A 68737-nucleotide genomic window follows, 5' to 3' on the forward strand; every position below is an offset into this window, starting at 1 on the left:
CAGAGCTGGGGGAATCTAGGGTGGACGGGACGCCAGGAGCCCCCAGCGGATGCCCCCAACCCCACCCTCGCCCACCGTTGGTCACCCCCTCCGACGTCGGGCTGGAGGCGTGTCCTGCCTGCTTCCGCTGCACCCACCATCCGCGTCCCAGCTTCCAGCTGCCGGCCCCACTGCCCCAAGTGTCCCTCAGTGCTCACACCCATCCCTGAGTGGCCACGTGCAAGGGATACGGGCCGGGGAGATACTGACCAGAGCCCTGGGGGCTGCCCAGAAACCACCCCTGGGAAGCAGGGGTTTCCCTGCACTTTTAAAAACACCCAGGTCTGGACGGGCTGCTGGGGAAGCCGCGGGTGCCCTGTGCCCAGGAGTCCGGGCCTAGCCCCACAGGCCAGATGCGCGTTTTCACCCGATCCACGCCCCCGCAATTCTGTGCCCACAGCTTCAGCCTTAGGGAACTCACACCCTCACACACCCTTCACACACCCCTCACAGCCCTCACACCCTTCACACACTCTAGACACACCCAAACACCCTCACACACCCCTCACACATCCTCACACACTCCACACACACCCAAACACCCTCATACACCCCTCACACCCCTCACACACCTCTCACACCCCTCACACATACTCACACCCTCACACAAACCCTCACACACCTCTCACACCCCTCACACACCCCTCACACCCCTCACCCCCCTCACACCCCCCTCACACCCCTCACACCCCTCACACACCCCTCACACCCCTTACACACCCCTCACACCCCTCACACACCCCTCACACCCCTCACACACCCCCGACACACACTTCTCACACCCCCATACACCCCTCACACCCTCACACACCACACACACACCCCTCACACACCCCTCACATCGCTCCCCTTAAGCTGGGCTGCCGCCTTCCCTGTGGCACTGGTTTGGCTTTCCCCATGGCCTCTGCATCGGTTTGGGGGAGACTCAAGCATCAACTCTGGGGTCTGAGCCCAGGGACAAGGGAGTGAGGGCTCCCAGGAGCCAGGCAGGACTGCACGGAAAGGGAGGGGGCGCGGGTGGGCCTGGGTGGGCATCGGGCTGCCTGCTCACGGCTCCTCCCCAGGGGACCCTGCCCATTCTGAAGGGGGACCCTCCAGCTCAGGGGGCCTGGGGGACCGTGCTTCTCGAATTGTGACCCCCTCCCAGACCACCTTGGGCTGTGCCCACCGCCCACCCCTGCAGGGTCCCCGCCCAAACGGGCCCCAACTGCTCCTGGCACTCAGAGAAGGGGCTGGGTGCTCCCACCTGCGGGTCTGTTCCCACCGGCCCCCGCCAGCCCCACCGAGGATGTCCTCCCACCACATCGGTCTGACACTCCCATCCCACGTTGGCTCCCCTGCAGAGACGAGTGGCAGCAAGGTGAGGTCTGGGAGCCAGGGAGCCCAAGCTCAGGCCAGGACCCCTCAGTGCCGCCCGGGCCCCAGTGCCACCTCCCCGCCAGACTCTGTGTGGCCGGACTCTCCCCAGGCACAGCCTCTGCCCCTCCCTCCGAGGCTGGGAGCCGTGGCCCCCTGCCCTGCGCCCACTGGAGACCTCAGGCCTCTGAGCCTGGATGAGTGGGCGTTGTGAAACGGGGCACAGACAGGCACACAGCAGGTGAATGCAACGAGGAAACGCGGTGACGGGATGGGAGGTCCAGGGGCGACCCTGCCAGCCAGCCGGCCCGGCCAGGCAGATGGCCTTTGCTCTGTGCAGGGAAGGGACCGTGCCCGGGCTGGCCAGGGCTTCTGTTCGTTTGTAAGTGGGGTGGGCCGTTTGTAAGGCGGCTCCACGGCCCTCTGCTGCCCTCTGCTGGCCAGGCCTGGCTCTCAGCTCCCCAGCAGGCTCAAAGGGCCTTGACCCCAAGAAAACAAACGAGGAGGTGCAAGCCCCAGGCTTCAGGCTTCCTTGGTGGCTCAGACGGTAAAGAATTTGCCTGCAGTGCAGGAGGAGACTGGGGTTCGATCCCTGGGTCGGGCAGGTCCCCTGGAGAAGGGAACGGCTACCATTCCAGGGTTCTTGCCCGCCGCAACTACTGAAGGCCACATGCCCTGCAGCCTGTGCTCCACAACAAGAGAGGCTTCTGCGATGAGAAGCCCGGACTCTGCCAAGAAAGGCAGCCCTGCTCACCCCAACTGGAGAAAAGCTGCGCAGCAACGGAGACCCGGCACGGCCAAAAGGAAATAAATAAAATGTGTGAAAAAGAAAGGAAACCAGCTTTTTCAAAACCTCAGGCAGTGTTCAAAACCCGTGAAGTACTCTGAGGGGCTGAGTGTAAAGTCTGGGTGGTCCAGAGAGAGGCTCCTGGACCGTGGGAGGGGGACTAAAGCAGAAGTGGGGGCGCGTTGGGACTCTGTTTTAGTATTGTGTGTGTGTGTGCGTGTGTGTGCATGTGTATGTGTGTGTAAATGTGTGTGTATGAGTGTGTGTGTCTGAGTATCTGTGTGTGTGTATGCATGCACATGTATGTGTGTGTAAATGTGTGTGTAAATGTGTGTGTAAATGTGTGTGTATGAGTGTGTGTGTGTCTGAGTATCTGTGTGTGTGTATGCATGCACATGTATGTGTGTGTAAATGTGTGTGTGTATGTGTGTGTAAATGTGTGTGTATGAGTGTGTGTGTGTGTCTGAGTATCTGTGTGTGTGTATGCATGCACATGTATGTGTGTGTAAATGTGTGTGTAAATGTGTGTGTGCATGTGTGTGTAAATGTGTGTGTATGAGTGTGTGTGTGTGTCTGAGTATCTGTGTGTGTGTGTATGCATGCACGTGTATGTGTGTGTGTGCATGTGTGTGTAAATGAGTGTGTATGAGTGTGTGTGTGTCTGAGTATCTGTGTGTGTATGCATGCACATGTATGTGTGTGTGCATGTGTGTGTAAATGTGTGTGTATGAGTGTGTGTCTGAGTATCTGTGTGTGTATGCATGCACGTGTATGTGTGTGTGTGCATGTGTGTGTGCATGTGTGTGTAAATGTGTGTGTATGAGTGTGTGTGTGTCTGAGTATCTGTGTGTGTATGCATGCACGTGTATGTGTGTGTGTGCATGTGTGTGTAAATGTGTGTGTATGAGTGTGTGTGTGTCTGAGTATCTGTGTGTGTGTGTATGCATGCACGTGTATGTGTGTGCGTGCATGTGTGTGTAAATGAGTGTGTATGAGTGTGTGTGTGTCTGAGTATCTGTGTGTGTATGCATGCACATGTATGTGTGTGTGCATGTGTGTGTAAATGTGTGTGTATGAGTGTGTGTGTGTGTCTGAGTATCTGTGTGTGTGTGTATGCATGCACGTGTATGTGTGTGTGTGCATGTGTGTGTAAATGTGTGTGTCTGAGTGTGTGTGTGTCTGAGTATCTGTGTGTGTGTGTATGCATGCACGTGTATGTGTGTGTGTGCATGTGTGTGTGCATGTGTGTGTATGAGTGTGTGTCTGAGTATCTGTGTGTGTATGCATGCACGTGTATGTGTGTGTGTGTGTAAATGTGTGTGTATGAGTGTGTGTGTGTCTGAGTATCTGTGTGTGTATGCATGCACGTGTATGTGTGTGTGTGCATGTATGTGTAAATGTGTGTGTATGAGTGTGTGTCTGAGTATCTGTGTGTGTGTGTATGCATGCACGTGTATGTGTGTGTGCATGTGTGTGGAAATGTGTGTGTATGAGTGTGTGTGTGTCTGAGTATCTGTGTGTGTATGCATGCACGTGTATGTGTGTGTGCATGTGTGTGTAAATGTGTGTGTATGAGTGTGTGTCTGAGTATCTGTGTGTGTATGCATGCACGTGTATGTGTGTGTGTGCATGTGTGTGTAAATTTGTGTGTATGAGTGTGTGTCTGAGTATCTGTGTGTGTATGCATGCACGTGTATGTGTGTGTGTGCATGTGTGTGTAAATGTGTGTGTATGAGTGTGTGTGTGTGTCTGAGTATCTGTGTGTGTGTGTATGCATGCACGTGTATGTGTGTGTGTGCATGTGTGTGTAAATGTGTGTGTATGAGTGTGTGTCTGAGTATCTGTGTGTGTATGCATGCACGTGTATGTGTGTGTGCATGTGTGTGTAAATGTGTGTGTATGAGTGTGTGTGTGTCTGAGTATCTGTGTGTGTATGCATGCACATGTATGTGTGTGTGCATGTGTGTGTAAATGTGTGTGTATGAGTGTGTGTCTGAGTATCTGTGTGTGTATGCATGCACGTGTATGTGTGTGTGCATGTGTGTGTAAATGTGTGTGTATGAGTGTGTGTGTGTCTGAGTATCTGTGTGTGTATGCATGCACGTGTATGTGTGTGTGTGCATGTGTGCGTAAATGTGTGTGTATGAGTGTGTGTGTGTCTGAGTATCTGTGTGTGTGTGTATGCATGCACGTGTATGTGTGTGTGTGCATGTGTGTGTGCATGTGTGTGTATGAGTGTGTGTCTGAGTATCTGTGTGTGTATGCATGCACGTGTATGTGTGTGTGTGTGTAAATGTGTGTGTATGAGTGTGTGTGTGTGTCTGAGTATCTGTGTGTGTATGCATGCACGTGTATGTGTGTGTGTGCATGTGTGTGTAAATGTGTGTGTATGAGTGTGTGTCTGAGTATCTGTGTGTGTGTATGCATGCACGTGTATGTGTGTGTGCATGTGTGTGTAAATGTGTGTGTATGAGTGTGTGTGTGTCTGAGTATCTGTGTGTGTATGCATGCACGTGTATGTGTGTGTGCATGTGTGTGTAAATGTGTGTGTATGAGTGTGTGTCTGAGTATCTGTGTGTGTATGCATGCACGTGTATGTGTGTGTGTGCATGTGTGTGTAAATGTGTGTGTATGAGTGTGTGTCTGAGTATCTGTGTGTGTATGCATGCACGTGTATGTGTGTGTGTGCATGTGTGTGTAAATGTGTGTGTATGAGTGTGTGTGTGTGTCTGAGTATCTGTGTGTGTGTATGCATGCACGTGTATGTGTGTGTGTGCATGTGTGTGTAAATGTGTGTGTATGAGTGTGTGTCTGAGTATCTGTGTGTGTATGCATGCACGTGTATGTGTGTGTGTGCATGTGTGTGTAAATGTGTGTGTATGAGTGTGTGTCTGAGTATCTGTGTGTGTATGCATGCACGTGTATGTGTGTGTGCATGTGTGTGTAAATGTGTGTGTATGAGTGTGTGTGTGTCTGAGTATCTGTGTGTGTATGCATGCACGTGTATGTGTGTGTGTGCATGTGTGTGTAAATGTGTGTGTATGAGTGTGTGTGTGTGTCTGAGTATCTGTGTGTGTATGCATGCACGTGTATGTGTGTGTGTGTGTAAATGTGTGTGTATGAGTGTGTGTGTGTGTCTGAGTATCTGTGTGTGTATGCATGCACGTGTATGTGTGTGTGTGCATGTGTGCGTAAATGTGTGTGTATGAGTGTGTGTGTGTCTGAGTATCTGTGTGTGTGTTTATGCATGCACGTGTATGTGTGTGTGTGCATGTGTGTGTGCATGTGTGTGTATGAGTGTGTGTCTGAGTATCTGTGTGTGTATGCATGCACGTGTATGTGTGTGTGTGTGTAAATGTGTGTGTATGAGTGTGTGTGTGTGTCTGAGTATCTGTGTGTGTATGCATGCACGTGTATGTGTGTGTGTGCATGTATGTGTAAATGTGTGTGTATGAGTGTGTGTCTGAGTATCTGTGTGTGTGTGTATGCATGCACGTGTATGTGTGTGTGCATGTGTGTGGAAATGTGTGTGTATGAGTGTGTGTGTGTCTGAGTATCTGTGTGTGTATGCATGCACGTGTATGTGTGTGTGCATGTGTGTGTAAATGTGTGTGTATGAGTGTGTGTCTGAGTATCTGTGTGTGTATGCATGCACGTGTATGTGTGTGTGTGCATGTGTGTGTAAATTTGTGTGTATGAGTGTGTGTCTGAGTATCTGTGTGTGTATGCATGCACGTGTATGTGTGTGTGTGCATGTGTGTGTAAATGTGTGTGTATGAGTGTGTGTGTGTGTCTGAGTATCTGTGTGTGTGTGTATGCATGCACGTGTATGTGTGTGTGTGCATGTGTGTGTAAATGTGTGTGTATGAGTGTGTGTCTGAGTATCTGTGTGTGTATGCATGCACGTGTATGTGTGTGTGCATGTGTGTGTAAATGTGTGTGTATGAGTGTGTGTGTGTCTGAGTATCTGTGTGTGTATGCATGCACATGTATGTGTGTGTAAATGTGTGTGTAAATGTGTGTGTGCATGTGTGTGTAAATGTGTGTGTATGAGTGTGTGTGTGTCTGAGTATCTGTGTGTGTATGCATGCACGTGTATGTGTGTGTGTGCATGTGTGTGTAAATGTGTGTGTATGAGTGTGTGTGTGTCTGAGTATCTGTGTGTGTATGCATGCACATGTATGTGTGTGTGTGCATGTGTGTGTAAATGTGTGTGTATGAGTCTGTGTGTGTCTGAGTATCTGTGTGTGTATGCATGCACATGTATGTGTGTGTGTGCATGTGTGTGTAAATGTGTGTGTATGAGTCTGTGTCTGAGTATCTGTGTGTATGTGTATGCATGCACGTGTATGTGTGTGTGTGTGTAAATGTGTGTGTATGAGTGTGTGTGTGTCTGAGTATCTGTGTGTGTGTGTATGCATGCACGTGTATGTGTGTGTGTGTGTAAATGTGTGTGTATGAGTCTGTGTCTGAGTATCTGTGTGTGTGTATGCATGCACGTGTATGTGTGTGTGTGCATGTGTGTGTAAATGTGTGTGTATGAGTGTGTGTGTGTCTGAGTATCTGTGTGTGTGTGTATGCATGCACGTGTATGTGTGTGTGTGCATGTGTGTGTAAATGTGTGTGTATGAGTGTGTGTGTGTGTCTGAGTATCTGTGTGTATGTGTATGCATGCACGTGTATGTGTGTGTGTGTGTAAATGTGTGTCTGTGTTGCATTTCTCATCAGCTGTCCTGCACCTCTGGGCCCCCGTTCTCCTGGACCCCCCAGCTGACGTCCTTATGGCCTGGAGGTGGAGCCTGCAACCCGAGCCCCGCAGCCTGCTCTGGCCTAGGCCCGGGGGAGCTTGCTGGGCTCACCTGGGGTGGGCGTCTCGTCCCGCACTCTGTGCCCCGGAGCCTCCCTAGAGCAGATGGAGCGGCCAGTTCTCTGCTCCCGCGTCCCCCATCTCCCGCACGCATGTTCACACGGAGACTGAGGAGGGAGGTCTGGTGCACCGCCCTGCAACGCGGTGTCTGCATGGGTGGTCAGGGGCTGGGTTGGCCGTGCCCTGGGCTGCGCGCTGGCCTCTCCAGGAGGTGGCACACTGCACAAAACGGTGCGCTCTGCCAGGCGCGGGGAGGCCAAGGTCAGCATGAGGAGCGCCTGGAGGGACGCACAGCTGGGACCGGCTTCAGAGTGTGGCCAGAGCAGGAAGGGAGAGTCAGCGCTGGGCTGAGGCACCACCGGCAGCCGCAGCCAGGGCGTGCAGGGACCTGCTGGGGCCCCAAGTCCCCGCGCCTCCTGTGGGAACCTGGGGCAGCGGTGCCAGCGGGCTGGAACCCGGGATGCTGTTCACCCAGGGCCTGCGTGCCCTGTGGTGGTTGGGCTCCTGGCCCAGCTGGAGTAGAACTGCTGACTGTGCACGGGGTTGGATCCAGACAAGAGCTGGGGCCCTTGAACAGTGACCTGGAGACAGCCCAGGCCCACACCTGCACCCTGGCCAAACCAACCTCCACAGAGCCCCGGTGAGCCTGGGGTGCAGGGAGCTGGTGAGGGGCCGGCCAGTGGCCCACGTGTCCGTCTCTGACCCGCCCTGATTATTACACACCACAGTGTAAGCTGCACAGTTATTTCATAACATGTTTACTTTTGCAAAAAACGATGGCAACTCTTTATAAAAAAGGGCAATTCATATGAAGACATTACCACAAAGGACAAGAGTCACGCAGCCCTGGCCTCCTCAATTCACCTGTTCTTGCCCCACTTTCACCCCTTTCCGTGGCCTCTGTGGGCACCAGGGAAGTCCCTCAAAATAGTTTTTTAATCACAGAAGTCACCCTGCTTGTTGGGATAAAAAGCTCCAAGTGGGAAAGCATGTAAAGGAGCAAGGCTGTGTCTATCCTGCTGCACCCCTCCCGGGAGACCCCACTGGGCCCAGGCACTTGCAGATACCACCACAGCGGCTGTCACCGGTGGCACCCCCGTCCCTGGAGAGGCCAAGCGGGCCCCCTGGAGGAGCCGGATGGGGCTGGGGATCACCATTATGGGCTGGACACAAAGGGCGTTGCTGGCCCAGTGTCACCAAGAGTCCCGGCTTCTGGTCAACTGCAGGGGACCAGGTGCCGTGTCTCTCACATCCTGCTCAGATTCACGGGGTGTGGGAGGCACCCAGGGAGGGCTGCAGTGGGGAGGACCGAAGTCAAGGCTTCGCCAGATGGCCTTGCCTCTGAGACTTGGCCCAGGATCTGCTGGCTGCCCACAAGTTCCAGGCCCTGGTGCCCAGCCATCATCCCTGTGGGACAACCATCATGCAGGAAGCTCTGGGTGAGGGGCACTTCTAGGTCCATGGCCCCAGGATGGCTGGGGGTAGGTTATCCCCTTGCACACAGGAGCCCCACCTGCCACCTGCTCATCACCAAGCCCTGGGATCCCCTGGGTCCCCCTGGCCTACGGGAAACCTGGTCTCTGAGGCTTCTCCAGCCCTCCCAGGGGCCACCCACAGCTAGGAGAGCAGAGCTCCAGGTTGTCCAGTGGGCCCAGGGCTTGTGCTAAACACCCCCAGAACCCACTGAATCTTAACAGTGATCCCAACAGCGGGGGTGGGGTGGGGGCACTATTACTCTCATTTCCTGGCAGAAGAGGTCCCAGACTCTCTCTGGCCCAGAGCATGGCCTGCGGCTTCGTCATGCAGTCTCTGAGATCCTGCGCAGGTGTGCCTGGGATGAAGCCTGAACTGGATCACCACTGGCTGCTGTCCCCCTGCCATGTCATTCTGGTCTTTCTAAACACGGCACGCCCGCCCTGTCCTGTTAGAGGTGTCTGAGGCTGAGCCTGCGGCCTTCTCCCCGGGCAGGCCCTTCGCCGACCTCAGATGCACAGACTTCGTAGCCTGGCTCCATTCTCACGCCCTCCCTGCTGATACCAGGGGCTGCAGGTCCCCTTTAAGGCCCGAGCCAGGGCAGGCACCCTACATGCCTACCTCCCTGGCCTGCAGACCCCCAGTCTGGTGCGGTGACCCTTCCTTCCAATCCTGCGGTGGTCCCTAGGCAGGTTGTTCCTCCCCGCTGGGTCTCAGTTTCTCTGGCATAAACCCAGTCCGCAATCACAGCTCCCCAGGTGGAAGGTTGTGATTGCCATGCTTGCCAGCACGTAGAAGACAGTTTTTACACAGAAAGAATCGGGGTTAGGGAATCTGAATGCCTTTCCTCACACATACTGAAGGGCTTCTCTGGTGGCTCAGTGGTAAAGAAATGTATCTGCCAGGAGCTGTACCACGTTCAGGAGGCGGTGGCTGCTTGGGCACCGGAGGGCCAAGAGGAGCTGATCCACATTCAAAGCAGGAGGGGAGGCCTTGAGGAGATACCCCTCGTCCAAGGTAAGGTACAGCGGCTGTGCCTTGCTGGAGCAGCTGGGAAGAGATACTCCACGACCAAGTGGAATATAAGAATCCAGTGTTCTGGGGAGGAAGGAACAAGATGGCGGAGGGATAAGATGGCAAGACCACTTTCTCCCCCACAAATTCATCAAAAGAACATTTGAACGCGGAGTAAAGTCCACAAAACAACTTCTGAATACTGGCAGAGGACATCAGGCTCCCAGAAAAGCAGCCCATTGTCTTCTAAAGGAGAGAGAAGAAATCCAGCTCCACCCACCAGAACACCGACACATGCTTCCCTAACCAGGGAACCGGGACAATCACCCGTCCAACCCCACACACAGCGAAGAAACTACATAATAAAGAGAACTCCACAAACTGCAAGAAGAGGGAAAGGCCACCCCAAGCAAAGCAATATAAGCAAGATGAAGAGGCAGAGAAATACCCAGCAAGTAAAAAATTGCCCACCAACACAAACAAAAGAAGAAGATATAGGGAATTTACCTGATAAAGAATTTCAAATTTTAATGGTGAAAATGATTCAAAATCTTGAAAGCAAAATGGAGTTACAGATAAATAACCTGGAGAAAAGGATTGAGAAGATGGAAGAAAGATTTAATAAGGACTTAGAAGAAATAAAAAAGAGTCAATATACAATGAATAATGCAATAGATGAGATCAGAAACACTCTGGAGGGAACAAACAGTAGAATAACAGAGGCAGAAGACAGGATAAGCGAACTAGAAGATAGAATTGTAGAAATAAATGAAACAGAGAGGAAAAAAGAAAAACGAATTAAAAGAAATGAGGACAATATTAGAGACCTCTGGGACAATGTTAAACGCTCCAACATTCGAATCATATGCGTCCCAGAAGAAGAAGACAAAAAGAAAGACCATGAGAGAATAGTTGAGGAGATAATAGTTGAAAACTTCCCTAAAATGGGGAAAGAAATAATCACCCAAGTCCAAGAAACCCAGAGAGTCCCCAACAGGATAAACCCAAGGCGAAATACTCCAAGACACATATTAATCAAATTAATAAAGATCAAACACAAAGAACAAATATTAAAAGCAGCAAGGGAAAAGCAGCAAATAACACATAAGGGGATTCCCATAAGGATAACAGCTGATCTTTCAACAGAAACTCTTCAGGCCAGAAGGGAGTGGCAAGACATACTTAAAGTGATGAAAGAAAATACCCTACAGCCCAGATTACTATACCCAGCAAGGATCTCATTCAAATATGAAGGAGAAATCAAAAGCTTTACAGACAAGCAAAAGCTGAGGGAATTCAGCATCACCAAACCAGCTCTCCAACAAATGCTAAAGGATCTTCTCTAGACAGGAAACACAGAAAGAGTGTATAAACTTGAACCCAAAGCAATAAAGAAAATGGCTACGGGATCGTACTTATCAATAATTACCTTAAACGTAAATGGGTTGAAATTTTCAAAAAGGCTAGGAAACAATTCTCATAGCCATCAATAGTTCAGTGTTGAGTTCATGAATAGTTTTTAAAGTTTGGGACAAACTGTAGTATTTGCTATTTGAAGTACTATTTGTAATTGGCATATTACGATGTAACATTGGTCTTCATTTCCAACTTAAAACGCCTAAAAATGCCTAACAGGTTTTTAGATTTGTGAATTTTAGTTGAAATGTATTTTACGATGTTACTAAACCTGCAGAAATATTGAAAAAAAAAAAAAAAGAAATGTATCTGCCAATGCAGGAGACATGGGTTCGATCCCCGCGTCGGGAAGATCCCCTGGAGGCGGAAATGGCAACCCACTCCAGCATTGCTGCCTGGAGAACCCCATGGACCGAGGCAGGCTGCAGTTCATGGGGTCACAAAGAGTTGGACAGGACTGAGCGAGAGACGGAGCACGCGGGCAGAGCAATTGAAAGTCACCAGACAGAACGGCCACGGGGCGAGAGTGACGCCCAAGTAACACAGCAGTGTGTTCTGGGATGCAGCAGACAGTCTTAACATCAGGGGACGCAGTCGCATTTTAGTACCTGAGAAAAATGACAAATCCCAGAGTGAAAGAGAGCTCGGGCAGAATCTGGGCGTGCCAGCAAGGAATGGATAAGGGGATGACGTACCCAGGACAGAATTTACACTCCGGGGGAGCAAATGCTGGCACTGTTTGGTACCGGCTGAGAAGAGGAAGACAAACCCCAAATTAAACAAATGTGAACGAATTCCTCTGTGTGCAGACAGAGCAAACATATCAGCAGAAATGGGTGCAGGGCAAAGCCGCAAACTGTCATAAGTCAGAGTGAGTTCCGACACGGAGCTGCGATTTGGGCAGACCAGTATTTCAGGAAACGTGGTAAGAAGCAGCTGGCAAAATGGTAACTTTGACAGAGCGTCAAAGTCCTGCTCTCTGAAGAAGTGGAAACAGAGCAGGAGACAACAGGGAGCGGGAGACCCCCAGAGGACGTGCGCCCTGGGGAGGGCTGGCACGCGACGTGGCAGCGACGGCTGGGCGAGGGTCCTGAGCCCATGGGCTGGCCGCCCACTGGAGTCATCACCCAGCTGCTCCCTCCCAGAGCCCTCGGCCTTTCCAACGGGCCCTTCCCTGGGGCTGACCGTACGGCCACACTGCTGAGATCCCAGGCGTCTGACCTTTTCATATCTGCCTCAGCTAAGCTGGGCGATGGGAGCCAGAGCTGGAAGGTGGGAACCCAGAGGTGACATCAGACGGCGAACCCAGCATGACCCCTGTGTGGGAGGCAGGCCCCGGGGAGCTGGCCTGGGTGGCCGGGGCGTGGTGCTGGGCCCAGCACTGATGGCCACACGTCTGTGCCGCTTGGTCTGTGATTTGCCTGGACTTCCCCTTTGTCAGCTGTGTTTTGCCCTGGATTCTACCCTCTATTTCCTGAGTCAGAGCAAGGGTGGAGCTGTTGGAGGATGGGGGCACAGGAAGGTCAGCCCGTGAGCAGACCTGGCATTTCACACGTGCCGTAATTTTGCCCAAATGTGTGTGTGATGAGTCTTCTCCACTCTCAGTGCAGTGAGCTGTGGGACCCCAGGATGCCAACGAAGCCCCCACCCTGGCCCCTGATACAAGAGGGCTGCACTTTGTCCTGGCCACACGCAGAGGGCTGGGAGTCTGGTCCTTTGCTGTAACTGGGTGCAGTTGTTCCTGGGGGAACCCCGCCTGGACCAGCTGGGTGCGTCCCGCCAAGGAGAGACTGGCACCAGGGGGGTGTCTTCATGGAAAGCCAGAGCCAGGGTGCCAGGCGAGGGCTGCATGCACTCCAGGGCAACGCAGGGTTCAGGGTGGGGCCCAGAGGACGAGCCCCCAACCCTGTCACCAGTCTGGAGCCCGGCATCAGACTTCCCATGTCAGACACGCTCCTTCCTTCAATAAAGACACATCAGGCGGCAGCTGTGGGAGGCACACAGGTGCCTGGGTGTCAAGGGCAAGAGGAGGGAGCTGGGGTCCAACCAGTGCCCAGCTGGGGATGTGTGTGCCTGCTAATGGGCCCTGAGGAGGAGGGGGACAGAGGGAGGGGCTGCGTGCAGGGGCGGGCGGGCGGGCCTTGGGCACAGCTGGCCGAGAGCAGTGGGCAGCCCTCACATGACCCGGAGCTCAGAGGAGGGCCTGGCAGACCGACCAGCATGGTGAGAGCTAAGGTGGGAGTAGGGGGACCTGGCCTCTGGGGGCCGGTGACCCCAGTTGAGCCAGCAGCCTTGTCCGGATAGCAGCAGGGAGTCCCTGAACGGTTTTGGGGAGGAGGGAAGCTTATCTGTGAAAGGAAAATGGGGCAGTCTGTTGGCCACAGCCAGCTTATAAGGCTGGCCTATTCTTGGGGAGCTTAGTTTCTTTTTTTTTTAATATTGCTTTCTTTGGTTGCACTGGGTCTCAGATGCAGCATGAGGGACCTAGCTCCCTGACCAGGGATCAGACTTGGGCCCCCTGCTCTGGGAGTGTGGAGTCTCCACTCCTGGACCCCCGGGGGAACCCCAGGGGAGCTACATTTCTGAGCTGATGGAAGGACCCTCCAGTCCCTGACCCTTGACTCGCCCGTCCCTCGTGTCTCTCCCTTTTTGTCTTCAGCTCCAACGGGGGAAGGGGGGAAGAGGCCCGTGACAAAGCCGAGAAGCCTCCATCAGTGTGGGTGTGATGATGGGGTCCCCGGGGCATTAGCAAGGTCTGGGGGAGGGGTGCCGCTGGCGTCTGGCGCAGAGAAGCCTGGAATGGCGCTGCTGAAGAGTCTATGATGCACAGGACCGCCGCACAGTCACGCAGTCCCCAAGTGCTGGACAGGTTAGGGCGTCCAAGGTGAGCCTGGTGGTCCACGCCTGCCCCTTGGGTGGGCGGTGGAACCGGGAAAGGCGGGGGAGAACGGAGTTGGCAAGACTCCTTCAGCGCTCGAGCCTTAGGGGCGGGAGAGGACCGGTTGGTGGGAGGGTTTCCCAAAGCGTCTTTACACTGGAGAAGCAGTATCACCTTCGCCTTCCCGGATTCTCCGCAGACCCTGCGTCTCAAAGCCCAGGTGTGCACGTGTGCAGGGTGGGCTCCAGCAGAGCAGGAGGAGCCAGGGAGGTCAGCCAAGCAGGCGGGGTCTTCTCTCGGCGCAGCCTCCCCTGCTGGGAAGGCGGGGCTCGGGTGCACGTGGAGCGGCTCGGTGGGCGGGGCCGGGCGCGGGGGCGGGGCCTCTGGAGGGGCGTGGCGCGGGGCTAGGGGCGGGGCCTGGCGGGGGCGGGGCCAGGGCGCCTATTTAAGCAACCCCGGCGGGGGCGCGCAGCAGCCATGGGTCTCGGGCGGGCGTCGTGGGTCCGGCTCTCCGCCCTCCGTCGCCGCGCCCCGCTGTCGACCGCGCCGGCGGCCCGAGAGCAGCCCGCCGCGAGCCCGGGAGCCGAGCCCGGGAGCGGGCCGGCCGAAACCGCGCGGCCGCCGGCGCCCGCCGTGGACTTCGGCAACACGCAGGAGGCGTACCGGAGCCGGCGCAGCTGGGAGCTGGCGCGCAGTCTGCTGGTGCTGCGCCTCTGCGCGTCGCCCGCGCTGCTGGCGCGTCACGAGCAGGTGTGCGGGGCCGCGGGCGGGCGTGCGGCTGGGCCCCGCGGACCTCCAGCCGTCTGGGAGCCGTTCCGAGGTTTCAGGGTGGAGAGCGGGCACTCTGGAGCACCGCGCGTGGCCGGGAAGTTAGGAAGGGAGGTGTTTCCTGCACGCGGTTTTCGGGCAGTGAATTTTAGTACATGTCAGTTGTGGGTGGTCGTTCAGTCGCTCAGTCGTGTCCGATTCTTCGCGACCCCATGGACTGTAGCCCGCCCAGATCCCCTGTCCATGGAATTTCCCAGGCAAGAATACTGGAGTGGGGTGCCATTTTCTAGTCTAGGGGATCTTCCCGACCCAGGGATCCAACCCAGGTGTCAGGTATTGCAGGCGAATTCTTCACCATAGCAACTAATAATAAAAACCAGTCTAAAGTTTAAGCTGTATAGTGCTTGCAGTAATACACAGTGTTCACTTGAGATCAAAATCGAATGCCATTTGCTTTACTGAAAAGGGAGCCTGGCTGTGTGCGGCTCATAGCTTGGAACCCCAGAATTCTTGGAAGCTGGGGTCCCCACACATGGCCATCGTGAACAGACAGTGTTGAGAGAGAATGGGAAAAGCTGCTCAAATATCTGACTTTCGAAACTTGAGCACTTTGACTTTGAAAAGTGTGAGGGATTTGGGAAATTAAAAAGCAGAAGTGTCTTAGCCGCTGTTGGTCAGGGTGACCCTGGGAACAATTTAAAAGCAAGGGTCCAGTTGGTGCTGAGGGTCCTGAGGGCTCTGCATGCAGGTGGTGTTGACGTCTCAGTGAGGCCGTGTGGAGGGCCCCTTGGCTCCAGGGAGAGGCTAGGGAGGTTGGACCCAGGAGGAGCAGCTAGCCACACCTTGGGCAGAGGTGAAGGTGAGGCCACGACGGGTGGGTGCTGAGGGCACAGTTAGAGCTGGGTGGCTGTGGAAAGGCCAGGTTCAAAATCAGCAGAGAAGCCCGCACAGCTGGAGTCCTCGGGCACTGCGGGCGAAGACAGGAGGGACCGGCCAGCTCCACCGTCGCTCGGGTGTCTGCCTGGGGCCAGTGCCCCCAGACTGTGCTGTGGATGCCTGAGCAAGGTGGCTTCTCCCTGGTGCTGTGCCTGTGCCCTGGGGACGCGCTTAAGGAGCCCAGCCACTGTGCGTGGTGGTCTGCCCGCCTCCGAGGGTCTGTCCCGCCGTCGTCCTTGCTGTTGGTCCTGCTGGTGACAGTGACCTTGGCGCCTGGTGCTGGAGGAAACGGGGCAGAGACTAGACTGTGGAGCTTGTGGGCTCCTCCCCAGACCTGGTCCTTCTCGTTGTCTGGCCTGCAGCAGAAATTCCTCCTGCCCAGCCAGTGCAGGTCTGTGCAGCTCCTGCCCCAGGGAGTATCAGCTTTCAGGAACCCAGTTTGAGCTGTGGCATTGGCTCTGGACCCAGTGGGGGCCTGCACTTGCCCACAGGGAGGCCTTTTTCGAATGGTTTAGAACATCCAGGTGTTCTGTGATGAAAGCCTCTGTGCTTGGGTGTGAGCCAGCGCCGGAGAGCCCGGGGGGAGAGGTGTGGGCAGGGAGGTGAGAGAACTGGTTTTATCCGTCCTCACTTGTAGGCATCTCTGACACTTTTACAGTGTCTGCGTTCCTGGTGCAAGTTTCTAAATCCACGAAGGATGAGGTGGGGAAGAGGTGGGGCTACCTGGTCTCCGGCGGAGCCACCCCAGGGCACACTGGGCACAGGACGAGCCTACAGGGCTCACTGGGCACCAGGATGAGCCTACAGGGCTCACTGGGCACAGGACGAGCTTACAGGGCTCACTGGGCACAGGACGAGCTTACAGGGCTCACTGGGCACAGGACGAGCTTACAGGCTGCTTTGCTCTGGGCTTCAAACCGCCAGCCTTGCATCGCCCTCTGTGACAGGCTGACCTCTTCTGTGCCAGGGTGGGACCTGGTGGGACCTTCAGTGTTGTTGTCCCAGACAACACAAGGGTACAAGGGGACCAGGAGGTCCCTGGACCACCCCTCAGCATCAGCCCTGCTCCTGCTCCTTCAGTGAGTGTTGGCTGGGGCTCTTCCACAATAGCTGGGTGGCTAGGATCGACTGTGTGGCCTGTACAGCCTAGATTATTCACCACGTGTCCCTGGGCGGGCAAGCTTGCCAGCCCAACAGCAGACAGTCGGCCTATGTCCATGCCGTGTTTCTGATAGTCCTCGGAATCGGCATGTTTGATGTCAGGGGTTTCCCACAGGTCCTGGCTCTCAGGTCCCTGATTCTGCCCCATCTGCCTCTGGGTTGAACTGGGATTTGTTGGAGGCTGCCTAGGTCTACAGACCCCCTGACTTCTGGCCGGGGCTCTTGGGAGGTGGGGGAAGGCTGCCCTCTCCCAGCTTGGTGCTTTCACTTTGCATTTCCAATCTTTCTTATACAAACAATGAGACGCAATAAAGTCGGACACTGGGCAGAGGCTGCCACTGGGAAGAGGTGATGGCCTAGAAACCTTTGCCCTCGGGGTGCCATGTGGCCCCCTGAGTGTCAGAGTGCCAGGCTCAGGGCAGCTGTGTGAGCCTTGGGGTGGCATGGGCTATTTGACGCTAGTTGGGGATGAAGGTCTGTGACTCACCCATGCTTTTGCTTGGACTGGAGATGGTTCCCCGAGGCCTGATCCCCATAAGAAAGTGGGGTTCTGTTATTCACTGGGGTTGAGAAACCATAGACTGTCCCGGTCTTGGAGCTGGAGGTGGCACAGGGATTCCTGGACAGGTGGTGGGTGTGTCCTCCAGTGGTCATCCCTGCCCCCCGTCCTGATTCCTTCCTGCCTCGTCACCTCCTTGCCTGGCAGAGCCCCCCTCTTGCCCTGTCCGGCACCCCCTCACCCCCAATCTGAATCCTGTGAAGGACCTTGCCCCTCCTGCCTTCTGGGTCTCCCCGCAACTAGGAGGGGAGTCCCCCCTCTGTTTTGCTCAGCCTAGAGCTGCGCTGGGCAGGAGGCACCTGCTTGGCCCATGTGAATGACGATGGCAGGAATCTGGGGCGTGGTGTGTGCAGGTAGAGAAGGCTGAGTGGTCTGCGTGGCCGTCTTCCCCGGGGGCCCATGTGCCTGGGCTGCTGGTCTGCAGTGGATGCATGACTGTGCCGAGCCCCCACTGGCCCCCCATGGGCAGTCGTCTCCCAGACCCTTGGGGGCGGTCACCCGGCTCACTTCTGGCCCATGCTGCCTCCAGCGGAACTCGTGGTTCCTTGGAGTTCTGTGTGTTCATCTGTTCAGCACCCACTGCAGGGCCAGCCGCTTGCCAGGCAGTGTTTTAGGGACTTGGAATAAGCAGTGAGCGAAACATTGAAAACTCTGAGTGCTTGTCTCCGAGAAAGTCACAGCAGTCCCCATCATCCGCAGCCGAGGCGTGGATAAAGACAACGCTGTGAGCTCGCTGCTGTTCCTGGAAAGGTCCGCCAATCACTGTATCCACCCAGTGTGGTCACGTGGCCGCCATGTGCCTCCGGGGGTCACCTGTGAGCCCACAGGGCAGGAGAGGGGTCAGAGCAGCGCCGGGAACCAGCCAACTCCAGTGAGGAGTGGGGGCCGGCCAGCTCCTGCAAGCGGGAAGCAAGCCATTCTGGGTGGTGTGGCCATAAAACCAGGGCCCTGCGCTGAGTTTGGCCCCAGGGAGCATGTCAGGGCTTTGTGTCACCGGGGAGGAAGCAGGGAGTCCTGCCGGGGGTGGGGAGCCCAGGTGGCCCCGGACAGCCGCTCCCCCTGCCTTCCAGCTGCTGCATCTTGCCAGGAGACTTCTGGGGCAAAGGTTGTTCAACACGCTGATGAAGATGACCTTCTACGGGCAGTTTGTGGCTGGCGAGGACCAGGAGTCCATCCGGCCCCTGATCCAGCACAACAGGGCCTTCGGTGTGGGCTCCATCCTGGACTATGGCGTGGAGGAGGACCTGACGCCGGAGGAAGCCAAGCGCACGGAGATGGAGTAAGGGCCACTCGATGCCCGTGGGCGGGACCGGCCCAGACCGCTGGGGGAGCTCCGCCCACCCGACCCCCCCGCAGCCCTCCTGGGCCTGCCTGGGGTTGGGCCTTCGTCCTGTGAGGACGATGTCCTGAGCCTTCACCAAGGCCTTGTGTGCCGTCTGATCCTCCTAATTTTGGATAGTCTGCAGGCTAAGGATCATGGCTGCAGTTTTAAATGGTTGAAGCAAAGCAAGAGTAATACCTTGTGATACGTGAAAATTATAGGCTGCTGTCACCCTATGGGGGGTGCTGGCAAAGTTGAGTGGCCGTGGCACAGACGACCACACTGGCATTGGTGGTCTTCTGGCTTCCTGGTGAAGCATCTTTTCTGATGATTCTGACCCCCAGGGTGGTCCCTCTGCCTGGCCCCTGAGACCGTTTCCTGATTAGCAGCTGGGGCCCTCCTGGTAGGTGTGGAGCCTGCCCAGGAGCATCCGAGGAAAATGGAATGTGCTGGCTCCATGTGGCAGGCCAGTCCACCAGCTCCTGCCAAGGTCACTGACTGGCTGCAGGGGTCTGTTCTCTGGGCAGGGGTGTGGGGACAGATGGGCACCGCCCCCGCCTCTGGGCCACAGGACGGGTCCCCCATTGGAGACTCAGGCGGATCCAGCCCTTGCTTTGCAGAATGCCTGCCTGGTTGCTGGGCTGGTTTCTACTCCCCTCCAGGCCAGGCTGCGCTGAGTCCTGACAGCATCTGTGCCTGAGCCAGTGAGGCTGGGGAACAGGCTCACTGAGTTGCTTGCCCCATCTCAGGTTTGGTGTTTGCTCTGGCCAGGGGTGGTGAGGGGACGGGTCATAGGAGACTCCAGCCCTGGGAACGGAATGTCCCAGTGGAGCCGCTGCTGGATTGGCTTGGGGAGCCAAGCCCCTGTCTCTCAATTTGCTGTCATGAAGGCGGGGTTCTCCAGCTCTGTACCCCCTGTTCCTGGGGGCTGGTGGCTGCCTGGGGCTGCCTTTTGAATAACTAATGGGCAGTGTCCCACTGGGTCTCGGTGGGGGTTGGTGGTTTCACAATGGAAGTTCTTTCTCTGGTATGAAAAGCCTCCTTTCCCCTGGGCAATTCGCCCTGCAGGGGAACATTGGGAGGCGGGCCAGCTTGCTGTGATGCAGGCGTGGAGCCTGTGACCCTGGGCCGCTGGTCCTGCCGGACCCCTGCTGGCTGGCCTCTGGGCTGGGAGCTGCGGTCCCTCCCTGTCCTCACGAGGCGGCCTGTCTGCAGGTGCCAGGCTGCTCTGTGTACTCGGCGGGGCCGGGCTGAGGATGCAGAACCCGGCTCACGGGCGCTGATCCAACATCCAGCCATCGAGCTCCTGTGGGGGGAACGGAGTGGTCACAGGCCCCTTGACCCTGCCCCGGGAATAATGCAGACGACCCTGCCACTGGGAGGAGGGGCCTGGGGGACTTCCAGGGTGGGAAGGAGGAGGCAGAGTGGCCATCCAGGCAGCGTGGGATGGAGGTTACCAGAACATTTGTTAGAAGGCTGAGGCCAGGGTCCTCACTCCAGGAGAGGAGCCCCCAGGGCACCCCCAGCAGGCTGAGCACCACGGGGCCAGGGAACAGGGCGAGGTTTCCTCCCAATGATGGGCTGTGATGGCGGCTGGGGCAGTGTGGACTGCAGTCTTGTCTGTCCTGGCTGTGCCAGGCCTGGCCTGGGTCCCCAGGGTGAAGGTCTGTCCGGATTGTGTGCGGGGTCTTGGGTGCGGAACCAGGGCCTGGGGCCGCCAGACTCTTTCGTGCTTCTCTCCTGCCTCCCACGTTTAATCAGGGCAGAGCTGGTGTTGTAGCCATGCGTTCTGGGAAACAAACTCACTCAGGGCAAGGCAGATAGTGGAGTGCAGTTTATTACACTGGCGGGCCCAAGGCAGAGTCTCCTCTTAGCCAAGGACCCCGACCAGTTTTTGTGAAAACCTTAAATACCTTAAGCGTATAAGGTTCCCTGAAGCTAGTGTGAACAAAGGGAAAAGAAAGACACAATCAGATTAACCCGCGATTCAGATGCCTTAAGCCTAGGCAGTTAACAGCGGACAATTATCAGTAGGCCTGTGGCCATACCCCAGTAAGCATAATAGAATGTATGATTCTATTCGGTTACACAGATAATTAGTGTGTTCTTTTAGGCATGGAGAGTCCTGGGGCTCTTCCTTCCACGGGCCTGGTTTTCCAGTTGGTATGTCTTTTCCGCAGATACTGGGCTCATAGGTCAAAGTCCACAGTCCGGCCCAGGATGGAGCCCTGCCTGTTCTGTTTCCTTCTTCAGTGTGGAGGTAGCCAGCGTGGTTTCTCCTCACCTCTTATGTGTGTGTGCACGCTCAGTCGTGCAGTCGTTTCTGACTCTTTGCAACGCCGAGGACTGCAGCTCACCAGGCCCCTCTGTCCATGAGATTCTCCAGGCAAGAATACTAGAGTGGGTTGCCATTTCCTTCCCCAGGGGAGCTTCCCCACTCAGGAACTGAACATGTGTTTCCCGAGTGTTCTCTACTGGCAGGCGGGTTCTTTACCATGGTGCCACCCGCCCCCCTCACTTTTTATTTTTTCCTAAAAGGCATCCAGCCAGCAAGTCTCCTGATGTAGAGCTGAGCTTAGAGATGGTTGAGGGCGTGGACTGGGGCTTCCTGTCATTCCTGCCATTCTTTCCTGTGCCCACCCCTTCCTGGTGCACTTTGTTCTCTTCTCCACATCTTGGGCCGTGCATGTGTGTGTGTGTGTCTGCACATCCATGTGTGCGTGTCTGCACGTGTGCCTGCACGTTTGTCTGCGCGTACATGTGTTTGATGTGTCTGTGAGCAGGTGTCTGCACGTTTGTGTGTGCTTGTGTGTCTGCGTGTGCGTGCACATGTGTGCACACATGACTGCGTGTGTGTGCGTGTGCGTGTGTCTGCATGCCCAGAGTGTGCTCTCCCTTCTCCACATGCTGAGATGACACCCCCTCCCCCTAGCCTATCAGCTGCCCCTTTTGTCTCCTGGAGGCCCCATCCCCTTGCAGGCCTGCTCGAGAACCACAGCCCTGTCACCCCAGTGCTGTCTGCTCAGGCTGGGCCCTGGCCCCACACCTCAGCTGTGTGGCTGGTTGCTCCCAGTGGTTTTGGAGCCTGGCTGGGGCTTGGAGGGCAGGTGGCCGGCCGCTTCCTGGGACTGTCACCGGCCCCGGCCCCGGGGGCCTCTGAGAGACGGTGTACCCTGTGGCAGGCGGTCGCCTGAGCGGTGAACTCTGGGCTGGGCGCTGACGGGGCAGGCCCAAGCCCCCGCAGCCTCGGTGTGGACAGGGCCCGTGGCGTCCCGCTGGGCCGCAGCTGTGGTGGCTCCTCCAGGGCGGCCTAGGGTCCTGTCCTCGGAGGACCTGGGTATTTAGGTGTTATGGCTGGGGCAGCCAAGGGAGGGTGGGCGCTGGAAACACCTTCAGGCTGCGGGTTCGAAAGTAACTCTGTGGCGCGTGGGTGAGGCGGCAGCCGTGAGGGGAGGGCAGGGGGAAGCTGGTGGCCACCCTGTCTTGGGTCGGGCCCCACCTTTTCCTCTCAGGAAAGACCCACCCAGGCCTCAGGCTGTGTGTTGCTTTGCTTGCCCCTCACCCACTGTAGGGAGGGGCTCCCCGGGGGCAGACTGTGAGGTACAGGGCTTGTCAGCCGGGCCCTGTCAGCCAGGCTCGGAGGAGGTGACCCTGGAGGGTGGGGTCGGCGGGGTGGGGTGGGGCGCTCCTGCCTGGCAGGTGAGCTGCTCCCCTTATTGGTGTCTGGCTCAGCATCCCCCTACCCATCCTCCGCAGTGGGGACCTGACCCTCCCCATCCCCTTCCTCCTGCAGGTCCTGTTCCTCGGCCTTGGAGCGCAACGGCCGCGGTGAGTCGGGAGCCAGTCAGGAGTGAGCCCTCTCCCCCCGCACACACCCCTTGGCTCGGGGACCAGGGCTGCTACCGCAGCTCCAGCCCGTGTCCCCAGGTGCCCGGGTGGGTGACACGCCCTCCTGGCCCTCCTGGGGGTCTGGGCTCTGCCTTCCTGGCCTGGGTGTGACCCAGGCTGAGTCAGGGAGCAGGCACGGGCTGCTTGAGAGGCAGAGCGGTGCAGCCCCGGCGTGGGCCATGTGCAGGGCGCGGGGGGGGGGGGGGGACTCAGGCTGGCTCTCCCGCCCCCAGGCATCAGTCAGAGGGAGAAGCAGTTCCAGGCGCACCGGGCCTTCGGGGACCGCCGGGACAGGGCCACCAGCGCCCGCACCTACTTCTACGCCAGCGAGGCCGAGTGTGACGGCCACATGGAGACCTTCCTGCGCTGCATCGATGCCTCGGGTGAGGCTCGCCCACCCCCGCTCCAGGGACGCTGCGGGGCAAGCTCGGGGTGGGGGCTGCAGCGCTCACCCGGGCTTCGGTCTGCGTCTCAGTGGCCGAGGTCGGGAGGCGGCCTGGGCTCACACACCCAGTCCAGCCCCTTGCTTCCCGAGGAGCCTGACTGGCCCCAGGTGCCTGGACGCGGACGCGCCAGCGGGCTTGGGTCTCGTCACATGGCACTTGGCTTTGGTGAGGGCAGCACCGTCCCGGGGCTGTGGCCGCGCCCTCCCGGATGGAGATGCTGCCCTGCGTGGCCCCTGGGCAGGACCACCCAGTCGTGAGGCGAGCTCAGCCAGAAGACACGCAGACCTCGGTGTGCTTCAGTCTCAGAAACCCAGCGGGTCCCCAGCAGCTCTCAGTTAGGGCCCCGACACTGTGGACACTTGGGGACAGGAGTGAGGACCACTCGGGGCAGCCTGCTGGGGTCGGCGTCGGGCACCTGACTGGTCACAGACAGCAGCTGCCCGGCGTCCAGGGCTCAGGGAGTCTCCTTGGTTCTGGCCTGGGGATGGATGAGCAGAGGTGTGGTCATGGGCTTCCAGCAGCCGGATGAGGGACGGAGGTGGTGGGGCACCGTCTGCCTCCTGCCGCTGCTCTGCGGGAGGGTCTGTGCGCCGTGTGCCCTCGAGGCGGCCCTGCTTGCCGAGACCGCCAGAGAGGAACCGGGCAGGCGAGCGCGGGCAGGCCTCCCCCGCTCCCTGGACCCCTGCCTTCCTGACTGCATGTGGCCAGCTCCAAGCCCACTGAGTGGCCTGCCTGCCTGCGAGGGTGTCAGGGGCAGCCGTGCACAGGGTGTTCACGGGCCATGCGGGGTTGCTGTCCTTCTGTCCTGGCTGGTCGCCCGGCCAAGGTGTCTGGGTCCTCAAAGGGCCCTCCCCTCCCGCTCCTGCCCCCGCTGCCTGGAATTGCCAGGCAGCCACCAGAGCCGATTCCAAGGGCCAGGTGGCCTGACCGGGCCTGGGGGCAGGGGCGGACAGGTGTCCTCCTGGGAGGACAGGTGTGCTGGTACCACTGACCGTCTCACTGGGTGGATCATTCAAGTGAGATCATTTGTGCTTTCTGGGGGTCTCAGGGCTGGGTGTCGTGGGTAACCCATGGAAGGTGTGGCCCTCGCCCGCCGCCTGCAGCCTCCTACATGTTGCTGAGACATGTCCTGACTGGAGTGGCACAGATTCTGGGCTCAGGGTCCCCCCAGCCCCCAAGGCCTGATGGCTCTCTCTGTGGCTTCTCACAGGCGGAGCCAGCGAGGACGGCTTCTCAGCCATTAAGCTTACAGCGCTGGGGAGACCGCAGTTTCTGGTGAGTGTCAGAAGCCCCCTTCACCTCCGGCAGAGGGTTGGCACGAACGCCGGGCACTACGAGCGTTAAGTGAAAGTGCCTTCACTCACGTGGCGGTGCCTGGGCTCTGGGTGCACCCGGGCTGGCTCTGGGGCTCCGGCCGGGAGCCGGGCACACAGGTGGGTTGGGGGCCTGGGCTGTAGAGGGTCCCGGGAGGCGCTCATGGGTGCTGGGTGGAAGCTCAGGGCTGGCGTCCGCAGCTGCAGTTCTCGGATGTGCTGACCAAATGGAGACGCTTCTTCCACCACGTGGCTGCTGAGCAGGGCAAGGCTGGGCTGGCCGCCGTGGACACAAAGCTGGAGGTGGTCGCGCTGCAGGTGGGTGCCCCTCCCTGGTGGCTGTGGGCATATAAGCTGCGAGGAACCCTGCCCAGGAGTCCCGGCCGTGTCTGAGCCTTGCCACTTCTCCAGGGCCTGTGTGCGGGTGGGGAGGGACTCAGGGCAGGCGGGCACTGGGTGGGAGTGGGGGGCCCCACGGGGGTAGGCAGCCATGTGGGGAGCCTTGGAGGGTGGAGGGCAGCAGGGAGAGGCCATCTGTGGAGCGGAGACCTGAGGCAGAAGATAGCCGGGTCTCACGCTGGTGGGAGGAGGCCAGCCGGCAGGGCAGGAGGTGCTTGTGAGCAGGGCCGGGAGTGGGGCGGGGGGGGACCGACGCCCCCACTTCTGCAGGAAAGCGTGGTCAAGATGGGCATCGCGTCCCGGGCGGAGATTGAGGACTGGTTCACCGCAGAGACGCTGGGCGTGTCTGGGTAGGCAGAGCCCTGCTGAGGTCCCTGGGAGTGGCCGCCTGCATCCAGGCGGGGTTCTGGCTGAGCCTCAACGGCCTCTCCAGATCCTGCTAACTCTCAGCTAGGTCGTGGGACCCCGAACCCCAGAAATTCCCAGGGAATCGTCTGGGTCCTCGAGTGGTGGTGCCACGCCCCACTGTCCCGGACACCCCTGGCAGGCGGGCGGAGGGTGAGGGCAGCTGAGATCCTCCGAAGGGTTTTGTGTCTCACTTCCATTTCATAAACAGAGGATGTACTGTTTGCATTTGTACCTGTGTTTCGAGGCAGGCCCCGTGGGGGTTGGTCTGGGGGGGGCTGGTGTGGGGCCTGGGCATGTGGCGGGTGCGGGCAGCCGTGGTTAGGCTGCCGCCCGCTGCTGGCGTGCCTCTTCCCACAGCACGCTGGACCTGCTGGACTGGTGCAGCCTCATTGACAGCAGGACCGAGCTCTCCAGGCACCTGGTGGTCCCCAACACGCAGGTGATATGCCCTGGTCGGCCGGTCCCTGCCTCACGGTTCCCACAGGGTTGTCGTGGGGGGCCCCACGCACAGAGCCGGGGTTTCCTCAGGGAGGCGCGGGGGTCACCTCGTGTGGGGTCAGACTTCTCGGGTGCAGCTGGCGTCCCTGGGGCATCGCGGACCTGGGTCCTGGTGGCCGGGGGACACTGGGTGGGCCACTGGCCTTCACATGTGGGCACGGCAGAGTGGGGAGCGGGGCCTGGTCGGGACGTCGGGAGGTCCTGCAGAGGGTGCCTGTGGGAGCGGGCCGTGCTGGCCTAGGGGCCCAGGCATGGAGCCTGCTGTGACCAGATGGCCCTGCCCCCCAGACGGGAAAGCTGGAGCCCCTGCTGTCGCAGTTCACAGAGGAGGAGGAGCGGCAGATGGCGCGCATGCTGCAGAGGATGGACGTGCTGGCCAGGGTGGGGCGCCCGGGGCGTGCTGGGGTCGGGATGGGGGCGCCCCGGACGTGCTGGGGTCGGGATGGGGGTGCCCCAGACGTGCTGGGGTCAGGGAGGCGCCCCGGACGTGCTGGGGTCGGGATGGGGGCGCCCCGGACGTGCTGGGGTCAGGGGGGCGCCCGGGACGTGCTGGGGTCGGGATGGGGGTGCCCCAGACGTGCTGGGGTCAGGGGGGCGCCCCGGACGTGCTGGGGTCGGGAAGGTGCCCCGGACGTGCTGGGGTCGGGAAGGTGCCCCGGACGTGCTGGGGTCAGGGGGGCGCCCCGGACGTGCTGGGGTCGGGATGGGGGCGCCCCGGACGTGCTGGGGTCGGGAAGGTGCCCCAGACGTGCTGGGGTCGGGAAGGTGCCCCGGACGTGCTGGGGTCAGGGGGGCGCCCCGGACGTGCTGGGGTCGGGATGGGGGCGCCCCGGACGTGCTGGGGTCAGGGGGGCGCCCCGGACGTGCTGGGGTCGGGATGGGGGCGCCCCGGACGTGCTGGGGTCAGGGGGGCGCCCCGGACGTGCTGGGGTCGGGAAGGTGACCCAGACGTGCTGGGGTTGGGAAGGTGCCCCGGACGTGCTGGGGTCAGGGGGGCGCCCGGGATGTGCTGGGGTCGGGATGGGGGCGCCCCGGACGTGCTGGGGTCAGGGGGGCGCCCCGGACGTGCTGGGGTCGGGAAGGTGCCCCGGACGTGCTGGGGTCAGGGGGGCGCCTGGGATGTGCTGGGGTCGGGATGGGGGCGCCCCGGACGTGCTGGGGTCAGGGGGGCGCCCCGGACGTGCTGGGGTCGGGATGGGGGCGCCCCGGACGTGCTGGGGTCAGGGGGGCGCCCCGGACGTGCTGGGGTCAGGGGGGCGCCCCGGACGTGCTGGGGTCGGGAAGGTGCCCCGGACGTGCTGGGGTCAGGGGGGCGCCCGGGATGTTCTGGGGTCGGGATGGGGGCGCCCCGGACGTGCTGGGGTCAGGGGGGCGCCCCAGACGTGCTGGGGTCGGGATGGGGGCGCCCCGGACGTGCTGGGGTCAGGGGGGCGCCCCGGACGTGCTGGGGTCGGGAAGGTGCCCCGGACGTGCTGGGGTCAGGGGGGCGCCCCGGACGTGCTAGGGTCGGGAAGGTGCCCCGGACGTGCTGGGGTCAGGGGGGCGCCCCGGACGTGCTGGGGTTGGAAAGGTGCCCCGGACGTGCTGGGGTTGGGGGGGTGCCCCGGGGTGTGCTGGGGTCAGGGGGCTGTCCCAAGACGCGGTGGGGTCGGTGGGGTGTCCCGGGTCGCACTGGAGTCGGGGGGGCCGCCTGGGACGCAGTGGGGTTGGGAGATGCCTGCTCATCTGCGCCCACACAGACCTCCCTCCACTGCATCCCTCAGAAAGCCAGCCAGGCGGGTGTGCGGCTGATGGTGGACGCAGAGCAGACCTACTTCCAGCCAGCCATCAGCCGCCTGACGCTGGAGATGCAGCGCAGGTTCAATGTGGAGAGGCCGCTCATCTTCAACACGTTCCAGTGCTACCTCAGGGTGCGCGCCCGCCCGCCCCACGCTGGGGGATGAGGGGCCTCAGGAACACGGAGGGAGCAGCTTTCCGAGTCCACTTAAAGTGCCTCAGCCCCCAGGTTTTGAGTGGCGGTCTTCTCCGGCCCTTTGCAGCTCGGTTCTCTCCAAGCATCTGATGCAGGCTCTGGGCCCCCGCCCAGACTTGTGCGTGTGCTTCAGGGACACCGAGTGCAAACCCTGGCTGGCCGCTCGGGGCCCAGCTGGGTATTTGGAGGGGCCAGTGGTAGGCGTAGGGGCTTTGGGGACAGGGAAAGTGGGTGGGTGGGGTCCCGGCAGGTGTTGACGGCTTGCAGAGCCCCCGCCAAGTGGCCACAGCTGCTGGCGACATGGTAGGGGCACCCAGGCCCCAGGGAGGCTCTGCTGGGGGACACAGGCCAGAGGGAGACCCATCCCGGTCGTCCTTGACCTCTGGCATGGCCTGCAGGATGCCTATGATAACGTCACCCTGGACGTGGAGCTGGCTCGCCGGGAGGGCTGGTGTTTTGGGGCGAAGCTGGTGCGCGGTGCTTACATGGCCCAGGAGCGAGCCCGCGCGCTGGAGGTGGGCTACGAGGACCCCATCAACCCCACGTACGAGGCCACCAGCTCCGTGTACCACAGGTGGGCAGTGCCTGGCTCCCAGGGGCGGGGCTCCGGGCGTGAGGGGGGCCGGCCTCTGTGCTCTTCTTGGATGCACGACCCCAGCTGAGTGGGACACTGGCTCCTCCCCGTGGTCCTGGAACCCCGGGCCGGCCCGCGGCCTCTGCCCAGGGGGCTGTGCGGGCCTGGCTCACGTGTCCCCCCAGGTGCCTGGACTATGTCCTGGAGGAGCTGAAGCACAACGCCAGGGCCGCAGTGATGGTGGCCTCACACAGCGAGGACACCGTGCGCTTCACTCTGCGCAGGTGGGTCCAGGCGGGGGTTTCGGGGACATCTGTGGCCCCTGGATGCCCTGGGCCTGGCTTGGCGTCTCCCTGCAGTAGCGGAAAGGCTGCCTGCAGTTCCTGTGGCTTTTAGTGTTAATACCCAACTTCCTCAGGTTTCTGATTAAAAATAAATGTCATCAGGCGATTCACACGGCGTGAAACGTTGGCGACCTGAGATGCGTTGCCTCGTTTATAGACAGCTCCGCAGCACTTTAAACCGCGCTTGGGATTTGCTGTGGCCTGTGTTCCCATGGGGCAGCCTTGTCAGTCACAGACAGGAATGAGGTGACACACACTCCTTTTCATTTTTTTTGGCATTGATTCGTGACTTGTGGGATCTTAGTTCCCCAGTGCAGTGCTCAGTTGCTAAGTCATGTCCGACTCTGTGACCCCTATGGACTGTGGGCCGCCAGGTCCCTCTGTCCGTAGGATTCTCCAGGCAAGGATACTGGAGTGGGTTGCCATTTCCTCTTCCTGGGGATCTTCCCGACCCAGGGATTGAACCCCGGTCTCCTGTGTCGCAGGTGGGTTCTTTACCCGCTGAGCCATCGGGGAAGCTCCTTAGTTCCCTAACAGGGATCGCAGCTGTCCACCCAGCAGTAAAGGTGCCGAGTCCTAACTATGGGAGATTCCCCATCCTATGTTCTTTTATCTCATATCTCAACCGAGCGTGGACCCCACCAGGGGTTTTGGCTCCTCCCGACCCCCACAGGAAGCTGGGTGAGGGGTGGCCTGGCCGGCCTGCGCCTTCTCCAGGAGCAAGGCGGGCCCCTCTCCCACACCGGGCACCCCTACAGGGCCTGGGTACTGGAGGTGCTGGGGTGTGCCCGGGGCACTTGCCAGTGTTGCCTGGGGTGACTGGTTGTCTTGAGTGGTTCGGCAATGTCCTGCTTGGCCGCCTTCTGCCAATGGCTGCTTTTCTGCAGCCTGAATCTGCAGCTCAGAGCCACGGTTTCTGATGTCTGCCCTTGCAGCCGCCTGGCTGGGAACAGGAGCGTGGAAGGCCGCGGGGCAGCCAGGGCAGCCTCTGGCGTCTTTGGGGGGAGGTCAGGTGTTTCCTTGGGGTGGGAGGAGGGGTCCAACGGGCATCCCGGCCGGGTGGGCTCTTCTGCCTTCTTCCCTCACTCCCTGGGGCCTCCTTGGGCACCCCGCCCCATCCTTGGATGTGGGGTGGCCAGGGGCACCCGTCTATGCTCAGGGGAGATGAGTTTTGGCTTCCTTGACTTTGGAAGGAACACAGGATTGAGTTGCAAATTTTAAAAGCTGGTTTTTGCTTAGGCTTAAAACAGTTTTGTGCTGGAGCCTTGATCGAGGCTGGTCCCTCTGCCCAGGGCCCCCCCCGATGGTGTTCAAAGAGGCCCTGCCGGCGCCCACCTCCTTAGGCCCCCATCGCAGTCTCAGCCACCTGTGGCTGCCCTTTCGCACTTCAGCTTTTGGTCCCAGGCTGGTCCTCAGTCTCACTAGGCAAGGACTGTGAGACTGCTGAAAGTGTAACTGTCCACAGAAGGCCTCCTTTCTCCTAACTTCTGGATCGTTCACAGGAGCTGGTCTGGCCTCCCACCTTGGCCTAGTCCTGTGGCCCTAGACGCGGCTTCCCTGACCCAAGTTCCCTGCCATCCCAGGCCCCGCAGCCTGGCCAGGCCATTGTTGGGGAGCCTCTGCCCTGCAGGCAGGCTGGGGTCTTGTGTCCTGCTCCAGGGGCCCTGGGCCCAGAAGAGCTTGGGCTGGTCTTCCCGGGGAAGTGCTGAGGCCTCTGGTGCCACGTGTTAGGGACCCCGTCAGAGAGCCTGGGTTAGGTTTGGCCAAGTCATGAGCCCACCCACAGCTTGGGGGCCTACACACAGTGTTTTGTGAGCCAGCAGGGTGGGTGGGCCTGGCCTGGGGTTGTCCTGTGTCAGTGGTCAGCTGGGGTCCCGTTGGCCCTGAACGGCTTCATCTGTGGCAGGGGCAGCGAAGGGCACTGGCTCCCAGGTCAGGTGTCCAGCAGGCTAGCTCAGGCTTCCAGAAGCCCTGGAGAGAGCAGTCCTTTGCCCGTGCCACATTTGCTGTTGTTCTGTGGGCCAGAGGGAGTCAGGCCCAGCTCAGGTGTCGTGGGTGGATGGAGAGCCTCTCCTGTGCTGGGGCAGCTGCAGTCACACGGCTGTGGGCATGGGCTGGCATGGAAGGGGCTGCAGCGGGGGTTGGGGAGGAGCAGATTTCACAGGATGCCACGTGCCCGTTCCCAGACTGGGGCCCGACCTCGGGGCCCAGCCCTAGAGGAGGCAGAGAAGGGTCTGTGGGACACCCCTTGTGTGGACTTCCACGGTGAGGTGCGCTGAGTGCTCTGGGAGCCTGGGGTGGGGCCCTGAGACAGCGAGAAGGGTGGTGGGCGCCAAGGACGGGATGGGGGTCCTGTGATGGGCCCAGCCTGGGTGGGTGTGAGGACCCAGGTGGAGGGAGGGTGGTGGCTGCAGATCTGCCTGGTCAGGAGCCAGAGGTAAAGTGTGGGCATCACAGTGCATAGGTATTTCGAACCCTGGGGAATTTTTGAAGATCTTCCGGGCGGAAGTGAGAGTAGGGAGGGTGTGCTCCTCAGTGTCTGAGCAGCACTAGGAGAAACGTGAGCCACAGGCATTGATTCCCAATGCTTCGCAGTCACCTTAGAGAACAGAAGTTGCATTTGATACATTCCAATTACCGCCACATGCCCGGAACACACCACTTCAACACGTTTCAGAAAAGCAGTGAGACACTTCGCATTGTTTGCACACCGTCTTCAGAGGCCCGTGTGTGTTTGATGGGTGCAGTGCATCTCAACTCAGACCACCCATTCTCCAGAGGCTTGGTGGCCACCCGTGGCTGGTGACTGCAGTGTGCTCAGGGCAGCCAGCGAGGGGAGGGTGAGGGGCTGGTGGTGGGGCTGAGGGACGGGGAACACAGCACAGGTACCAAGGGTTTGAGGAGGGGGTGGTGGGAGGGCCGGCCACTGGGTGAGTCTGCCTCTCTCGGCAGCTGGGGGCAAGCACAGCAGGAGGGGAGGCTGGCTGGGGGAGGGGACACTTGGTGGCCTTGGCTCACGGCAGGAGCAGCTGGGCAGAGGCCTGCAGTAGGCAGGACAGAACCTATGCCCTCACCTACCCTGAGGGTAGGGGTCTCCGGGTGAGGGGCTCAGCCCGCACCCTCCCTGTTTACAGGATGGAGGAGCTGGGCCTGCACCCCGCCGACCGCCAGGTGTACTTTGGACAGCTTCTGGGCATGTGCGACCAGATCAGCTTCCCGCTGGGTGAGGGGCCTCCCTGGGGTGGGGCTGGAGCTGGGCCTCCAGTGTGCAGGGCTGGGGAGCGGGGGCGGAGCTGTAGCACCCGGGCGGAGATGGGTCTCCTTGGGGGCGGGGCCGGGTTCGGGGGAGCGGAGTCGGGCCTCCTTGGGGGCGGGACTGGGCCTCTCTGGGGACAGGGCTGTAGCGCGGAGGGGAGGAGCCGGGCCTCCCGGGGGTGGGGCTGGGCCTCCAGGTTGCAGGGGGGTGGGTGGGTGTGGCGCGGGGGGCGGGGCTGGCCTGTGGGGGTGGAGCTGGGGTGCTGGTGCAGCCTCGGGGGTGGGGCTGGGGGCGGAGCCAGGCCTCCCCGGGGGCAGGGCCTCACCACTCCCATCTCTGCGTGCAGGCCAGGCAGGCTTTCCGGTGTACAAGTACGTCCCTTACGGGCCCGTGATGGAGGTGCTGCCCTACTTGTCCCGCCGCGCCCTAGAAAACAGCGGGGTCATGAAGGGGGCTCAGCGGGAGCGGCAGCTGCTGTGGCAGGAGCTCAAGCGGAGGCTCTGCACCGGCAGTCTCTTCCACCAGCCGGCCTAGGCTGCCTGCACCCACACCCTGGTGGCGACCTGCCGGGGCTCCAGCCAACCCCAGCCTCACACCGATCACCTTTTACACCCTGAGCTGGGAGCCGTCAGGAATTGCCCTGCCCACCCCCACGACCTTGGACCTTAAGAACCACCTTCCCTAGAGTCCAACCCTGGCGCCCTGAGCCCCACGCTGGGCAGTGGCTGGCTGCGGAAACTGGCCTGTTAATAAACCACTTTTCTACAGCATTGAGCCCTTGCTTGCGGCTGACTTGAGTGGCTCTGATGGCCTGAGAGGCCTTAGGGTCCGGCTCGGGCGCTCTGTGCAGACCCAGCCAGGCAGGGCACTGAACACCCCCGACCCCAGCCCCAGAGCTGGGCTCAGAGCAATGCAGACAGATACCACACTCTGATGGGCAGGTTTCGTGCTTGCTTGGCCTTGGTCTCTCTGCTGAGACCCTCCCTGCCCAGTGCCCTTCACTCCTACCCCACAGTGACCCACACCAGGCTCCTGCTGCTCTGACAGCCAGCGGAGCATGCTGGCTGTGGCCCCAAGTGCCCTGGGACTTGGCTGGTGAGGGGTCCCTGTGATGTGGGGGGTGGGGGCATCTTCTAACTTCTGTAGACCACGGAGGCCCCAGATGAGGGCTGTGTGGGCCCGGTCACGACAGGCTTCACAGAGTGTCACACAAGCCATGTGCAGGCCACACCGAGGCAGCTTTATTTCTCGGGATCACACGCAGTTTGGGAGCCTGTCCCTCTCAGAGGCTGCACCTACCGAGGGAGGAGCCGAGAGGGAGGTCAGGGCAGGCAGCCAGACAGCTGGGCCCACTGTGCCCTTTGCCTGCCCACCCTCAGCAGCCGGGTAGGAGGCAGGGGCGGCGTGGTCCACCTGGCTTCTCACAGGGTGCCCTTCTCACAGGCTGCTGCGAGGGTGGCGGCCAGGCTTTGGGAAGACCAGTGCCAGGGGCTGTCTGCTGCCTGTCGTCACTGCGAGGTGGGCGGTGCTCCTGGCTGGGACAGGCGGCGGTCGCGGGTGGACAGGTTCACAGGGCCATCTTCCCTGCCTGGCGGCCTCTCTGCTGCAGCTTCCGGATGAGCTCCAGGAGGTTCATCTGCAGGGTCAGCTCCTGGGGTGCATATGGGCCCAGGGGGTCCTCCTCAGCCCTGGCAGAGCCCAGGGAAGCAACCTCCTTTCCCCAGGCAGTCGAGGTGACCATCAGGGCCGAGGGGGCACTGGGCAGGGAGCCTGTGGAGAAGTCTGGCCACTGCCTGCCAGAAAGGGGCTCAAGCTGGGACTCGGCCCGCAGCAGGGTTTGCAGCTGCCCTGGCTTGGCACGCATGGAGGTGCGCAGGGATGCAGGGAACCGCGGATGAGGGCCCTGCGGGGCACAGCAGGCCCAAGCAAGGTGGGCGATGCCCTGCAGGCAGCTGGCTTGTCCTCTGGCGGCAGAGGCCCCCCAGCGACCAGCTAGACCCCCAGAGGGGATGTGGCCTCTGGGGACCAGCAGCCCCTAGGCTGTGCCAGGCGAGGCCCACGGCACTGACCTGCGGGTTGGTGGTCACGTAGAAGCCGGCCACCCCTGCCTTCTCCAGTGTGCTCTGCTGGTCTGCCACCTTCCGGTCCAGCTCCAGCACGATTTTCTGGTCCATGGCCCGCTGCTCCTCACGGATCCGCTGCTCCACTGCCTGCCATGGAGAGGGCGGCCCAGGGCTCAGCCTCCTGCCCGCCCCCTGACGCCGCAGACACATGCCTGGCCTGCCACCTAGGCCCCTCTCCCCTCCCCAGCTGCTCCAGCTTCAAGACTAAGGATGGTGTACGCGCCGCACCTGCAACCCTCCACACGGAGCCCTGCTCCCAACACCCTTCTTCCCCACATCCCACCAGGTGTCCTCCCTTTGCTCTGCCGGGTGCTGCCCGGCACTGACCCCCAGGAGCGGCCAGATGCTGGCCCCACCTCTGCCGGCTGTCCCGCTGACTGCCGTCTCTCAGCCTCTGCATGTCCCCTCCCACTAGAGCTGCCCCTGCCCCACTCAGCACCTCCTCCCTGCATGCCCTGACTTGGGGCTGCCTCAAGACCCTGTGCCGGTCCGGGCATGCACCCTCCCCTGGGGGTTCTTGGTTGTGGGTGGGCTTCTGGGTTGTTCCTGTCCACCTGGGAACAGGACTTGGTGGTTCCATCCTCCCACCACTGTCCTCACATCCCCAAGGCCATGGGGCACGTGGCCCCCACTCACACCTGCCCTGCACAGGCCCAGGCTTAGAAGCTGTGGTCTGGGGGAGCAGGTGGAGAGGGTGGGGGCACCACACACTCTTCACCCATGCCAAGTGCACATCCCCCAGTGAAGAGCAATACATGGGCACATCAGGCCTTTGCGGTACCCATGCTAAGCACACCTGCCCAAAGAGCAACACGCGGGTGCGTCAGGCCCTCGCAGCCCAGCCCAGGCTGTGGCCCAGGCCGGCTCCCACGCCACTCTGATCCCCTCTACACGGCCCTGTCAGCAGAGCGCAGGCGGGCCCCCATGCCCACACCCCTACCTCAAGCTCACGCTGCTGGGCTGCCTGGAGCACAGGCAGGTTGTGGGGCCGGCAGGCCTGCTGGGTTTCCTGGTGCTTCTGCCGCAGCGCCTGCCTGAGCACTGGGAGAGGACGAGACCAGAGGCGCCGTCAGGTGGCGGGGGTGAGGAGGCGAGGGCGTGCTCCAGCTGCCCCAGCAGCACAGGCAGCAGGCCAGCGGTGGGGATGTGGTGGAGGCCTGTACCAGGTGCTGGGTGGAGCTCTGGACACAGCCCCCAGCCCATCTGGGCCTGCCCTCACCCAGGGTATGGTGGTCTGCAACAGCAGGGCTCCAGGGTCCTAGAGGAGGGTGGAGCCAGGGCCACAGCCTGAGCACAGGGAATTGGAAGATGGGGATGGGGGAGACTGCGGGCTGGAGGTTTCTAGGCCCACATGGCTACAGGTCAAGAGTCCAGTGTGAACTGCCTATCATCTGTGGGATATCCACTGAGATGTCCCAGAGACCATGCAGGCAAAGGCCCGGGAAAGGAGGACAAGCAGGATGGCCTCTGCTCCAGGGCACGGCAGTCACTCCTCCTCTGCTGTCCTTGGTTGGTGGAGGGGGGGAGCCACCCTTCACACCCTGTCCACAGCTCCTCAGGGAGTAGGGTGGCACAGACCTGAGGGGGCCCAAGGACATGATGACCAAGTAGGATTTATCCCAGGAATTTAAAAAATACTGTTAATTCACTCTAGTCACCAAAAAGCCACTTGATTGTTTCAAAAGATGCAGAAAAAAAACTTTGACAAAACCCAACATCCATTCCTGACAGAGATACACTCATCCGGGGACAGATGTCCATCAAACCCGCCCCACAGGGAGGGGACCTCACGTCACCAGGAGGCACTTTTGCCACAAACGTTTAGCGGGCATATCATCACGCTGTCCAAGTCACAGGTAGCACAGAAGGTGAACAGGGAGGCAGGATGTCAGCATGAGGCAGTCCATCAGATCCAGAGTGGGGATGTTCTAAGGCAGAATGCCCCGGACTCTTCAGAAAGTCAGCACCACAGTGAATGGTGGGAATTCTTTCAGAAGCAGAGGCCAAACTGCAATGCACCGCCACACACTGGATCCTTGTCAGTGGATAATCTGAGAAAGTGTTGCTGTGTCTGAACGTCAGAATGCAGCCTGGAATGACTGATTTCTATCCATTGTGGTTACACAACAGTGTTCTTGTTCTAGATCGCTGGTTCTAACATTGGACCAAGGCTGACACCAAGGATGTCCGGAGACATTCTTGGCTGTCGGCTCTGGGGGAAGGTGCCACTCTCGTCTAGTACAGAAGCCAGGGATGCTGTTTAATGTTTTGTAAAGAACTATGAAGACCTGTCCAGCCACAAATTCCAGCAGCGCTGCTATTGAAGACCTTGGTCTAGAGGAATGCTGAGGGCTTCTGGGGAAGTCGTGTGGTGTTGCATACACTGATGGACAAACAGAACTTTGTCAAAACTTTAATTACTGAGTGGAGCTGGAGAACGTATGGGTATTCATTATAGTGTCCTTTCAACTTTCCTGTTTATTTTAAAAATAAAGTTGGGTAAAAATAAAATGACAAAGGTGAGAAATCTGGGGGGCCGGAAGAGCGGCCCGGCATACCCCGCTGGAAGGGGCTCCGGAGGCCCCTCCTACCCCTGTAGGGATGCCTGGGAGGGGCCAAGGCTCAGGAGGTTCTGCCCAGCATGTGGCTCCAGGGGACGAGTTTTAAGGGCCCAGAGGGTGCCTCGGGGCTCCGTGCATGGGAACCTGATGCACCTTGGGGGGGAACGGGCCCTATTGGGCGCTGCAAGGCTGCCAACGCTGCGGGCGGCCTACCGCCACGGCCAGAGCTGCCCGCGGGCTGACGGATCCCGCCTGGGAGTGGGTGAGAGCCTCTCTGGGGGTCCCGCGCGAAGGTGACACTGCAACTGACAAAGTGAAGCTGACTGGACCCCATCTGTCATCAAGCCCCGCGCCCTCAATAAGGTGGATTTCAAGGGCTGCTGCCAAGCGGAACCCGGGGAAGGGCTCCGACCGAGATCAAGCAGCCCCGGCAGGCCGCCCCCGCCCCCGCGCACCTCGGTGCTCGTTCTGCAGCCGCAGGCGCTGGTTGTACAGGCTCTTCTCGGTGAGGTGCTGGATCTCCAGCAGCCCCTGCACGATCTCGAACACGGTGCCGTCGAGCAGCGCCAGGGCCAGGTCGCTGAGCGTGGTGTAGGACAGGCGCTGCTGGAAGGAGCTGCGGGCGGAGCGCGGTGAGCCCGCGGCCCGCCCGCCCGGCCCCCCGGCCCGCCCGCCCCAGCGGCCGCGCACCTGGGCAGCTCCTTGACCAGGCCCTGCAGCGCCGACAGCAGCTGGTAGTGCCGCTCCTGCTGGCGGGCCCCGTCCGCCGCCTCCTCCAAGGCACCGGAGCAGCGCTCCATGGCGCCCGCGCAGCCGGCCGCCGCGCAAGCGTCGCGGTCCTGTCACGTCAGAGCGCAGCGCCGCGCGCCACGCCCCCCTTTCACGACAGCTCCAGACAAACCGCGGCCCGCTCTCGCCTCACCGGAAGAAGGCCGGCTCTGCCCTGGGGGAGGATCCGAGGAGCAGCCCGCATTGGCCCCGCCCCTACCCGGGGCCCCGCCCTTCACCCTCGGCCCCGCCCCTTACCCTCCGGCCGGCCCCGGACCCTGCCTATTATGAACAGGGTTAGGGTTCTTGTTTGAATTTGGAGATAGGTTTTCAAAGCAGTTAACTAAAAACTGAAAGCATGATTGTTGGATTGCGTTGTTTAGCTTTAGAAAGCACCTCCCAGCAGTCTTATGTAGTGGCCGTACCTACATCCCACCAGCACTGACGGAGGTTCCTGTTGCTCCTCGCCCTCCAGCGGCTGATATGGTCACATATTTGAAGTTTAGCAGTCCTAATAGGTGTGCTGTGATATCTCATGATTTTAATTTGTAATTCCCTAGTAGTATGATATTTTTGTATAATTTTTGTATGATTTTTACTATGTGTAAGTCTTTTTTTGGCAAAGTGTCCGTTTGATCCTTACCCATTTTTTAACATGGGTTTGTTTTAGAGGTTTTTGTCTACTTCTGAAATGGAGCAGGACCTTATGGTCTTTGCTCGCCCCCACCATGTCGCCTGCCTGCCTTTAGTCTGTGGAAAACTTTAGTCAAAGAATAAGTTTCACTAGAGAAATGAGAAATGCTGAAACAAAGGAAAACAGTCAAAGGAGACTAAATAATAGTAATGTAGTCATTAAGCATAGTCAAGGACCTTTACTTATTTCTCAAGGACTATAGATAATATTCTGAGCCACATCCTGTGAGCTGTCTTACAGATACTGAAACCCCAGGAAGAGAAGTTCACTACATGATGATCGGGCTGAACCCAGGACATGCGCTGCCACAATTCTGAGAATTTACTGCAAAGAAATGGGAACAAATGGACCCTGGGCCTGAAGATGAAGCACCTGAAACAACCAAGATGATGCTGGTCAGATCACTGATGACCAGTTGAAGGTGAACATTAGAGATGACTGTGCTGTTTCTGCATGTAGCCGCCCCCCCAGTTCTGTCCATAAAAACTCTCATCCTTTGCTTGTCGGGGGTAGAGGGGCCTCTGGACAGATATCCACCACCCTTCTCCCCCTCCCCCCAGTTGCTGCTACCAGAAATAAAGCAAACTTTCCTTTCCACCAACCTGGGCTATTTATGGGGCTTTTGAGTGGTGAGTAGCTGGACCCCATCACACTTCTTTCGGTAACATTTGAACCCAAATCCTTTCTTGGACATGTGGTTTAGAAATACTTTCCTCACAGTTTGTGTCTTTTCTTTTGACTTTATGAATAATGTCTTTGTCAACTACAAAGTGGCACCTGCCATGGGCGCTTGCCATCTACCTGCACGAGGATTAAACCACGTGCTGCTGCAGCTGCTGACCCTTAACCCTCCCCGAAAGGCTCAGGGTGGAGAGCAGGAATGAGGCCCTCAGAGCTGGGGAGGGGTGGGGGGAGGGAAGCGAGCAGGATAAGTCTTCAGATAGACGTTCTCGGGAGCCGATTTTATGAGCCCAGTTCTTGTATCTCCGCGTCTCTAGCAAAGCAGTGAAAGCCTTCACGGGGATGCCTGTTCCTCCTGACGGGCAGAGGCTTCACGAGACCAGCAGAACCTAGTAGAAACCACGCATGTGAAAAGACACGCACTTGATTGCGCGTATCTCCCCAACCCAAACCACACATATATGCTGACCTCCTTGCCTCCCTGCCCCCACCACCCCAACCCTCTCTCTGCAGCAGTTTCTCAGACTTACCTGACGTGCTGTCTCATTCTGCCCCAAATAAAATGTGACTTGCAACTCTCAGGCTGTGCATTTTTTTATTTTTAAAATTAATACCTTTCTTAGTAGACACCTTCAACTTTATAAAGTCCACAATGTTTTTTCTCACATGGACTGGCTTTTTGTGTATTAAAACTCAAAACTTATGATTTATGGATCAAACCTCACATCATGTAGATTTTCTTGTTTCTCTGTAATTTTGATGATTTTGTATTATAAATTTCTTAATTAGTTTGAGTGAATTTGGTGTAAAGTTTTCAAGTTTGTTCAGTTCAGTTCAGTTCAGTCGCTCAGTCGTGTCCGACTCTCCGCGACCCCATGAATCACAGCACGCCAGGCCTCCCTGTCCATCACCAACTCCCGGAGTTCACTCAAACTCATGTCCACAGAGTCAGTGATGCCATCCAGCCATCTCATTCTCGGTCGTCCCCTTCTTCTCCCGCCCCCAACCTTTCCCAGCATCAGAGTCTTTTCCAGTGAGTCAACTCGTCGCATGAGGTGGCCAAAGTATTGCAGTTTCAGCTTCAGCATCAGTCCCTCCAATGAACAGGATCGATCTCCCTTAGAATGGACTGGTTGGATCTCCTTGCGGTACAAGGGACTCTCAAGAGTCTTCTCCAACACCACAGTTCAAAAGCATCAATTCTTCGGCGATCAGCCTTCTTCACAGTCCAACTCTCACATCCATACATGACCACGGGAAAAACCATAGCCTTGACTAGACGGACCTTTGTTGGCAAAGTAATGTCTCTGCTTTTCAATACACTATCAAGGTTGGTCATAACTTTCCTTCCAAGGAGTAAGCGTCTTTTAATTTCATGGCTGCAATCAGCATCCTCAGTGATTTTGGAGCCCAAAAAAATAAAGTCTGACACTGTTTCCACTGTTTTTCCATCTATTTCCCATGAAGTGATGGGACCAGATGCCATGATCTTTGTTTTCTGAATGTTGAGCTTCAAGCCAACCTTTTCACTCTCCTCTTTCACTTTCATCAAGAGGCTTTTGAGTTCCTCTTCACTTTCTGCCATAAGGGTAGTGTCATCTGCATATCTGAGATTATTGATATTTCTCCCAGCAATCTTGATTCCAGCTTGTGCTTCTTCCAGCCCAGCGTTCTTCATGATGTACTCTGCATATAAGTTAAACAAGCAAGGTAACAATATACAGCCTTGACGCACTCCTTTTCCTATTTGGAACCAGTCTGTTGTTCCATGTACAGTTCTGACTGTTGCTTCCTGACCTGCATACAGGTTTCTGAAGAGGCAGGTCAGGTGGTCTGGGATTCCCATCTCTTTCAGAATGTTCCACAGTTTATTGTGATTCACACAGTCAAAGGCTTTGGCATAGTCAATGAAGCAGAAATAGACGCTCTTCTGGAACTCTCTTGCTTTCTCCATGATCCAGCGGATGTTGGCAATTTGATCTCTGGTGCCTCTGCCTTTTCTAAAACCTGCTTGAACATCTGGGAGTTCACGGTTCACATATTGCTGAAGCCTGGCTTGGAGAATTTTGAGCATGACTTTACTAGCATGTGAGATGAGTGCAATTGTGCGGTAGTTTGAGCATTCTTTGGCATTCCCTTTCTTTGGGATTGGAATGAAGACTGACCTTTTCCATATATGACCTAAATCAAATCCCTTATGATTATACAGTGGAAGTGAGGAATAGATTTAAGGGACTAGATCTGATAGATAGAGTGCCTGATGAACTCTGGACGGAGGTTCGTGACATTGTACAGGAGACAGGGACCAAGACCATCCCATGGAAAAGAAATGCAAAAAAGCAAAATGGCTGTCTGAGGAGGCCTTACAAATAGCTGTGAAAAGAAGAGAAGCAAAAAGCAAAGGAGAAAAGGAAAGATATAAGCATCTGAATGCAGAGTTCCAAGGAATAGCAAGGAGAGATAAGAAAGCCTTCCTCAGTGATCCATGCAAAGAAATAGAGGAAAACAACAGAATGGGAAAAACAAGAGGTCTCTTCAAGAAAATTAGAGATTCCAAGGGAATATTTCATGCAAAGATGGGCTCGATAAAGGACAGAAATGGTATGGACCTAACAGAGGCAGAAGATATTAAGAAGAGGTGGCAAGAATACACAGAAGAACTGTACAAAAAAGATCTTCACGACCAGGATAGTCACGATAACGTGATCACTGACCTAGAGCCAGACATCTTGGAATGTGAAGTCAAGTGGGCCTTAGAAAGCATCACTACGAACAAAGCTAGTGGAGGTGATAGAATTCCAGTTGACCTACTTCAAATCTTGAAAGATGATGCTGTGAAAGTGCTGCACTCAATATGCCAGCAAATTTGGAAAACTCAGCAGTGGCCACAGGACTGGAAAAGGTCAGTCTTCATTCAAGTTTGTATTTACAGTAATTTCATTTCATATGGTTTCCAGTTAATTGTTCCATAACTATTTTGGAGAAGTCATGGGATATTTAGCTTGAATTTAGTTTTAATTTCCTCAGTTTAATGGAGGCAGCAGAAGTGTTTTGAGGGCAGCTTGGTCTGGATTCTTCCACTGGATGGCAGCATTGACTTAAAACAATATTCATAGCCCCAAATTTGAGAGTTGTTTTATTCGGCAGAAACTTTTAGGACTCAAAGCCCGGGAGACAGCATCTCAAGTGACCCTGAGAGAACCGCTAAGAGGAGGGCAGCCAGGTTACACAGAAGTTCTGCAACCAAAGGGCAGGGAGTCTAACATCAAAAGATGACTGTTAATTAAAGAAAAGCAGATATCCCAAGTTAAGGAATGCAGTGTTTCTCGATGTATGGGAAGAGGCAAGAGTCTGGGCTCACTGAAATAGTTTCTTTCATTTAAATCTCAGCTATCCTGGGCCAGTATCCTGTGTTTTTCACATCCTGAGGTCCTTTGGGCTCACCTTAACAGCGGCTGCAGCTTGATGGCTATTTTGCTCTTGTTCTTCAGTCTGTCAGTCATGTCTGACTCTCTTCGACCCCATGGACTGCAGCATGCCAGGCTTCCCTGTCCTTCACTTTCTCCTGGAGTTTGCTCAAACTCATGTCCACTGAGTCAGCGATGCCATCCAACCATCTTATTCTGTCACCCATCTCCTCCTGCCCTCAGTCCCTCCCAGCATCAGGGTCCTTTCTAATGAGTTGGCTTTTTGCATCAGGTGGTCAAAGTATTGGAACTTCAGCTTCAGCATCAGTCTTTCCAATGAGTATTCAGGGTTGATTTCCCTTAGGATTGACTGGTTTTCAGTTCAGTTCAGTTGCTCAGTTGTGTCCAACTCTTTGCAACCCCATGGACTGCAGCACACCAGGCCTCTCTGTCCATCACCAACTCCCGGAGTTTATTCAAACTCATGCCCATTGAGTCCGTGATGCCATCCAACCACCTCATCCTCTGTCGTCCCCTTCTCTTCCCACCTTCAAGCTTTCCCAGCATCAGAGTCTTTGCCAATGTGTCAGTTCTTCACATCAGGTAGCCAAAGTATTGGAGCTTCAGCTTCAGCATCAGTCCTTCCAATGAATATTCAGGACTGACTTCCTTTAGGATGGACTGGTTGGATCTCCTTGCAGTCCAAGGGACTCTCAAGAGTCTTCTCCAACACCACAGTTCAAAGGCATCAATTTCTCGAGGCTCAGCTTTCTTTGGGGTCCAACTCTCACATTCATACATGATTACTGGTTGACTTGTCTATCTCCTGCTAGACCGCGGGTACTCCTCTCCCTCCTGAGTGCCCTGAGGGCTCACCAGCTCACCTTGGAGGGCTGCAATGTCTGATGACTGTGACATCCTTATTTCCTGATATATGGCCGAAAATATTCCACTTCTCACCGGCGGAAGGCTGAGCCCGCCTCCCTGACCCGCCCTTGCCTGGAACGCTAAGACCGGACCAAGCGGATGCACGGGAGTTTTGTTCCGCGGTTCACCTGAAGGCAGCTGTGGCGCCTGTGGGTGGGCCCCTGGCACCCTAGCTGCATCCCGTCTCCAAGCGGAGGGGCAAGGGCTGCAGTGTAGGGGCAGGACTCCAGGGTGGTGCTTTGGCACCTGGGGAATCGCTGCGGGGTAAAGGCGAATCAGGATATTCGCCTCGTTATTCACCAGCTCCCTCAGTCCCCAACACTGCAGACCGGGGACCCAGGCCTGCCCAGGCTCCAGGGGGTGACTCCGGTCCAGTCCAGGTCACCATGGCCTGAGGGAAATAGAATCAGCACTTTTTTCTTTACCTTTTTGTTTTTATCTGATAATTTTAATTGAAGTGTATCCTGGCAGGCAACAGTCCATGGGGTCACAGAGAGTCGGACACGACCGAGCATCTGAACACATACAGGTGGGTTGCAGTGTCGTGGGTTTTTGTTTTTTTTTTCCTTTCTTTTTGCAATCTATAGCAACTCGAGTCATTTATACACAGACATGTTTACATTCTTTTTCGGGTTCTTTTCCCACGTGGGTTACTGGAGAGTGTTGATTGAGGTTGCTTGTGTTACACTGTGGGTCCTTGTGGCTTGTTTCACAAATGGCGGTGTGAGATGTTAGTCTGAAACAGTTCATTTCTCTCCCGCCCCCACCCCTTTTGTTTTTGGTGAGCCTGTTTCTCTTCAGAGCGTGTGAGGCTGTTTCTGTTTGGTAAAGAAGCTCGTCTCTGTCCATGCTTAGGTTTAACTGGAAGTGATGCCCTGACCCGTCTCCCTCACTCCCCTTGTTGGGCCCTCTCTGCTTTCTCCCTGTGGCTCCACGTGGCGCGGCTTCCTCCCCTTTACGGCCCGAGCAGTATCGCACTGTGTGCACCCGTCTTCGGCATCCGTCCAGCAGCCCTTCTACGCTTAGGTGGTTCCGGGTCTCGGCTGCGGTACCTAGTGCAGCCGTGACCACAGGGCTATCCTGTGTTTAAAAATGTTGGTTTTGTCCAGGTCTCTGCCCAGGCTTCGGACCGCTGGGTTCTAAGGTACTTCTGTGTTTAGCTTTTTCACGAACCTCCATACTCTTCTCCCTAGCGAAGGTGCCAACATACATTCTCAACAACAGGGCGGGCGGGCTCCCTTCTCTCCACACCTTCTCCAGCATTTATTGTTGGAGACGTTTGGAGATGGTCAGTGGGACCGGTGTGAGGTGATACCTCATTGAACTTTTGATTTGCCTTTCTCCAATAATTAGTGATGCTGGAAGCATCTTTTCATGTGCCTAATTGCAATCTGTATGACTCCATCACAGAAATGTCCTTTTTTGATCTTAGGCACATATTTTTCTTGAGTTGTTTGTATTTTTGATATTGAGCTGCATGATCTGACTATATTTTCTGGAGATGATTTCCTTATGGGTATCTTTATTTAACAGAAGCAGAAGTTATTAAAAAGAGGTGGCAAGAATACACAGAAGAACTGTACAAAAAAGATCTTCATGACCCAGATAATCACAATGGTGTGATCACTCACCTAGAGCCAGACATCCTGGAATGTGAAGTCAAGTGGACCTGAGGAAGCATCACTACAAACAAAGCTAGTGGAAGTGAGCTATTTCAAATTCTAAAAGATGATGCTGTGAAAGTGCTGCACTCAATGTGACAGTAAATTTGGAAAATTCAGCAGTGGCCCAGGACTGGAAAAATTCAGTTTTCATTCCAATCCCAAATAAAGGCAATGCCAAAGAATTTTCAAACTACCACACAATTGCACTCATCTCACACGCTAGTAAAGTGATGCTTAAAATTCTCCAAGCCAGGCTTCAACAGTATGTGAACTGTGAGCTTTCAGATGTTCAAGCTGCATTTGGAAAAGGCAGGGGAACAAGAGATCAAATTGCCAACATCTTTTAGATTATCAAAAAAGCAAGAGAGTTCTAGAAAAACATCTACTTCTGCTTTATTGACTATGCCAAAGCCTTTGACTGTGTGGATCACAATAAATTGTGGACAATTCTTAAAAAGATGGGACTACCAGACCACCTGACCTGCTTCTTGAGAAACCTGTATGCAGGTCAGGAAGCAACAGTTAGAACATGGAACAACAGACTGGTTCCAAATAGGGAAAGGCGTACACCAAGGTTGTATATTGTCACCCTGCTTATTTAACTTATTAACAGAGTTCATCATGTGAAATGCCAGGCTGGATAAAGCACAAGCTGGAATCAAGATTGTTGGGAGAAATATCAATAACCCCAGATATCCAGATGACACCACCCTTATGGCAGAAAGCAAAGAAGAACTAAAGAGCCTCTTGATGAAAGTGAAAGAGGAGAGTGAAAAAGTTGGCTTAAAACTCAACATTCAGAAAACTAAGATCATGGCATCTGGTACCATCACTTCATGGCAAATAGATGGGGAAACAATGGAAACAGTGGCAGACTTTATTTTGGGGGGCTCCAAAATCACTGCAGATGGTGACTGCAGCCATGAAATTAAAAGACACTTGCTCCTTGGAAAAAAAAAGCTATGACCAATCTAGACAACATATTAAAAAGCACAGACATTACTTTGCCAACAAAGGTCCATCTAGTCAAAGCTATGGCTTTTCCGGTAGTCATGTATGGATGTGATAATTGGACTATAAAGAAATCTGAGTGCCGAAGAATTGATGCTTTTGAACTGTGGTGTTGGAGAAGACTCTTGAGAGTCCCTTGGACTGCAAGGGGATCCAACCAGTCCATCCTAAAGAAAATCAGGCCTGAATATTCATTGAAAGGACTGATGCTGAAGTTGAAGCTCCAATACTTTGGCCACCTTATGCGAAGAACTGTCTCATTTGAAAAGATTCTGATGCTGGGAAAGCTTGAAGGTGGGAGGAGATGGGGATGACAGAGGATGAGATGGTTGGATGGCATCACTGACTCAATGGGCATGAGTTTGAGTATGCTCCAGGAGTTGGTGATGGACAGGCAAGCCTCGTGTGCTGCAGTCCATGGGGTCACAAAGAGTCGGACATGGCTGAGCGACTGAGCTGAACTGATGTTTGTTTACAACTATTTTTCCCCTTTCTGAGTATTGTTTTTGTCTTTTGTTTAGGGTTTCTGTTGCTGTTCAAATAGTTTTAAGGTTAATTAGATTCCTTTTTATTATTTAGTTTTCATTACTCTAAGAGGTGGACCCAAGAAGAACTTCCTGTGATTTACATCAAACCCTGTCCTGCCTATATTTTCCTTAAGAATTTCATAGTATCCATTCTGACATCTAGATCTTTATATGCTTGGAGTTTGTGTACGGTGAGGGGGGTATTCCAACCTCATTCTCATTTTTTTTGTTTGTTTCAGTAACCTCCACACTGTCCTCCAGTGTCTTTTACTAGTTTATATTTCTAGCATCAGTAAAGGGATGTACCAGCCCTTACGGTTTGCAGTTTCTGACAATGGCCATTTTGACTGGTGCGAGGTTATGCCCTGCTGTCGTTTTGATCTGCATTTTTCTAATTTTTTGCAATATTGACATCTTGACATTTTATCTTAAGGGCTGTTAGATAAACTTAAAAAAAAATCACATGGCTTAAATAAACTTTAGGTGCTTCCCTGATAGCTCAGTTGGTAAAGAATCTGCCTGCCACGCAGGGGACCCTGGTTCGATTCCTGGGTCAGGAAGATCTGCTGGAGAATGGAAAGGCTACCCACTCCAGTATTCTCGGGCTTCCCTGGTGGCTCAGCTGGTAAAGAACCTGCCCGCAATGCGGGAGACCTGGGTTCGATCCCTGGGTTGGGAAGATCCCCTGGAGAAGCCTCAGACCTTCTGAACATCCAGTTCAGTTCAGTTCAGTTCAGTCGCTCAGTCGTGTCCGACTCTTTGTGACCCCATGAATCACAGCACACCAGGCCTCCCTGTCCATCACCAACTCCCGGAGTTCACTCAAACTCATGTCCACAGAGTCGGTGATGCCATCCAGCCATCTCATTCTCTGTCGTCCCCTTCTCCTCCCGCCCCCAATCCTTCCCAGCATCAGAGTCTTTTCCAGTGAGTCAACTCGTCGCATGAGGTGGCCAAAGTATTGGGGTTTCAGCTTTAGCATCAGTCCTTCCAATGAACACCCAGGACTGATCTCCTTTAGAATGGACTGGTTGGATCTCCTTGCAGTCCAAGGGATTCCCAAGAGTCTTCTCCAGTACCACAGTTCAAAATTATCAATTCTTCGGCGATCAGCTTTCTTCACAGTCCAACTCTCACATCCATACAGGGCCACTGGAAAAACCATAGCCTTGACTAGACGGACCTTTGTTGGCAAAGTAATGTCTCTGCTTTTTATTATACTATCTAGGTTGGTCATAACTTTCCTCCCAAGGAGGAAGCATCTTTTAATTTCATGGCTGCAACCAGCATCCGCAGTGATTTTGGAGCCCAAAAAAATAAAGTCTGACACTGTTTCCACTGTTTCCCCATCTATTTCCCATGAAGTGATGGGACCAGATGCCATGATCTTTGTTTTCTGAATGTTGAGCTTCAAGCCAACCTTTTCACTCTCCTCTTTCACTTTCATCAAGAGGCTTTTGAGTTCCTCTTCACTTTCTGCCATAAGGATGGTGTCATCTGCATATCTGAGGTTATTGATATTTCTCCCAGCAATCTTGATTCCAGCTTGTGCTTCTTCCAGCCCAGTGTTCCTCATGATGTACTCTGCATATAAGTTAAACAAGCAGGGTGACAATATACAACCTTGACGTACTCCTTTTCCTATTTGGAACCAGTCTGTTCCATGTCCAGTTCTAACTGTTGCTTCCTGACCTGCATACAGGTTTCTGAAGAGGCAGGTCAGGTGGTCTGGGATTCCCATCTCTTTCAGAATGTTCCACAGTTTATTGTGATTCACACAGTCAAAGGCTTTGGCATAGTCAATGAACATTAGTGTCCATCATTTCAGTTTTTCAAATTGTTATAGAAAACGGTCACAAGGTGGCAGCAAGCGGAGAGAATATGGCGGGGGGGGGGGGGTACACTGCCCGCCATACTCTGCAGGCTCTCTGAGCCCCACAACCTTCAGACCTAAGTTTGCTCAGCCTCCAGAAATGTGACCCCAGCGCAGGTCACCAGGGCATGAAGGGCATAGAGAAAGCTTTTGCTTTTCTTTTTTTCTCTTTAATTCTTTTTTTGGTTGAGGGTGGGTTTGCTTCTGTAATTTTCTGTAATTTTCGCTGGAATGTATCGGGGAATTACAATGTTGTGGGTGGGTGTTTTTTTTTCCTTTCTGACCGGTAGCAACAAGATTCGCTTAGACAGAGATCTATATGTGTTCTTTTTTTGGTTTTCCCCGAGAGTCGGACACGACTGAAGTGACTTAGCAGCAGCAAGAGGTTATGTGTTAAGTAGGGATCCTCGGGTTTCACAGTGTATCCTTGGTGCTTATTTTATAAATAGAGTGCCTCTGAGTCTGAATCTGCTCATTTCTCACTGCCCCACTCTAATTTTCGGGGGCATAGTCTTTTCCCCTATGTATGCTGAATGGAGTCTCTGGTCAGGAAGCTCATTTGTATTCATTTTTAGGTTTCACCTGAAGTGACATCATATGACATACGTGTCTGTCTCCTTTACCTCACTTGCTGCGATCTTCCCTACTTCCTTCCCTGTGGCTGGGCTTGGCATCATTTCCTCCTTTACTTGTTACACTCTTGTCTATTTCCTTCCCTTGACTGGATCTGGCATTGTTTGCTTGGTCTATATGGGTGAGTAACATCGTGTTGTGAAAACCCCCTACTCTTTGTCCATTCATGTGTTTTTGTTCACTTAGTTTGCTTGTTAACATGGTATCCACACCTGAGTTGTAGTGGTAGTGCCTGGCTGTAAACCAGAATAAGTGAGAAGTCATCAAAAGCTTTGTATCTTTAATTATTTTGCTTCTCATCATAATATGTAGCTTTTATTGGAGTAAAAATGACTTAGAAGTGTTGTGTTTGTTTTAGGTGTACAAAATCTTGTTCAGTCATCCTTATTTATCTATTCATCTTTTTTTAAACATATAAGTTATTACAGTGTGCTTAGTCCAACACTCTTTTTAAAGTTGGTCCGTGCTGATCATTTATTTTTTACTTATCGTGGGCATGAGTTAATCCCTTCCTCCTAATTTACCACTTCTTCCCACCATTCCCCTTTGATGACCAAAGTCTTGTTACCTAAGACTGTGTGATTCTTTCAGTGTCAATAAGTTCACTGCAGTGAGTACCTCTTTCACACCTGTACATGATATCAAACAATGTTTCCCTGTCTCAATCTGACTTACTTTACCTTCTAAGATTTCCTCTAGATTTATCTATCCCTCGAGTAGCATTACTTCATTTCTTTAAGGCAGAGTCGTACTTCATTGTGTACCACTTTGTCTTTATCCATTCACCTGTCCCTGTTCAGTTCAGTCCAGTTGCTCAGTCGTGTCTGACTCTTTGCGACCCCATGGACTGCAGCACGCCAGGCCTCCCTGTCCCTCACCAACTCTCAGAGTTTACTCAGACTCATGTTTATCAAGTCAGTGATGCCATCCAACCATCTCATCCTCTATTTTCCCCTTCTCCTCCTGCCTTCAATCTTTCCCAGCATCAGGGTCTTTTCAAATGAGTCATACCTGTCCCTGTATAGCCTGCTAACTTCTATGTCTTGGCTACTGTAGGTACTGCTGCAGGGCAGACTTCAGTGATGCGTTTTACGAAATCTGATTTTCTCCACATACACTCCCAGGAGTTCAACTGTCAGATTATATAGGGGGTCTATTTTTTTTAAAAAAAGGGCACATCTATGGAAATTCTCATGACAACTGTTAACAATGATATTTTACCAGCACCACATTAGGGTCCTTTCTCTTCACCTCATTCTAGCATTTCTTGTCTGTAGACTTTTTTGAGATTGGTCTTTTTCACTTCTCTAAGGTGATTCATCATCGTCAGATTGATTTTCCTGTGTCTATTCACCCAACTGAGCGACTTTTCATGTCGTTTTATATTAAAACCTTGTAGATTTTATTTACCTCTTGATATTTTATTCTGATAATTTGCCCTGCTTTGCATGTTTTTATTGTTTTGCTCAGGAGGTTTCTTGAGCTTGTGTCATTTAGAACACAGCATTTTTTGTGCCTATTAGGTACTGATATGCAAAAATTTTAAGGTTGCTATTGCAGGGAATAGCCACAAGGGGCAGGCTTGTCTTATGCCCAAATGTGGTAACGCTGGAAATGAAAGCTTTAATAAAGGTTTCCCGCTGGAGGAAGAAATGACAACCCACTCCAATATTCTTGCCTGGAAAATCCCACGGACAGAGGAGCCTGGCAGGCTACAGTTCAATAACTATCTTCTCATCTGTAAGTCATATGTATCAGTATGTAAACAATGCACGGGTTATTTGTTACATAAAAATGGTGGTGACGGTTTAGTCGGTAAATCGTGTCTGACTCTTGTGACCCCATGGATTGGAACCCACGAGAAATCCAACAGGGATTCCATCCAGTTATGGCAAAATATCATTTCATCCATACTACAAAGTTTAGGATCACTGGTTGCCTTGTTCTTATTAAAGGTCTTAATAATTCTAGTAGTTCGCCGAAGAATTGATGCTTTTGAACTGTGGTGCTGGAGAAGACTCTTGAGAGTCCCCTGGACTGCAAGGAGATCCAACCAGTCCATTCTAGAGGAGATCAATCCTGGGTGTTCACTGGAAGGACTGATGCTAAAGCTGAAACTCCAATACTTTCGCCACCTCATGCAAAGAGTTGACTCACTGGAAAAGAGTCTGATGCTAGGAGGGATTAGGGGTGGGAGGAGACGGGGACGACAGAGAATGAGATGGCTGGATGGCATCACCGACTCGATGGACATGAGTTTGAGTGAACTCCAGGAGTTGGTGATGGACAGGGAGGCCTGGCGTGTTGTGATTCATGGGGTCGCAAAGAGTCGGACACGACTGAGCGACTGAACTGAACTGAATTTTAGTAGTAGGCTAATTCGACCTTCTAGGGTAAGGGTTGGAGAAGGCAATGGCAAGCCACTCCAGTACTCTTGCCTAGAAAATCCCATGGATGGAGGAGCCTGGTAGGCTGCAGTCCGTGGGGTCGCTAAGGGTCGGACACGACTGAGTGACTTCACTTTCACTTTTCACTTTCACACATTGGAGAAGGAAATGGCAACCCACTCCAGTGTTCTTGCCTGGAGAATCCCAGGGATGGGGGAGCCTGGTGGGCTTCCGTCTATGGGGTCACACAGAGTCGGAGACGACTGAAGTGACTTAGCAGCAGCAGGGTAAGGGTTAGGGTTAGGGTTTAGGGGTTAGGGTTAACGGGTTAGGGTTAAGGGGTTAGGGTTAACGGGTTAGGGTTAAGGGGTTAGGGTTAGGTTTAGGGTCAGTGATAAAAAACTCAGAAGAGCTGATACCTGTTTTGAGCCAGAAAAGACAGACAGGTTTCTTAGGGAATGAGGCAGACAGAACTGCACTTACCACATTAATACAGATGGCTTTCAGGTAGATGGGAAACACTAAGAGAGTTTGTTTACAAAATATAGGCTTCCCTGGTGTCTCAGACAGTAAAGAATCTGCTGGCAATGCAGGAGACCTGGTTTGATCCTGGGTTGGGAAGATTCTCTGGAGAAGGGAAAGGCTTCTCACTTCAGTATTCTGACCTGGAGACTTCTGTGGACGCAAAGAGTCGGGGACACGACTGATTGACTTTCACTTGGCTTATTTTAGGACACAGTTTACAATACCAATGAGACTTGTAGAAAACTTAATATTAAATTCTAACAATGTCACAGCTTTGAGTCCAAGTAATATTCAAGCTCGTGATACTCTAATCCTTTATTTAAAAAAAACAATGGTTAACATTTATTGATCATTTACTACATGATCAATCTTTCTGGCCACTTTAAACTGTATTCTTTCATTTAGTCCTCATAAATAACCTTAAGAGCCTATCCTACTATTATCTTTATTTTACAGAAAGTGAAAGTATCAATACGGAGATTGTCTCTTGTCCAAGATCACACAGCCGATAAGTGATGGAGCCAGAATTCCAACCCACGACCTCTACTTTCAGAGATTAAAGGGGTATTTTGTAAAACCCTGGTAGATCAGAGGTTAAAGCGTCTGCTTGCAATGCAGGAGACCCGGGTTCAATCCCTGGGTCGGGAAGATCCCCTGGAGAAGGAAATGGAAACCACTCCAGTATTCTTGCCTGGAGAATCCCATGGACGGGTGAGCCTGGTAGGCTACAGTCCACAGGGTCGCAAAGAGTCGGACACGACTGAGCGACTTCACTTTCAGTTCAGTTCAGTTCAGTCGCTCAGTCGTGTCCGACTCTTTGCGACCCCATGAACCACAGCACGCCAGGCCTCCCTGTCCATCACCAACTCTGCTAGGAGGGATTGGGGGTGGGAGGAGACCGGGACGACAGAGAATGAGACTTCACTTTACTCACCTGTAAAACACTGGAAGCTGATCACAAGCTGGAAGAGTCTCTGCATTAAAAATGTGAAAAAATGTTGAATTTGCTGTATTTTGTCTAGGCCCTTGAGCCTAAAAAATGTCAGGTAATCTTTCCTAATTGCAATTTTGGGACAGCAGCACCATTAATTTATTGAGGAATTCCGAATTAACATTTTTAGCACCGAATTTGGCACACAGTTAGCACTCGGAAAACACTGCCTCCTAGTGTCTCCGCCGACGCCTGGCGTGAAGGCGCTCACCTTTCCTCGTCGGCGCACCTCCTCGGGCGCGGGGCGCTGTCCGCCGCAGGGACTCCCTCAGAGGGCCTCCCCCGCCCTGGGGCGCTCGCCGCCGCTCCCGCATCTAACACACCAGGTGCCTGCCGGACCCGAGCGCCGGGGAGCGGGCGGAGCGGGCGCAGACCCCGGTCCCTCCAAGGTGTTCCCCCGGACGCAGCCCGCCTTCCCGAGGCCCCTGCCGGGGCTGCCCCGGGAGGACGCCCCGCCGCCACTCAGGCCCCGCCCCGCGCCGCCCTCAGGCCCCGCCCCGCGCCGCCCTCAGGCCCCGCCCCGCCGCCCCCTCAGGCCCCGCCCCGCCGCCCCTCAGGCCCCGCCCCGCCGCCCCTCAGGCCCCGCCCCGCGCCGCCCTCAGGCCCCGCCCCGCCGCCCCTCAGCCCCCGCCCTACCGCCGCCACTCTCCGCTCCTCCAGGCGCTCCGAGGACCAAAGCGCGACCAGGCGCCCGGGGTCGACGCGCACCGCTCCCTGCGGCCCCGCCCGCCGAAGCCCCCGCGGCCAATGGGCGCCCGGCGCGGCCGGCAGCCACCTATTGGAAGGCCGTACGTCTCCGGGGGGCGGGCCGAGCCAGCCCCGCCCCGCCCCGCTCGCCGCGCCGCTTCCGGGGCAGAAGCCTGCAGGCCGAGTGCGTCAGCTGGCGCTGGCGGAAGGCGGCGCGCGGCCTGCGGGTTGGGGGCCGCGGGTGGGCCGACTCCGCGCGTGGTGTGAACGGGCGCCCGCCGAGCGCCTGAGGGCGGGCTGCGTGTGGCCGCGAGTCCGGCGGGGCCGGAGAGCGCAGAGGCCTGAGAGGGCCGAGCGGCCGCTCAGGCCCCAGTCAGAGACAGTTGGAATGTGCGCGGCGGGAAGCGCGGGGCTCTCGGCCCCCGGGACGCGTCACCCCCCGTGCGAGCAGGTCCTCAGCGCGGGCTTCGGGGCAGCCCGGAGGTAGAGGCTGCGGGCGAGCGGGGGATGCGGCGGCCGCACAGAGCCACCGGGTTTCCTGTGTTCGGAGGCGGGTCACCCATCTGACGGGGCGTTTGCAGATACAGTTACTGGGATATGTGGTTTGAGAACCCAGAGAAGGAAGGAATGCAGCGCTACGCTATTAGTTATTTTAGACTCAAACCAGAAAAACAGTATTTCATAGAATTTTTATTTAGCGTCCTGAAAAAGTTCACCTAGCACCACCTGATAGTTATTATGGGCAGATTTTTAAAATCTTACCTGATTGTTCATATATAACAGGAATAATGGCTTCGTGATTACTTGTCCCTTAGTGTCTTACATGTATTCATCTGTAAAACATACCTGCCTTGGGGGGCTATGTGGATTCAATGAACTATAAAGTATGTAAAACTCTAACCAAAGCACTTTTAAAGGAGTGTCTCAAGGCATTATCCTATATACGTACAAACAAAAACCACAATCAGTTCAGTTCAGTCGCTCAGTTGTGTCCGACTCTCCGCGACCCCATGAATCACAGCACGCCAGGCCTCCCTGTCCATCACCAACTCCCGGAGTTCACTCAAACTCATGTCCACAGAGTCGGTGATGCCATCCCTAATTGACCAATAATAATTAGCAAGTGAGTGAGCCCCAGGCCTAGCTCCTTAAGGCAGATTACTTAATTTCTGAATAGCTGAACTGGAATTTGGTCCAGGCATACTGAACTCTAAAACTGGGGCACTTAACCTGCAGGAAACGCAAAATGTGTTTCACAGGCTCTCTATTGGGCATCTACCTGTGCATAGCATGGGGGGCCAGAAATCAAAGACCCAATACATGCCCGGAAAGTTTACACAGTTAAACGGTGTGTGGGGAGTAACAACTCCACATTAACCATTTCAAAAAAGTAGAAAATTACTATCTCTATTAGAATTGAGCTGTGGGTACATTGCTCAGTAGTTTGCCTATTCTCTCACAGAATCTGGTAGAATTTGTTTACAAAATTAACATGGATTTTTTTTTCAAAAGAGTTGCATAAAGTTACAAATCACTTTTGCCTCACTTCAGTTCAGTCATTCAGTCGTGTCCGACTCTTTGCCACCCCATGGATGGCAGCACACCAGGCTTCCCTGTCCATCACGGACTTCCGGAGTTTATTCAAACTCATGTCCATTGTGTTGGTGATGCCATCCAACCATCTCATCCTCTGTCATCCCCTTCTTCTTCTGCCTTCAGTCTTTCCCAACATCAGGGTCTTTCCCAACATCAGGGTCTTTTCCAGTGAGTCAGTTCTTTGCATCAGGTGGCCAAAGTATTGGAGTTTCAGCTTCAGCATCAGTCCTTCCAATGAATATTCAGGACTGATTTCCTTTAGGATTGACTGGATTGATTTTCTTGCAGTCCAAGGGACTCTCGAGTCTTCTTGAACGCACTGGTCATAGCAAATACCCTCTTCCAACAACACAAGAGAAGACTCTACACATGGACATCACCAGATGGTCAATACTGAAATCAGATGGATTATATTCTTTGCAGCCAAAGATGGAGAAGCATTGCTTTTCTTTGGGATTGGAATGAAAAGTGACTTTCCTGGGCCTGTGATCACTGCTGAGTTTTCCAAATTTGCTGACATATTGAGTGCAGCACTTTCACAGCATTATCTTTTAGGATTTGAAATAGCTGAACTGCAATTCCATCACCTCCAGTAGCTTTGTTAGTTGTGATGCCTCCTAAGGCCCACTTGACTTTACATTCCAGGATGTCTGTCACTAGTGAGTGATCACACCATCATGGTTATCTGAGTCATGAAGATCTTTTTTGTATAGTTCTTCTGTGTATTCTTGCCACCTCTTCTTAATATCTTCAGCTTCTGTTAGGTTCATACCGTTTCTGTCCTTTATTGTGCCCATCTTTGCATGAAATGTTCCCTTGGTATCTCTAATTTTCTTGACGATATCTTCAGCCTTTCCCATTCTATTATTTTCCTCCACTTCTTTGCATTGATCACTGAGGAAGGCTTTCTTATCTCTCCTTGCTATTGTTTGGAACTCTGCATTCAGATGGGTATATCTTTCCTTTTCTTCATTGCCTTTTGCTTCTCTTCTTTTCTCAGTTATTTGTAAAGCATCCTCAGAAAACCTTTTTGCATTTCTTTTTCTTGGGGATGATCTTGATCCCTGCCTCCGGTACAGTGTCACGAACCTCCGTCCCAGTTCTTCAGGCACTCTGTTTATCGGATCTAATCCCTTGAATCTGTCACTTCCACTATAATCATAAGGGATTTGATTTAGGTTATATCTGAATGGTCTAGTGGTTTTCCCCACTTTCTTCAATTTGACTGAATTTTGCAATAAGGAGTTCATGATCTGAGCCACAGTCTGCTCCTGGTCTTTTTTTTTTTTTTTCCTTCTGACTGTGTAGAGCTTTTCCATCTTCAGCTGCAAAGAATATAATCAATCGATTTCGGTGTTGACCATCTGGTGATGTCCATGTGCAGAGTCTTCTCTTGTGTTGTTGGAAGAGGGTGTTTGCTATGACCAGTGCGTTCTCTTGGCAAAACTCTGTTAGCCTTTGCCCTGCTTCATTCTGTACCCCAAGGCCAAATTTACCTGTTATTCCAGGTATCTCTTGACTTCCTAATGTCCTATAATGAGAAGGACATTTTTTTTTTTTTTTTTTTTTTGATGTTAGCTCTGGAAGGTCTTGTAGGTCTTCATAGAACCGTTCAACTTCAGCTTCTTTGGCATTGCTGGTCAGGGCATAGACTTGGATTACTGTGATACTGAATGGTCTGCCTTGGAAACGAACAGAGATCATTCTGTCATTTATGAGATGGCACCCAAGTACTGCACTTCGGACTCTCTTGTTGACTATGATGGCTACTCCATTTCTTCTAAGGGATTCTTGCCCACAGTAGTAGATGTAATGGTCATCTGAGTTAAATTCACCCATTCCAGTCCATTTTAGTTGGCTGATTCCTAAAATGTCGATGTTCACACTTGCCATCTCCTGTTTGACCACTTCTAATTTACTTTGATTCATGGACCTAACATTCTGGTTCCTATAACACTGCTCCTTACAGCATTGGACTTTACGTCCATCACCAGTCACATCCTCAACTGGGCATTGTTTTTCCTTTGTCTCTTCATTCTTCCTGGAGTTATTTCTCCACTGATCTCCAGTAGCATATGGGGCACCTACTGACCTGGGGAGTTTATCTTTCAGTGTCATATATTTTTGCCTTTTCATATTGTTCATGGGATTATCAAGGCAATAATACTGAAGTGGTTTGCCATTCCCTTCTCCAGTGGACGACGCTTTGTCAGAACTCTGCACCATGACCCGTCCATCTTGGGTGGCCCTACACAGCATGGCTCAGTTTCATTGAGTTAGACAAGGCTGTGGTCCATGTGACCAGTTTGATTAGTTTTCTGTGTTTGTGGATTCTATCTGAACAAACACAAAAGGGCTTGAGTCTCACTACTATTTCCCCATAAAGCATCACACAAACACCCATTCCAGACTAATCTTTTTGGTGTCCACAGTACACTGCTGAGGGTGCTTATATGCCAGGAGGCAGCATTGACAGTAAGGAGGCTTGAACTGAGATCCCCAGGACCAGCAGAGGTGAATACTGGCTTAATTTTGCATTGAAATTCCTAGAGGCCTTGATCCCACAATGCAATCTTGTCCCAGCCCAACATAGCACACACTAAACCTTTAAAAATTGTTCAGTGAAGGGCACGCTGCCAGACTGTTTCCACCTCACCCCAGTTCAGCAGTGGGACTCAAGCCTGCTTGGCCTCCAGGGATGGAATGGCGTTCCATGCCAGGGAGGTCGGACATCATACAGTAGGCACTGCTTTCCTTCCCTTTCCTTTAACATCTTGCCAATACTACCCTCAGCATAGTCCAGTTGACCTGCTGTGACGATTGTCACTGTACTGATTCGATATGAAGTCATCTGTGGGTTTTCTCTATGGTGTTCAGGGGACTATTTGCCTTAGGAGTTCGAGCAGAGTGATGAGCATCAGGTCTTCATGCCTTTTCTACCTCAGATACCTTTTTTTTTTTTTTGCCAATGGAAAGCAGGAAGATAACAGATAACTGGTCTGGATCGTCTCTTAGAGCTACAGAGTTGTACGTCTGTGCGGGTGGAAGGGAGGAGGAAAGGGTACAGTCCACGTGGGTGATTCATTACAGGGACAGATCTGCTTTCGTTTTGGGTACTTACCCGCTAATTTGTTCCAGGCCGTGATCTTTCTTTCTGAAACCCTTTCTTTGACTTTGAACTCTCAGCATCTCTTTCTGGGATGTCAGTTTGTTGCCTTCTATGTCTGTCCTCACTTGGCCTAGACTAGACCTCATATACCTGGATCTTCCTCTGACTGACTGACTACTCTTGGCCTCCAATCCTTCATGGGCCACCCAGCTGTGTGTCTCTCAGTGTTAGAGTCCCCTACTTTCAATATCTTTTTTTCAGTGAGTGAGAAACCGTCCACCAGATCTTTGTACAACATTTTCTTTAAGCTTCAGTCTCTCGTTGGGGATTTTGCTGGGTGCACGTCTAGGCTCCTGAAGGAAGCAGTGCTCGAGGTTTGTTGGAGTGCAAGTGCCTTTTTTGATCGATGGAGCTCTCAGGAAACAGGCCAAAGTGCGGGAATGGCTAAGGCCTGACTTGAGAGTGTTTCTTTCAGGCATTCAGAGACTGTCAGTCTCCATTCTAGCGGCTGCTGTCAATGGGTGTTCCCACCCAAAGCCTAGGGCGATTCTTCTTCCTCCAGACTCTCTTCCCCATTGATTGCCTGTAGCCTTGCCGTGTCAGCATTTGTGAGTTATCACAATGTGACTTCCCATTGTCCTTTCGATTGGCATTCCTGCAATAATCAGGGACGCTGAGCGCCTTGTTTGGTGGGGGAGGTTGGGTGCGTCTGTGCTTTTCTGGTTTTTTCTTTCTTCTCCGTTAAGGGTGTGAGGATGATTTATATTTGGCAGTTGGCTTCCTGAATATTCACTGCCATTCCCTGGGGGCAGCTGGCTGGAAGGGAAGCCCAGGCCTTGCGGATTGAACTGGGGTGCCTGTGTTCATGTTGTAGTTACAGAAAATGTCCACAAGGAGGCAGCACTTTCCCATGCCCACCTTTGGATCCTCGGGGCAAGCGGAGCCTTAGAGCCACCTGGCTTCCTGGGCTGTGCAAGGAATTAGTGGGATGTGCCTGAGCAGAGAGGACAGGGCCTGAGTCTCACTCTTTCCCCCTACAGCATCACACAAACAGCCCGTCCAGATGAGTCCCTTCAGGGCCCACAGTGCGCTGCTGGGAGTTCTTATGTGTTAGAAGGCTGCATTCTCAGGCAGGAGGCTGGAACTGGGATCCCCAGCTCCAGGAGAGGGAGAGGTTGCCTGAATAACCTCAGGTATGCAGATGACACCACACTTATGTCAGAAAGTGAAGAACTACATAGCATTTTGATGAAAGTGAAAGAGGAGAGTGAAAAAGTTGGCTTAAAACTCAACATTCAGAAAACTAAGATCATGGCATCTGGTCCCATCACTTCATGGCAAATAGATGAGGAAGCAATGGAAACAGTGCTTTCTTTCTTTATTGTTTAATTTTCCTGGGTTCCAAAATCACTGCAGATGGTGACGGCAGCCATGACGTTAAAAGATCCTTGCTCCTTGGGAGAAAAGCTATGACCAACCTGGACATCATATTGCAAAGCAGAGACATTACTTTGCTGACAAAGTCCGTCTAGTCAAGGCTATGGTTTTTCCAGTGGTCATGTATGGATGTGAGAGTTGGGCCATAAAGAAGGCTGAGCACCGAAGAATTGATGCTTTTGAACTGCAGTGCTGGAGAAGACTCTTGAGAGTCCCTCGGACTGCAAGGAGATTGAACCAGTCCATTCTAAAGGAGATCAGTCCTGAATTTTCACTGGAAGGACTGATGCTGAAACTGAAACTCCAGTCCTTTGGCCACCTGATGCTAAGAACTGACTCATTGGAAAAGACCCTGATTCTGGGAAAGATTGAAGGCGGGAGGAGAAGGGGACGACAGAGGACGAGACGGTTGGATGGCGTCACTGACTCAATGGAGATGAGTTTGAATGAACTCTGGGAGTTGGTGATGGACAGGGAGGCCTGGCATGCTGCAGTCAATGGGGTCACAAATAGGTGGACACGACTGAGCGACTGAACTGAACTGACATATGAGGAGATGCAAGGATTGAGGTAATAAAATCTGTCCCTAAACACATCCAGCAATCTAAAGGCCTGTCCCACCAGGTTCCCTGGAGCACGGAGTGCCTCACTCCGCCCTGCATGCCTCAGCGGGCGTGGAGGGCCAGCAGCTGCGGCAGTGTGGGCTTTAATCTCTGCAGAGGCAGATGGCAGGTGCCTTTGCTGTTCAGTCATTGGCAATGCTGTTGTTAAGTGCCAATTTGTAACTGACAGTGGGTTATTCTTGTTTGTGGAAATCCAGCTTAGAGCCATCTCTTGATGTGTGAGAATTTCCCAGACTAGGTCCCCAGACAAATCCTTCAGGGCCAGGGGTTCCTTCCTTCATTATATCTGCTCATTTGACTGGAAACCAGCAATGACATAGTTTTCTTTAAATCTGATCTATCATCCAGGCCTTAAAGTAGGCCTGGGTGTTATTTCCCCTCCCCCTCTATAGACTTGGGTTCCAGGGATGAACTATAGTCAGACGTCCATGTCTTTACAGATGAGGAAACTGAGAGCCAGAGAGGGCGGAGGACTGTCCAAGGGGGAGCAGGACATCCTTCCAGGAACCCTGGCTGCTGCGTTTTTAACGAACTTCCTACCCAGCATGGTCTTCAATCAGCGAGTGTTGACATTGAGAATAAACTATGGGTGAAAATGTAAAAGGCTTTTTTAAAGAACGTGCCTACCAGCTGTGCCTCTTATGGAGTATTTTCACCGTATTCCCAACCCTGGGAAAGTTCTGGGCACAGAGCTGATGCATAGTTTTTACTGAATAAGTTCAGTTTCACAGAATTATATCCATAGTGTCAGCAACACTATGAGGTATATTAGAACAGTGTTCTTCACAGTTGGTCCTTCACGGATCAGTAAAGAAAGAGAGCTGTTTTCATTAGGAAGACTGTAAGAGAATTGCTACGTTTTATCTCACAAGGATACTTTAAGAAAATGAAACAAATCTTTCCCATCATTTCCAAGGCTATTGGAGGTCTGTTGAGGACCCCATGCAAGGGAGGTTCTACCTCTGGGGACACCCCTGCTTCAGCGTCTCCCTAAGCCAGCAACCTGGAACAGCTGAGCACACTTGAAGTTCCTGCCTTGCCTTCAGGGGTTTCTGTGGAGACAATTGTTTGATGGACAGGAGTGGGGAGGTTTCAGGGTGTCTCAGGTGCAGTCCCCTTACTGTGCGCTTTATTTTGACGGACAGGAGTGGGGAGGTTTCAGGACGTCTCAGGCGCAGTCCCCTTACTGTGCGCTTTATTTTGACGGACAGGAGTGGGGAGGTTTCAGGGCGTCTCAGGCGCAGTCCCCTTACTGTGCGCTCTATTTTTGATGGACAGGAGTGGGGGAGGTTTCAGGACGTGTCAGCTGCAGTCCCCTTACTGTACGCTCTATTTTTGACGGACAGGAGTGGGGAGGTTTCAGGGCGTCTCAGGCGCAGTCCCCTTACTGTGTGCTCTATTTTGATGGACAGGAGTGGGGGAGGTTTCAGGACATCTCATGCGCGTCCACTTATTGTGCGCTCTATTTTGATGGACAGGAGTGGGGGAGGTTTCAGGGTGTCTCAGGCGCATCCCCTTACTGTGCGCTCTATTTTTGATGGACAGGAGTGGGGGAGGTTTCAGGACATCTCAGGCGCGTCCCCTTATTGTGCGCTCTATTTCTATCTCCATGGTCTCTCCCTGCTGGCACCGTCAGTAAAGCGTCTGCGTGCGATGCGGGAGACCCGGGTTCAACCCCTGGGTCGGGAGGATCCCCTGGAGAAGGACATGGGAACCTACTCCAGTATTCTTGCCTGGAGGATCCCATGGACAGAGGACTGGGGTGGGTTATAGCCCATAGGGTCACAAAGGGTTGGACACGGCTGAATGACCAACACTTATTTCTAATACATTACATCAGCTCCACCTCAGATCATCAGACATTAGATCCTAGAAGTTGGGAGCCCCTGCTTTAGTTCCCTCTTTACACAGCTCCAGCCTGCTTCCTCCTCCTCTTCCACCTACAGAACTACCTGCTGGGCTTCTCTGAGTGTGACCATGAGCCTCCTTTGCTCACTACCTTTCCTGATCCTAAGTCCCTTCTCTCAACTGGGTTTCCCTGATCTCCATTGAGACACCTTTGCCCCAGGTGGCCCTAGTGGTAAAGAACAAACCTGACAATGCAGGAGTTCGATCCCTGGGTCGGGAAGATCCCCTGGAGTGGGGCACGGTGACTCACTCCAGTATTCTTGCCTGGAGAATCCATGGACAGAGGAACCTGGCGGGCTATGGTCCACAGGGTTGCAAACAGTCAGACATGACTGAAGCGATTTAGCGCAGCGTACCAGAGGACCTTTACACTGCAGACTCAAGTGATTGTTTTGGCTCTTTGGAGTCCCTGTCATTCCATGTGTATGTTAGGGTCAGCTTGAGTATTTCTTCCTAAAGGACTTTTGTAATTCATATTGAATCTTCATTTCAGATTGAAGATGCATTGCATAGCATTGCCATCTTAAGTCTTTTCATCAGTATTGAATATCTTTACATTTATTTAGGGTTTTTTTTCCAGCAATGGTGTATAATTTCCAGTGTGACATCTTGACCTCCTCATTAAATCAATTCCAAAGTATTTTATTAATATTGACATTATTGAAAGCAAATTAAATTCCTTTTCAGATTACTAATTTCTTGTGTGTACAGATAAAACTATGTAATCATTTATTTTTATCAGTTTGGACAACTTGATAGTTCATTTAAACTTTTGGTTATAAGCCAGCACTACATTATTAGGTTGCTTAGTTTGTTCTTGCTTTGGCTATTGAGAGCTACTTCCATTGGCTCTTGTTTTCATTTAACATTTCTCTTTGTGGGTTTTTTGCTTTGTCTTTCTTTACGTTCTCATACTTGAAGATTATCCAGCTCATATATTTACTGTCTCAATTCTAGTCTCAGTCATTTCTTCAAAGAGCTTCTGTCATTTATTTATTTTTTACATTAAATTATTTTTGGCTATACCGGGTCTTTGTTGCTGCACGCGGGGTTTCTCTAGTTGCAGCGAGCAGAGGCTACTCTCTAGGTTCTGTGCCTGGGCTTCTCTTTGCAACAGCTTCTGTTATTGCAGAACTTGTCCTCTGGAGTGTGCAGGCTTCCCTAGCTGTATGGGGGCTTAGTTGCCCCTGTGCATGTGGAATCTTCTAGGACCAGGGATTCAACCCGTGTCCCCTGCATTGGTAGGCAGATTCTTTACCACTAGACCACCAGAGAAGTGTCCTGTTCCCCTTTTATTAGAGAGTGATATTAAAAGCATACATTTAGGAGCTAATATGCTCAGCTGAAAACGCATGGAAATATATACATGTATTCCAGCTTATCTTTGAACATATTCAGCTAAAGATAATTTATGGTGATGTCTCCAATCTGATCATTGTGACGTGGGTAGTCATAGGGCCCCCGTGGGTTCTCATTGATAAGATGGCTCCATATGTCGACCTCGCAAACAAAGAATAGAATCACAGTGATCCGTGAGACTGACCAAATTGCCCAAATAGCAAGCTGTTTTCTCACTGGCGCCTGTCTTCTCAATGCTGCAAGACACCAGGTTCCAGACCTCCGGATACATGACCATCCCATGAGAGGATTTCTCATTGGTGGGGTATAAGAAGGACTCCGTCGGAAAGGGATTGCTGGTTCTCCTTAAGGGCCGGTCACCCTCTGGTTTCCCTCTAATACATTTCCTTTTCTTGCCTGACTGCCCGGCTCGCTCTCTTTTTCTCTGCACTCGCCTTACATTCTGGCGCCCAAACCCGGGAGGGAAGATCCACCGCAACTGGGTGGGCTCCTCGGATGAGTCCACCTCTGGTGGTCCCCTCCCTTGGACCTTGCCGAGAAACTGAGACGAGCTCTGCGATGGGACCCTCCACTCACCTTGCTGGCCTGACATGCACACCACACACTGGCCCACTGCATCCGTGGTAATATACGTGTTTCAATGCTATTCTGTCACATCATCCCACCTTCGCCTTCTCCCACAGAATCCAAAAGTCTGTTCTTCACACCTGTGTCTCTTTTGCTCTTCTGTATAGGGCCGTTGTTACCATCTTTCTGAATTCCATATATATGTGTTAATATACTGTATTGGTGTTTTTCTTTCTGACTTACTTCGCTCTGAATAACAGGCTCCAGTTTCATCCACCTCATTAAAACTGACTCAAATGTGTTCTTTTCAATGGCTGAGTAATACTCCATTGTGTAAATATACTACAGCTTTCTTATGCATTCGTCTGCCGATGGACATCTAGATTGCCTCCATGTCCTGGCTACTCTAAACAGGGCTGCGATGAACACTGGGCTATGGGTGTCTTTTTCAGTTCTGGTTTCCTCGGTGTGTATGCTCAGGAGTGGGATTGCTGGGTCATATGGCAGTTCTGTTTCCAGATTTTTAAGGAATCGCCACAATATTCTCCATAGTGGCTGTACTAATTTGCATTCCCACCAACAGTGTTAGAGGGTACCCTTTTCTGCACACTGTCTCCAGCATTTATTGTTTGTACACTTTTTGATGGCAGCCATTCTGACTGGCGTGAGATGGTACCTCACTGTGGTTTTGATTTGCATTTCTCTGATAATGATTGATATCGAGCATCTTTTCATGTGTTTGTTAGCCATCTGTATGTCTTCTTTGGAGAAATGTCTGTTTAGTTCTTTGCCCAGTTTTTTAAATTTTTATTTTCCATTTTCTTTTATATCTAGGTCTTTAAGAAAGAAGGAAGATAGCTTTCAGGTCTAAACACTGGAGCGACCTTAATCACATTAATATAACAATCATCCTCTCCTAAAGGAAACTAAATGAATATATGAATGGAAAATAGTATTTAATATGTAGCTTTCACAATACAGAAACATCTCAGAGAAATTGTGACACCAGTGTATGTATATATGAGGTAATATCTATATAATTAGCAACTCTCACAGCAATGGGAAACATTGCTTTTTGGATATATTATACATAAACTTTCTATCTCAAGCATTCCACATTGCTGTAAAATAATTTCAGTTCAGTGCTATGGCAGTTATGCAGATAGATGTAAACTCCATTCCCAGATGAACATTAACAAAGCAGAATGCCTACTAATTATGTGTTATTAACACAAATGTCAACAAAAATAGTTTAATGGGTGCAGAAACATAACTGAAAATATAATTGTCAATACAGCTGTCTTAAAAGAGTTACCTAGTACCATCAGGCCTAGAAAAATCACTTAAGATCAGTGTTTTTATGTTTCACTCTTTCAGCCACCATACACCAGTGTTACTGTCAGTATCTAAATAAAGTGTTTAACATGCTTATATTTTATTTAAGAGCTGGAATACAGGCTTCACAATATATCTGAAACATCATCAATACTGTGATAATGCCATTATGATAAGTCTATGTGTGTGGCATTAAAAAAATAATGGCTGGTCATAGTATGTTTTTCTGAATTTTAAATTTTCTAGAGGTTAACGTGATAACAAATTTTTCTTCTTGACATGGCATATTCACAGTGTTTTTCATCAAGTTCACAGGCGTTTCTTGTCTTTCCCTGCACGATCCTGAAGTCCTGAGTGTTCTCTCAGGAGCCGGTCGTACTCTTTTGAAAGTCTCTCTGATCGCATCTTTATTATCATCACGTCATTTTGTGCCTTAGAAAGGGCATCTGAAGCCTTCTTTAATTCAGTTTTCACTCTTTGTCTTCTTCTAGTTTTCTATTTTCTGCTTCCAAAACGTGTTCTTCCTTGTCATGGTTTTTCAAGAGCCGTTTCAGTCTTTCATTTTCTTCCATGAATTTTTTGGCAGCCTGGTTAATATTTTCTTCTTGACATTTAAGTACGCCTCTGTTTGACAGCTCTTTTGCCAGCTGAGTAATAAGGGTAACCAGACGTCTCAACACTAGCCAGAAAAATAATGAAAATCCAGAAATGTAAAGATTTCTTTGAGATCTGAAGAGTTTCATTTGTTTCATTTGTGTTCACAGGCAGCAGGTCTGCTGGCTGAGCTCTTTTCAATAGTATGAGTTGAGGAATATTTTCTTACTTCTCTCACAGCATCTAGAAACAGAACAATCAATAGGATTATAATAGTAAGAAAAGCCTTGTTCCAGAAACTTGCAATTTTCCCCCAAACGCTAAAGGAAAATATCTTCTGCCATCTCTGAGGAGGAATTAAAGGTAGACAGAAGATTAAAATGAGTCCTATTTCAGCGTAAAGAAAAGTTGCAACTGCCGCCCATTGGACTATCATTGTTTTTCTTCACACGGAGCCGGCCTGGCGCACTGAGGCCGTGCTTTCCATCCAGGTTCACAGCGTCAGCCGCCCAACGCCACCCTCTACTAAAGCCCGAGCCCGGTCCCCACCCCACGCCGGCTCCCGCTCCGCAAACGCGCCGAGGGAAGGGCCGGCCCTGCGGACCAACCGTGGCGGTAGCCACGCGACCCTGCGCCCCACGCCGCCTCTTTGCCCAGTTTTTGACTGGGTCATTTATTTTTCTGGTATTGAGGTGCATGAGCTGCTTGTATATTTTTGAGATTAATTCTTTGTCAGTTGTTTCATTTGCTATTATTTTCTCCCATTCTAAAGGCTGTCTTTTCACCTGGCTTAAGTTTCCTTCGTTGTGCAAAAGATTTTAAGTTTAATTAGGTCCTGTTTATTTGTTTTTGCTTTTATTTCCATTACTCTGGGAGGTGGGTCATAGAGGATCTTGCTGTGATTTATGTCAGAGAGTGTTCTGCCTATGTTTTCCTCTAGGAGTTTTATAGTTTCTCATCTTAAATTTAGATGTTTAATCCATTTTGAGTTTACTTTTGTGTATGGTGTTAGAAAGTGTTCCAGTTTCATTCTTTTAGAGGTAGTTGACCAGTTTTCCCAGTACCACTTGTTAGAGATTGTCTTTTCTCCATTGTATATTTTTGCCTCCTTTGTCAAAGATAAGGTGTCCATAGATGTGTGGATTCATCTCTGGGCTTTCTGTTTTGTCCCATTGATCTATATTTCTGTCTTCGTGCCAGTACCATACTGTCTTGATGACTGTAGCTTTGTAGTATAGTCCAATTGACTTCCTTCTTTTGCATTCCAGTCCCCTAAGATGAAAAGGACATCTTTTTTTTTTTTTTTTTTTGCTATTAGTTCTAGAAGGTCTTGTAGGTCCTCATAGAACCTTTCAACTTCAGCTACTTTGGAATTAGTGGTTGGAGCATAGACTTGGACTACTGTGATATTGAGTGGTTTGCCTTGGAGATGAACAGAGATCATTCTGTTATTTTTGAGATTGCCCCCAAGTACTGCATTTTGGGCTCTTTTGTTGACTATGATGGCTACTCCATTTCTTCTAAGGGATTCTTGCCCACACTAGTAGATGTAATGATCATCTGAATTAAATTCACCCATTCCAGGCCATTTTAGTTCACTGATTCCTAAAATGTCAGTGCTCACTCTTGCCATCTCCTATTTGACCACATCCAATTTACCGTGATCATGGACCTAACATTCCAGGTTCCTATGCAGTACTGTTCTTTCTGGCGTTGGGCGTTACTTCCATCACCAGTCACATTCACAGCTGGGCACTCTTTTTACTTTTTCTCCATCTCTTCATTCTTTCTGGAGTTCTTTCTCCACTCTTCTCCAGTAGCATATTGGGCACCTACCAACCTGGGGAGCCCATCTCTCAGTGTCATATCTTTTTGCCTTTTCATGCTGTTCATGGGGTTCTCAAGACAAGAACACTGAAGTGGTTTGCCATTCTCTTCTCCAGTGGACCATGTTTTGTCAGAACTCTCCGCCATGACCTGTTCGTCTTGGGTGGCCCTACACAGCCTGGCTCATAGTTTCACTGAGTTAGACAAGGCTGTGGTCCATGTGATCAGTTTGGTTTGTTTTCTGTGATTGTGGTTTTCGTTCCGTCTGCCCTCTTTTGAATAAGGATAAGAGAGTTATGGAAGCTTCCTGATGGGAGACAATGACTGTAGGGGAAACTGGGTCTTGTTCTGGAGGGCGGGGCCATGCTCAGTAATCTTTAATGTAATTTTCTGTTGATGGGGAGGTTGCACTCCCTCCCTGTTGTTTTGCCTGAGGCCAGAGTGTTGACCCAGCGTCCACCAGAGACTCCTGGACTCTCACAGGGAAGTCCAGCTCAGTCATTGTGGGGACACCGCTCCTTTCTCCTGGCTCCTGGTGCACACAGGTTTTGTTTGTGCCCTCCAAGAGTCTGTTTCCCCAGTCCTGTGGAAGTTCTGTAATCAAATCCCACTGGCCTCCAATGTCTAATTCCCTGGGGGTTCTCAGTCCCTTTGCCAGATCCCCAGGTTGGGAAATCTGTTGTGGGTCCTAGAACTTTCTTAACAGTGCGAGAATTTCTTTGGTGTAATTGTTGTGCAGTTTGTGGGTCATCCGCTTGGTGGCTCTGTGGTGGGGCTAATGGCGACCTCCTCCAGGAGGGCTTGTGCCACGTGCTGCCTGACCCAGGTCTGCTGCAGCCAGAGCCCCTGTCCCTGTGGCAGGCCGCTGCTGGCCCACGCCCCGCAGGAGACCTGCGCGCTCTCAGAGGCGGGTCTGCTCGGTCTCCGCGGACCTCTGGGTCCTTATGCCACGTGCTGCCTGACCCAGGACTGCTGCAGCCAGAGCCCCTGTCCCCGCGGCAGGCGACTGCTGGCCTGCGCCCCTCAGGAGACCTTCACGCGCTCAGAGGCGGGTCTGCGCAGTCTCTCCGGGCCCCTGGGTCCTGGTGCGGAGGTTGTGTTTGAGCCTCCGTGCGTCTCCGCCGGGCACAGGGTTTGATTCTAAGCGTGATTTCGCCCTCTTGCCGTCTTGTTTGGGTTTCTCCGTTGCCCGTGGACGTGGGGCGTCTTGGTGGATCCAGCATGCTCCTGTCATTGCTGTTGTTTCGCAG

The 68737-nt window shown here is 53.6% G+C and overlaps 2 protein-coding genes, 1 long non-coding RNA gene and 1 pseudogene across 5 annotated transcripts; 1 reads left to right on the forward strand and 3 right to left on the reverse strand.

Moving 5' to 3' along the window:
- The first annotated feature begins 14307 nt into the window (after window positions 1–14307).
- PRODH (proline dehydrogenase 1) lies at window positions 14308–32447 on the forward strand. Of its 2 annotated transcripts, XM_088828415.1 has the most exons (15): window positions 14308–14580; window positions 18325–18533; window positions 22369–22403; window positions 22697–22846; window positions 24120–24184; window positions 24424–24540; window positions 24892–24971; window positions 25387–25468; window positions 25816–25908; window positions 27291–27437; window positions 27898–28073; window positions 28259–28357; window positions 31138–31257; window positions 31552–31640; window positions 32020–32447. In XM_088828415.1, the coding sequence occupies exons 1-15, from the start codon at window positions 14308–14310 to the stop codon at window positions 32205–32207; spliced, it is 1923 nt and encodes a 640-aa protein (XP_088684541.1). In that variant the 3' UTR covers window positions 32208–32447. The 2 variants fall into 2 exon arrangements, with proteins under 2 accessions (XP_088684541.1, XP_055261012.2); XM_055405037.2 differs by lacking the exon at window positions 31138–31257.
- Window positions 32448–32892: 445 nt separating this feature from the next.
- Window positions 32893–37215, reverse strand: LOC129542537 (protein DGCR6). 2 transcript variants are annotated; one of them, XM_055405038.2, is made up of 5 exons: window positions 37048–37205; window positions 36813–36973; window positions 34737–34837; window positions 33743–33883; window positions 32893–33324 (listed from the first exon to the last, which is right to left on the reverse strand). In XM_055405038.2, exons 1-5 carry the CDS (start codon window positions 37155–37157, stop codon window positions 33241–33243), a joined length of 597 nt encoding a protein of 198 aa, XP_055261013.2. In that variant the 5' UTR covers window positions 37158–37205; the 3' UTR covers window positions 32893–33240. The 2 variants fall into 2 exon arrangements, with proteins under 2 accessions (XP_055261013.2, XP_088684542.1); XM_088828416.1 differs by lacking the exons at window positions 32893–33324; window positions 33743–33883; window positions 34737–34837 and adding an exon at window positions 34845–36179 and having other exon boundaries at window positions 37048–37215.
- A 1324-nt stretch (window positions 37216–38539) lies between these two features.
- LOC129542742 (uncharacterized) lies at window positions 38540–52913 on the reverse strand. The gene is made up of 4 exons (XR_016035387.1): window positions 52657–52913; window positions 52389–52428; window positions 51413–51604; window positions 38540–38889 (listed from the first exon to the last, which is right to left on the reverse strand). It is a non-coding gene; the product is annotated as an uncharacterized LOC129542742 (long non-coding RNA).
- A 12462-nt stretch (window positions 52914–65375) lies between these two features.
- On the reverse strand, window positions 65376–66118 carry LOC129542642 (B-cell receptor-associated protein 29 pseudogene; annotated as a pseudogene).
- Between the last annotated feature and the right edge of the window lie 2619 nt (window positions 66119–68737).

The sequence above is a fragment of the Moschus berezovskii genome, chromosome 19, assembly GCF_049115385.1.
Source record: "Moschus berezovskii isolate FMDL1 chromosome 19, NW_MosBer_1.0, whole genome shotgun sequence".
In the NCBI taxonomy this organism is placed as follows: domain Eukaryota; kingdom Metazoa; phylum Chordata; class Mammalia; order Artiodactyla; family Moschidae; genus Moschus; species Moschus berezovskii.

What these genes read in the sequence shown, in the direction of transcription:
- PRODH (XM_088828415.1), top strand. Translation starts at nt 14,308, where the DNA reads ATGGGTCTCGGGCGGGCGTCGTGGGTCCGGCTCTCCGCCCTCCGTCGC. An exon ending in CTTGGAGCGCAACGGCCGCG is followed by an intron (nt 22,404 to 22,696) that starts GTGAGTCGGGAG and finishes TCCCGCCCCCAG; the next exon opens with GCATCAGTCAGAGGGAGAAG. An exon ending in GCGCTGCATCGATGCCTCGG is followed by an intron (nt 22,847 to 24,119) that starts GTGAGGCTCGCC and finishes GGCTTCTCACAG; the next exon opens with GCGGAGCCAGCGAGGACGGC.
- LOC129542537 (XM_055405038.2), bottom strand. Translation starts at nt 37,157, where the DNA reads ATGGAGCGCTGCTCCGGTGCCTTGGAGGAGGCGGCGGACGGGGCCCGC. An exon ending in CTGGTCAAGGAGCTGCCCAG is followed by an intron (nt 36,974 to 37,047) that starts GTGCGCGGCCGC and finishes CTCCGCCCGCAG; the next exon opens with CTCCTTCCAGCAGCGCCTGT. An exon ending in CCCAGCAGCGTGAGCTTGAG is followed by an intron (nt 33,884 to 34,736) that starts GTAGGGGTGTGG and finishes TCTCCATGGCAG; the next exon opens with GCAGTGGAGCAGCGGATCCG.